Consider the following 60,948-nt stretch of genomic DNA (forward strand, 5'->3'; position numbering starts at 1 on the left):
GACTAGAGCAACTTTCCTATGGGGAGCGGTTAAGACGCTTAGGCCTGTTTAGCTTGGAAAGAAGGCGGCTGAGGGGAGACATCATAGAGGTGTATAAAATAATGCATGGTTTGGAGAGAATGGACAGGGAGAAGTTTTTCACCCTCTCCCATAATACTAGAACACGGGGTCATCTGCTAAAGCTGGAGGGTGAGAGATTCAAAACAGATAAAAGGAAGTATTTTTTCACACAATGCATAGTTAAATTGTGGAACTCCCTGCCCCAGGATGTGGTGATGGCTGCCAGCTTGGAGGGCTTTAAGAGTGGAGTGGACATATTCATGGAGGAGAGGGGTATTCATGGCTATTAGTTAGAATGGATACTAGTCATGCTGCATACCTATTCTCTCTAGTACAGAAATCTTAACTAAATCATGCAAATTCAATAAAAAGCATTTACTAACCTATCAAGAGCACTATGCCAAGAGTGGTAGGGCCTGTAGAACCCTGTAGATCTTGTATTCTGGAGTACACCCATCCCATGATATTCATATTCACAGTGCTTCCCTAGGAAAAGATGATCAACCTATGTAGTACCATTTTCAGCATCTTCTAAGGAAACAGTATGCCCAAAAGAACTCTTCTATATGCCATGCCTCTCCATCTCCCCTTCTGCCTCTCCCTCTCTCTCAGAATTTGAAACCTCAGCTCTATAAATTTCACTTCAAGGAGACACCGCATTCAACCTGTATTTTAAGCTAACATTCTCCATAAGCAGAAAGTACTTCTTACTGGTGTGGAAGATCCGATTATTCGAACAAGAAGAGGTTGGTTTTTAGTTATACCCCCTTAAATTCCCAGCAACCACCCAGAACAGTGGTTACCAGTGGAGTGACAAAAAGGTACAAAGGATGGATCTGCAGCTATCAGTTGCGATATCTAAAACAGTGCCACTTCAGGGGTACTTGATCATCAGACGCTGGGAACACTTACAGGGAGATGGCTACCCAAACCTTGCCCTTTCTTGCAAGTCTCTAGGGAATTTGCTAGGCATTGCTGGAGATGGTTTTAAACTCAACAGACCAGCATGAACTAGATGGACCATCTGAACCAGCACGACAAATGTTTGTAACGAGGTCTGAAGTTCCATAGTTAAGAATATGAACCAGCCTGCAACCACATATATGAACACACAATGTTTTGAACTGATGTGGTGGAAAGATACGTTTTGGACCCAAAGCCACCTTTTTGTACCCAAAGCCAAGGCCCTGGCTCAGTGGTAGAGCACCCGCTTGGCATGCAGAAGATCCCAGGTTCAATCCCTGGCTTCTCCAGTTAAAGGGACTACGCAAATGGGTGATATGAAAGACCTCTGCCTGAGACCCTGGAGAGCCGCTGCTGGTCTACGTAGACAATACTGACTTTGATGGACCAAGGGTCTGATTCAGTGTAAGGCAGCTTCATGTGTTCACTTAGTAAAATTCTGGCATTTCAGGTGCCATCTGAGACCCCAAGAAATATGAAGATTCTTCCAGGAATTTTACTTCAAACCATTCAATCCATCTGGGAGACATATGGGCTACCTTTTTGGGTGACCTTTGAACTCGAGCATCGGCATCCTGTATATCCACTTTTCATATCACACAAGATTTCTTTTCACCAAAATTACCTGGCCCTGTGAATCTGTACAATGACATACCTAAAAACCTTAACAGAAGAACGTAATTCACTGATCAGGTAATACCTTTTTTAAAAATCTGTGTACCTAGATAACTGCAGGAGTTCTTGCCACCCTCATTAACACAGCTAGGAAACAACAGCAAAATTTATGACTAAATGAATGGTGGTAATTATAACAGGAAGAACAAAAAGAAATAGAATTTTTTACTTACAATCCGAGCCATGCTGAGTTGCAGTCCAAACACAAGGTTTAATTCTTTTCCTTTAAACCAACTGACAGCATAGGTGTTTTGGGCTACTGCTAAAGACTCGCCACCAATCCTAAAGAAAGCAGAAGTTCATGAATCCAGATGGTTGAAGCAACATACATAACAATGTTGCTTTGGGGTGTTAGAGCTGTATGTTCGTTTTGGTGTAAAACTTTTCTTTCCTTAGGCAGTACAAGAAAATCAAACGGGAAGTAAACTAATTTTTCAGATTCAAAAACTAATTTTCCAGATTCAAAATTAAAGAGTTGCCAACTAGCGCACTGCATTGACTAAGAGAAGGAGATGTTTGCCAGTTCATCCCAGGTTCAAATCTCACCTCAGTTGTAACTTAATGGGGCCCAGGGATAGAGCAAATGCCGACGCAGTGCAGTGTCAGACTAGCATTTGGGAGACATAGGTTCGAATCCTCTCTGCCATGGAAACTTACTGGGTGACCTTGAACCAGTCACAGCTTAACCTACCTTAACAAGAACAATGTAAGCTGCTTTTGGATCCCCACTAGGGTCAACGGCAGGGCATAAATGAAGTGAATAAATAGTGCAGGAGATCTCAAATTCAACCCCTGGCATCTCCAGTTAAAGAATGTCAGGCACCAGATGGCAGAAAAGGTATTTCTTCAGCCTGGAAACCTGGAGAGCTTCTGCCAGTCCAAGAAGATAATACTGAACTAGATGGATCAGTGGGCCAACTCGGTGCAAGACAGCTTCATACGTTTATAACTTTTTACAAGATCTTGTATAACACAAGGCTTCACATGGACAATCTGCTTTTTTAAATAAGAAAAAAGGTGGTGGCAGATAGTTATACTACTTTAACATATGGGCTTACCCAAACACAAACCGTCCAGCTTCCATCAGCCAAAAAGCATTAAATACTGCTCCCAAAGCAAAGATCACCTACAAAAGGGAAATTATACATCAATTAAACATCAACTGCAAAACAATTATACATCAAATTGCAGAACAATATAACAGACACATCAATGGTTTGGATCCTATGGGCCATTTCCAATGATGGGAAACCATCAATTTCTCACCCTCCCACTTTTGGCCCCTATGTTCCCCTCACCACCACCCCAAGAACAGATTTCAAGGAGCTGCAGCAGGAAGGGGAGGCAGGAAAATTCTGCCCCATGAACTCAATTCTGCTCACAAATCTACTAGGATCTAAGCTGTAGCTACGAGTATGCTTAAAATCAGCTTTAATATAGAAGTTTTCAGAGTCCTTTGGAATGAATATATCTATTACTTTTATGTAAACAAACATTAATTCATTTTAACTTACCTGCCCAACACAGACAAAGGTGCTAAATATTATTGTACCCCACCTGTAAGAAAGTTTGAGCTATGATAAGATTTCTTTATAAGTAAATATCAATGTAAAATGTACAAAGACAGTAACAGAACTGAACAGATGAAACTGCAATTTCTGCACCATTTTAAAAAGAAAGCAAGACAAAGACAAGCCTGTATCTAATACCATACCTTTGTACAGAGCTTTCACTGTTCAAATCATCACCTAAATCATCTTGCTGCAATCCTTACATCAGCCTTACCCTTAATCCAGCAGTGCTTTGGATCAGGAATAAGGTTCACAGCTTATGCGAGCTTTTAGGTGCCACACCATCTTCAGGCGGTGGTTGTCTTAAAATACCTAGAGCACCTTTGAGCAGCTAAGGCTAATGCATCAGCTTCAGCCATTCCTGGAGAAAGCCGACGTGGCCACAATCACACACGCCTCACTACCATCCAATTAGTTTACTGTAAATATGCTCTCTGTGGGGCTGCCCTTCCAAGATACATTGGACATTTTGATTGGTACCAACTGTGAGGTTCCATATTGCGATGCATCAGAATGATCAGGAAAAAAAGTCAAAGCCATTTGATCTGTGTTGGCTCCCCATTTGTTTCAGGGTTCAATTGAAAGCACTGGTTTTGATTCTAAATGGTTTAGTTACAGAGTACCTGAAGGACTGCTTGGAAAAATCCACATGGAAGGTTGAGATTAGTACTATCCCAACGAACCTTCTGAGGCAAGTAAGAGACCACTTGCTGTTTATACCCTTGAGCATTCCTGCTGACATGGTTTAGTTGTTTTCTGCTTGTTTTTAGGATTTATCTCACATTTTAACTTACTCGATAGCCGCCCCAAAGACCCTTGAGGTGGAAAGGTTCCCGATAAACATTCTAAATAAAAAATATAAAATCCTCGTAATGTAGGCCAGTATCAACATAGCTGACTCTCTTAGCCACTATGCTGCACAGGCTGAAAGGCTTTAGTTCATCTCATCCAAGAAAACCACCAGCTTATCTCACAATCACTTTTAAAAATTAAAATGGCAACATTATATTATTTTGAAGGCAGACAGGTTATAGACTTACCTTATTCCAAAGACTCTGTCTATCAGAAAGCCTCCAAAGAAACAGAGGACCACATTTGGCCAGGAATACCAGGCATACAATGCCATGAACTGAGCAGTGTTCACTTTCATATCCTAAATGGAAAAGCACACATTTATTTTTAAAAAGCTTTTAGCATCACTTCAGCTACAATATACTCACGCTGAACAGCCATCAAATTAAGCTGCTTTTCATCACTAAGCTGAGAGTCCAATCCAGAGATCCATCAGGCCTGGTACCTCCACCCCACCCCCTATAGAAGATAAGCACTTGGATCAAGACTCCTAGATATTTTACTTCGCTGTCGGGAAGAAAGATGCTGGAAAGCAGATGTTCCACATCCACATGAGGAGCATCCCTGTTCCTGGATCCACCAGTATTGGAAGAGGATGCTCCGCATCAGTAGGAATAAACAGCCTCTTGCATCAGTGAGGAGAATAGAACACGAAAAAACCTTTTCACAGATACTGCTCCTCAATTGAATCCTTACTCCTTAAACATGACAATTTTTTGCAGTTTTTTTCTTTATTATATTCACATCCTCTCTTTCTCCAATTCACTCAGAACAGAATTTTACTGTCGTGAGCACCATGTGGAACAGCCCTGAAAATAGCTTGCTTGCCTATTCCCCTCCTCCCTTCCTTTTTACTGCTTGCTACAACTTTCCCTCTCATCTACTTTTGTGCCCAGAAATGCCATGGCTCAGAGGTAGAGCATCTCCTTGGCATGCTGAAAGCCCCAGGTTCAATCCTTGGCATTTCCAGTGGAAAGGATCAGATAGCAGGTGATGCGAAAGCCCTCTACCTGAGACCCTGGAGAACCACTGCCACTCTGAGTAGGCAATATTGAGCTTGATGGACCAAGGATCTGATTCAGTATAAGGCAGCTTCATGCATTCTCAGGATTGAAACAGCCCTGCACTTGATTGAATGCACTCCTTTTCCAGATCAAGATCCCAGCTCTCTGGCATTCTCGCTCCTAGCATTTTGAAACCAAGAGAGAAAGTAACTGCAGTAATGCTGCATGTTTGTTTTCTCAGATGGAAGCAGGAGCCTGACAGAAATAACAAATAACCATGATCGTAAGGCAAGAACAATCCTCAGAAGCTGGATATTTGGTAAATCTAGCTACGCAGGTGTCTAGATTCAAGCAACACAGCAGCTTCTCTATGCTGATAAGGTAGAACCAAACATGAATTCGTTAGGAAATATGTACACATCTTCAAATTTAATAGAAAGCATGTACACATCTTCGAGCGTTCTAGTTTTGCACAAATTTAACACCGGATAGAAGCAAGTTTTAACAGTGAGGGTTTAAAGCACTCTGTAATTAGTCTTCATTTTTGTTTTCTGGAACTGAACCAAGAAGCATTTTAATAGGGTATGGAGAGAAGCTGGTTCTTATCAAGCTCAACAGATGTAAATGAACTGATTTAGAAAGTTCTAAAAATATTTTTTCTGCAGAGAGAAAAAAAGACAAGTTTCAAATTTACATTTCTTTTTCTCCACTCACCCCTTGAACTTGAGTCTGCAGAGCTGCTGGGTTGTCATAGCAGAAATAGCTGCCTATACAGAAATTTAAGATATATAAATTAAGAACTGTAAAGTGCTTCAGATCCTGAAAAGGCTTAAAACAGTATTAATCTACATCCTGTTTAAAGACATCACAAATTTTCGGGCCAAAAAACTTCCTACTTCGCTTATCATGAAACTAAAACAACACTTTCAGTTTTCAAAGAGAAAGTTGAATGAGTTTCTTAAAGAAACTAAATGCAAGCAGAAGTCCTCTGACATTTTTTTATGAAAGAAGAACAGTTGCAGCTTTAATGTCTGACAAAAATTTAGGCAGTTTTATTTTGGGTAACAGAAATGAGGGACATGCATACTGGATGGGGGATACACTTCTGGGCAGCAGTGTGTGTGAACAAGATCTTGGGGTACGGGTGGACCGTAAATTAAATATAAGCAGCTAGTGTGATGAAGCGACAAAAAAAGCTAATGCGATCTTGGGGTGCATCAACAGAGGTATAACATCCAAATCACAAGATATCATAGTTCTGCTGTACACTGCATGGGTCAGGCCACACCTGGAGTATTGTGTGCAGTTCTGGAGGTCTCTCTTCAAAAAGGATGTGGACAGAATCGAGTGGGTGCAGTATGATCAGCCCTATGAGGGAAGGCTGAGGGAGTTGGGAATGTTTAGTCTGGAGAAGAGGAGGTTGAGGGGGGAGACATGATTGCTCTCTTTAAATATCTGAAAGGCTGTCACTTAGAGGAGGGCAGGGAGCTGTTCCTGTTGGCAGCAGAGGATAGGACTCGCAATAATGGGTTTAAATTGTGGGGGGAAAGGTACCGGCTGGATTTTAGGGGGGGGGGATTTACAGTAAGAGTTGTTCGACAGTGGAATCAGATACTTAGGGAGGCGGTGAGCTCCTCCTCACTAGCAGTCTTTAAGCAGGGGCTGGACAAACACTTGTCAAGGATGCTCTAGGCTTATCCTGTGTTAATCGGGGGGGTTGGACTAGATGGCCTGTATGGCCCCTTCCAACTCTATGAGTCAATTGCTCATTGTTTGTATTATACTGTTATTGTTCAGTTTTTTAAAATGTTGTAATCCAACTTTATTGCACTGTTTTTAAAAATTGTGTTATTCGCCATGAGTTTCAGCAACAAAAGTAAACTATAAGTTAATTGTGAAGAACTTAATGTATTTGTTTGGGCTTATACAACACATTTCCCAAGGCTACATGACACTTTACTCCTGTTTTGTTTATCTGCCACATTCTCTGTGTTAACTGCTGTCAAATCACTTCGTTCAGCCTTGCTCAGGTTTTGCAAACTGAGGGTTGTGCCTTCCTTTATAAAGTAAATTCATCTCACATTGTGTCTTCTTCTTTTTTCTGCTGCCTTCAACTTTTCCTAGCGTTATTGTCTTTTCCAGAGAGTCTTTGTCTTCTCATAATGTGACCAAATACGATAGCCTCAGTATAGTTATGTTTAGCTTCTAGTGAAAGTTCAGGCTTGATTTGATCTACAACCCACTATTTGTCTTTTGGAGGTCCATAGTATCCGTAAAACTCTCCAACACCAACATGCAAATGATTGCCACACAGGATAGATTAATTTAAAATGAGAAAAACAAGAAAGGTTTACCCTAGCTGTGCTGCCCTGTAGGGCTATCACTAGTAGATTGTATCCAAATGCTTAGTGTACCTTTAAAAATAGGTGCTTGCTAGCAGTACGCCATGCGACACTGGGCAACTGTTTTTTCCTCTCTGTTATTGCTTGCCCCTGGGCATTTTTTACCATGTTCTCAAAAGGTATTCATGGGCATTTTTTACCATGTTCTCAAAAGGTATTCATGCATGCAACTCTGGGAAAAGAGTTCTCTGGTTTTCTTCAATGAGTCAGTTCTTTGCTTGCATCCTGCTAAGACCTAATTACCTCCCTGTCTTTAATTCAGCATATTCATAACACAAACTGTAAGTCTGGACACTGGGCTTTTTTCATGTCTGAAGTTGTGAATAAAGTTTCATTTATAAGGCAGAGCCATGTTGACTGCCTTGCAAACGAGGTCATACCTGATGCCAAGAATACTCACACAAAAGAAACCTATACATACTTTGAAAGGAACTCGCAGAATTCAAGTCCTGATGGGAGGAGGGGTTAAAAACTGCAGCTCCAGCAACTATCAAGCCACCACCCACCACTGACCTTTCCTTACCAGCACTGTGTGTGACTTCCTCTTTCTTTTGCCAATAAGTCGCCAGAACCAGGGCGGAGGGAGTGGGGTGGTTTTTCCAGAAATACAAATACAGCACAATCTTAGTTCCATTGCCACGCTCTGGTTCCGCCAGTGTCTGCTTTAACCCCCGGCTCCTTGAATGAACAGAGTTCGGCGCCCCTTACAGAATTAAGACCGCCCGACCTGTTCCCAAGACATCTCAAAACAGATTCCTTAACGTTCTCATTAATGTTGAAATGTGGTGTTGGAGGAGAGTGTTACGGATTCCGTGGACTGCCAAAAAACCAAATCAGTGGGTTATAGATCAAACCAAGCCTGAACTGACCCTAGAAGCTAAAATGACTAAACTGAGGCTGTCGTATTTTGGTCACGTCATGAGACGACAAGAGTCACTGGAAAAGACCATCATGCTAGGAAAAGTTGAGGGCAGCAGGAAAAGAAGACGACCCAACAGGAGATGGACGGACTCAATAAAGGGAGCCACAGGCCTCAATTTGCAGGATCTGAGCAAGGCTGTCAAAGAGAGGACATTGTGGAGGACTTTCATTCATAGGGTCGCCATGAGTCGGAAGCGACTTGACGGCACTTAACACACACACAATGTTGTCACCCCACCACCTGGAAGTTTTATCAGGCGTCCATGTACCCCGGCCCCCTTCGTTCAATGAAGAGCCGCTTTGGCATCAAGAGTGATGCCTCTTCGCTGACCCCGGAGCCTCACCAGCTATTATGCCCAACTAACCGTTTTGTGGCAGCAGGTAGACTTCCCCTGACGATGGAAGATCCACTGATTTAGCAATTTGTAATCATCTCTTTTCCTTTCTGTAAAATGTATTGCAATGTATTAGGGCGTCGTAAACTCCCCCAAAGTTGTCACGCACGCACACCCGCCCAGGGCAGCCCCTGCTCGGCCCCAGGGCCTCGCTCGCTCACCGAAGCCCAAGAAGCACATCAGCGCCAGCACCACCAGCCGGTGGGCCAGGCGCCGCGGGTCGCACAGCGCCGAGAGCGGCTTCCGCGCAGGGGCCGCGTCGGGCTCCGGCGGCGGCTCCTCGTCCAGCAGCGCCCGCTCCTCTTCCTCCAGCGCCGCCATCTTGGCCTCTCGCTCTCGGCGCGCCGCGGGGCGATCACGTGACGGCCTGAGCACATGACCGGCCCGCCCGGACGCCGTCACGTGACAGCCTTGCCGGGCCAGCGCCCCCTTTGGGAAGGCGGGTAAGCGGCTGCCACGTGGAACTTGGAGCGCCTCTGTGAGCCAGACGCTTTTCTGGGGACAGGAGTCGCTTCGCTTCTTCCATCTGTGGCCATTTATGGGGGTTAGCGCACTATGTACTCCCAGCGATGTGTTAAGAGTTTGAAAATGTTATAAAAAAAAAAACATCGCTTTTAAAAGGGTTTTTGGATGCCCCGGCTAAAAAATGGTTGGGGGACTTCTTCACAGCTAAAGGGGCCAAACAAAGTGCGAACATAATTCCCAGTGGGTAGCCGTGTTAGTCTGTCTGCAGTAGTCGAAAAGGGCAAGAGTCCAGGAGCACCTTCAAGACTGACAAAAATATTTTCTGATAGGATAGGAGCTTTCGTGAGCCACAGCTCACTTCTTCAGATACAGCTAGAATGTGAATCCATCTGATCTCATGCTCCTCTGATACTAGGGAGAATAGGTATGCAACATGACTAGTATCCATTCTAACTAATAGCCGTGAATACCCCTTTCCTCCATGGATATGTCCACTCTCCTCTTAAAGCCCTTGATGTGGTAAACGGGGGTTCGTGGGGGGAGAGAGATACCGGAGATCATTATTTCAAGAAAACAGTTTATTTGCAGCTGCTGACTCAGAGGCCCTAATGGGCAGAAATCTCTGAGTCCCGATTGTACTGAGGGAGAGATATTTATCCAAATTCAAGATGTGACAACCCATCAAAATTCAGGGTAGAGCTGATAGCACTCCAGACATAGAGGCGGCAGTAGAGTAACAGTTTCACCCAGTTCTTGTTATGGTTTACTGTAACCCTCCATGACTCTTGCCCCAATTCCTTAGCACACTGACATACACACACAGAGATATCTTGCCCAGCAACAAGCTATTCCCTTGCTGTCCTAATACATTTCAATACATTTACAGAAAGGAAAAGAGATTATTACCAATTGCTAAATCAGTGGATCTTCCATAGTCAGGGGAAGTCTACCTTGCTGTCTCACCCTCCAAGCTTGCATCGGGACCATGAATAGTCATTTTAAAGGTTGTGTTTAAAAAAGAGCTTTGAGCGAGCTTCAAAATTGACCCTGCATAAATGGCCTATGATAAAAGCTTCCTATGTCCTTCTTTGCAATGGATGTAGGAGTGGAAAAGGGAGTTTGTTTTGTTACCGGAAGTGTAGGGAAGCACTGCGCTGGATCTAATCTCTGTCCCTACATTCTTTAGATTCATGCCTAGTATCGCCGTCTCCTCCTGCCAGTCCCAAGTGGTTTCCATGGTTACAGGCTGGCTTAGGAGAGGCCCAATTTTTAATGGGGAGGTAGGGTTGCCAACCTCCAGGTGGTAGCTGGAGATCTCCCAGAATTACAACCGGTCTCCAGCTGACAGAAGGCAGTTGCCATGAAGCAAATGGATGCTTTGGAAGTTGTTCTCGATGGCTATATCCTGCTGAAGTTCCTCCCCAAATCCCACCCTCCTCAGGCTCCATCCCCAAAATCTCCAGGAATTTCCCAATCCCAAACTGGCAACCCTAGTAAGGGATTTGCTAGAATGGGTTTGCAGTGAGCTCTCAAGGTTAAGTTGCATTGCCTCTGATTTTGTTGTTGTTCAAATAAAAATAAACAGAAGTCTTCAGGAGCAGTCTTAATTCTTGTGCTCTGGGCAAAAGTCAAGAACATATCCCCCCACACAGGCAGATTTCCCTTATTCCTACCCAATCCGCTCTGAACAGGAATACAGGAATTTCCCAATTTATGAATGAGTTGTGTTCCAGAAGTTTGTAGATCGGGTGTTTGGGGCTCGGAATGCATTTTCCAATAAAGATGCCATAGATGGTGGTTGGGTTCCCAGGTTAGCCTACTTCATCTTTAGATTCAGCGTTCGTAAGCTGTCAAAATGTTCAGCCTTGGGATCCTGCACACACCTGCATGGTACAACTTAACAATTCCATCTCTATGTTCTAGAAGTTGCAATACTGGAAGATGGGTTTCTCTTACTATGGGTTTCTCTTACAAAATCTGGGTGTAGCATATCCAGAATCATCACAATGGTCACCCAGAAGACCTTAACATCCCAGCAATTTTCTGTTTCTATCATGTTTCAGTTTACAGTGGAGTTAACTCTGCTTTGTGTGTTGACACACCCAGACAACAGAACTGCTTGTGCAAAATGTGACTGACTCATGGGAGCCCCATCTATAGGCAGGAGATGAGCAGAGATGGTTTGCCATTGCCTTCTTCCACATAGTAACCCCAGCCTTCCTTGGCCATCTTCCAAGTACTGCTTAGTTCCCGAGCCCTGACGAGCTTGGGTCAACCTTAGCTAATCAGGCTGCTAAACAAACCAGGGTGCTTAACAAAATCGATATATAGCAAGACAAAAATGAGTTTTGGGTCTCCATCCCACAAAGAATACAAGTGTAAAACCATCTTTCACCACCAATATTTCTGCTTTTTGTATATATTCAATGCTATGCCAAGCAAGGTTGCCAGCTCCAGGTTGGCAAATTCCTGGGGATTTGGGGGTGGAGCCTGGAGAGGGTGGGATTTGAGGAAGGGAGGTACCCCAGCAGGGCACAATGCCTCAGTTCACTCTCCAAAGAAGCCATATATCTGGGGGAGCGGATCTCTGTAGCCTGGAGTTGTAATTCCAGGAGAACTCAAGACCCCACCTGGAGGATGGCAACCCTAAGTCACTACTTGTTAATTGTTTGCTTTTGCTGCAGTGGTGGGTGGTGTGCGCACAGACAAGGAGAGAGCTGACTTGGTGAGTGTTTCGTGGCATATTAGACTAATTCTTATTCTAGAGTAAGAATTTTTGAACTTGAACAAATGCTAGAATAAAAATGTGTTAGTCTTTAAGATGCTACAAGACATGTTTGGGAGTAGGGAAGGAGGCATATTGTATATATTGTTTACCAAATGAAAATAAATACTTAAAAGGGGACTCCTGTTTGTTTTTGTGAAAACATACTAATATGGCTGCTCCTCTCTAATTATAACTTATTCATGTATTTATTTACATTATTTATAGTCCACCTTTCTCGCTGGGACTCGAGGCAGATTACACAGAATAAGGCAATACAACCAACAAGTTGGGACATCCAGTTTGCTTTGCTTTGCTTTGTAGAAATCTGGAACAAGTCAGAGGTGAAGCAAAGCATAAGTATTAACATGACATGTTAAATGAATGCAAACATTCCATTTATTTATTTCAGTTGAAAACACACATACATGAAGCAGAAAATGGAACTCCCATTTGAAAAAGTGTAGGTCAGTGGCTGTCTCATGGCCCAGAGAGGTAAGCTGCAGTGCTGTAGTTAAAGCTCTGCTCACAACGTAAGTCGGTTTCATGGAGTTGGCTCAAGATTGACTCAGCCTTCCGTCCTTCCGAGGTCGGTAAAATTAGTACCGAACTTGCTGGAGGTAAAATGTAGACAACTGGGGCAGGCAATAGCCTTGGGATCCTTGGGAACCACTCCATAAAAATAGTCTGCCTAGTAAACATTGTGATGTGACATCACCCCCATGGGTCAGTGCTTGCGCGGGGGACTACCTTTACCAGTGGGTGAGCCTGGATTGGAGGTATCTTGTATTTATTTGGGAAGCTGATCTAGGCATGTTACTCAAAGCAAGTGGTGTAATATTTTTTGCCAGATGGTGTCACTCTAAGGCTACATACAACTGTGGAATGGCTGAAGCAGGAAGACAGCTCTGTAGTTTTCCTTTGTATGTTCATGTGGAGGTGGAAATGTTATTATAAAGTATGAGACCTGCACATTTTACTGATATCTTTTGGAAAATAAAAACTAGAAGCCTCATCACCAAAGTAGTCTGTTTCTACCCCTTTATAGAATAAATGGGGGAATGCCAAGAAATACACTAGGCTGGGGATTATGGCCATATCTAGAGCAGCTGTGAACATTCCGGGTTTTTTTTATTATTATTTATTGCAACAGATATCTCACACTTCCTTTGGGGAGCTTAAGTTGGATTTCAGGTAATCTCCTATCCAGGCATTTGCCAGGCTGAGACCTGTTCACATACCATCGGACCATTCTCAGGGCTGCATTTCCAATATGAAATTTAAAAGCAATTTGTAAAGAGAGAACCCACAAGTACTCAGGGTTTAGAAATGGTTTACATGTTCCGGCTACGCAAAGTGCTTTTTGCCTGTTGTATCAAAAACATTGGAAAAGCTTATACAGCCACTCCTGGATTTTCTTTAAGAACAATCAAATTTTTTAAAATAGCAAATATTAAAGACTGCAGATTGTAAAAGGATGTACTCATCCTCATGTAGGATCATTGTGGTAAACCAGTTGCCTGTTTGGTATCAAGTAACATATGAAGTGACAAAACTCAAATGTTCTTTAGGAAAGTTCCACTGAAATCAATGGACTATCCTAGAGGAAAGTATACAAAAATACTTGAATAGTTCACGTGTGTAAAGTGCTGTCAGATCGCAGCCAACTTATGGCAACCCAGTAGGGTTTTCAAGGCAAGAAACTAACAGCAGTGATTTGACATTGCTTTCTTCTGCACAGTGACTGTTGTATTCCTTGGTGGTCTCCCATCCAAGTAAAAGCCAGGACTCATCCTGCTTTGCTTCTGAGATCTGGCAAGATCAGGCTAGCCTGGGCCATCCAGATCAGGACACTTGAATAGTAGAACAATCTATATGCAACTGTCTGTAATTATACTCTGGAAACAAGACATACATCTGTTTATACCATGTTTTAAGAGCCTCTAGTGTTCCAGCATGGATGACACAATATCCTACTCCAGGAATGTTTTATTGAAAGGCATTCTAGAATCATAGAGTTGGAAGGGACCACCAGGGTCATCTAGTCCAACCCCTTGAACAATGCAGGAAATTCACAACTAACTCCCCACACACACCCTAGTGACCTCTACTCCATGCCCAGAAGATTGCCAAGATGCCCTCCCTCTCATGATCTGCCTAAGGTCATAGAATCAGCATTGCTGACAGATGGCCATCTAGCCTCTGCTTAAAAACCTCCAGGGAAGGAGCACTTACCACCTCCCAAGGAAGCCTGTTCCACTGAGGAACCGCTGTAACTGTTCTATGTTTCTATGAGTGCTGTCATCTAGGAAATAAAAATCTGTGGTGGTGGTGGAAAGTGCCGTCAAGTGGCAGCCGACTTATGACGACCCTGTAGGGTTTTCAACAGAAGAGACTTCAGAGGAGGTTCTGTAGCACCTGCTATTTGATTGTAACCCTACAAAACTGTGACTAATTTGTGCCAATCATCTGTTTCCTGATCCCCTAAAATTTATTCTGATTGTTTGACATTTTCTACATAGAAATGGTCTTCTCTGTGGTCTGTAGCCAAATTCAAAATAATGTTGCTGAGAAAAAGAGAGTCTCCTAAAATGTTTGCTCCATTGAAATAATCTCTAACCACTGTAAGACATCGGGTACAATCCCAACAAAGTTGGGATCTTATAGTCATGTGCCAGGCTACCCCTAATAGCCAGTTAAATTCATTTTATGAGTTATTCAGTGGAAGTTCTCTGTGCTGATTAAAAATAATCCCAGTGATCCTGTCCCTTTTGCCCCAGTACGCTGACAGCGAGAACAGCGTTGCTGCACCAGCTTTTTGCTGGCGCAGCCTCGCTGTTCTCGATGGGGCAAAATGCCCCATTAAAAAATAAAAAACCTTCAAAACACTTTTTAAAGCCTTTCGGTGGCTGGGGAACGGCTTTGGGGGCCCTGTGGCGGTGCCTCAGCCACACCATCCCCAGCTGCCAAAGGCTCAGGAATGGGCTGCCCGTTTACGAATGTTTTGGAGGGGGAAATAACTACGTACACATTCAACATATTGAGTAAAGTGAATGAAGAAGAGGATTGCACCTTCCAGTCCTACCCGCTGGCACTCTTGGTTTTTGTTTTTGTTTCCAGGTGTTCTTGTAATGTCTATACGATGTCCACACATTTACAGTGCTATCCTAAAAAGAGTTATACCTTTCTAAGCACATGGACTTCAGTGGGTAAAGAAGGGTGTCACTCTGGTTAGGATGATACTGTTAGAATCCTATGTTCATGTGCCCCATATGTGCCATTTTCCCTGTCTCCCTTTTGAGGGGTAAGGGTCACAGAATGCAATTTTGCCAGTTGTGTACATAGGCCCAACTATTGAACATGTGTGGAAACCCATTGCAAGGAGACATTTCAGGGCTCACCTCTCTAGGTGACCTATACCAGTTTAATTCTCATGGCTTCCTCTGATGAATTCAGACATTATTATTTGGTTAGGAGGAGAATTCTCGGTTATTCATCTGTAGCTTTCTCACCTAACTATAGTTCCTAGGGTATCCAGGTGGGGAAAGGACTGTTTAGACCACTTAGCAGTGCATTCTCAAGCGGGGTTAAATCTTTCTAACATCATTTACTTCAGTGGACTTAGAAGAGGGTAGCTCTGCTTAGAGTTACATTGTTAAGTTCATAATATAGATATACCTTTTTGCTCTGCGCTGAGCAAAACAGAAAACAGATGATCTGACTGCCTGATTTACAGTGCAATCCTAAACAGAGTTACATCCTGCCAAGTGCAATGGGCCCAGAAGGGTGTAACTCTATTTAGGATTGCATGGTTAAAATCACCTTCTTTTCATGCCATCAACATAATGGCGGTTTTCAGGTGCAACTAATTTATCTGGAAACACCTGGCAATCTCCTTAACTTAAAAACTAATGCATAATAGTTTAGTACAGCTTTTCAATTCAGTTCCATACACAACACCTCTCAAGAGAAATAGTATATTTTTCCCTCCATCAGTTTAAATTCAAAGTAGTCACCACTTTATCCTTGCCTGATTTTCCATCATGACTGCCTTTACCTTGGAGATGACCTTGTTGTGTCGGAAGCTTAATGTCTTTAATGTACGGTATGAGTTAAATCTAAGATGATTCTCAAAATGCATTGCAGGTAAGTGTTTATGTCACAAATAAATACAGTAGACTACCCTTAAGCCCACACTTTAGAATGTTTATTACTGATGCAATTGCTGTCTTTACATAAATCAAAGCACTCAAAGTGCCATATGATACCAAATGTTTAGTTTAACAGCATAAAATTGAGCAAAAACTGTATACAGCACTTTATAGAGGCTATAAAATTCTTGGGCTTGCCATCTCAGGTTTTTGCATCACCCTGATCAATCAAAATGTGTTAAACATTCCAGATAATAAATACTCAGATGAAACAACTATTAGCTTTCAGAGTTACTCTTTTTTAAAAATTATTATGGCCTCTAGCAAAGATGTTGCAAAATATGACAAACCAGCAATGAAGTCAGAGCTTTTATTGAAGTTAGTCACTACAATACACCATTTTTGCAGCCTAAACCCGCATATGTTTGTTCAAAAGTAAGTATCATGGAATTCAATGGAACTTATCCCATAATGGTGCATAGGATAGCAGCCTAGACCCTATGGAAACCTACTTGGGTGTAAATGCAATTCAATTCAGAGGAACAAACGTAAACCTGCACAGAACTGGGCTGTAAATTTCAGAAATGTTGCTGAATTTGGATCTGCTTGGAACAGAAGCTGCATAAACAAACAAATCAATAAAATGGAATTTCAGCTGCAAGTCTACTATGTCAATCGTATTGATTAAGCCCCACTAAACTCAATGGGGTTTGCTTTTTTGAAAAGTGCATTGGATTGTTCACCATGGTGTTTATTGAATTCATTCTTTTTTATTGCTAAGTACATTCTGGATGGCCCAGGCTAGCCTGGTCTCGTCAGAACTCAGAAGCTAAGCAGGGTCAGCCCTGGTTAGTATTTGGATGGGAGATCTCCAAGGAATACCAGGGTTGCTAAGCAGAGGCAGGCAATGGCATACCAAATCTGTTAATCTCTTGCCTTGAAAACCCCATAAGGAGTCGCCATAAGTCAGCTGCAACTTGATGGTATTTTACACACACATACAAGTACATTCTATGTAGGTGCTTTCCAGACAGAGGCAAACTTGCAAGGTTTCCCCATTGTTGGTGTGGCTGCCAGTAAAGCAGAGCAACAAGGGGGCTTCCACATGGCAGTGCTCTGCCACTGATCCACAGCCCCTCCCCTTTGAGACACAAGCCTGGACCCTCCCTACTCCTCCAACTAGGGGTGCTGGACAAAATACTATGTGCCTCCAGATGCACATATTTTGTATCTGCACCACATTATTTTCAATACATTATGTATTTGGATTCACATTTAAACATAAATCCACATTATCAAATAATTAACTATGCTTAAATACCATTTTTATACATGAGGAGATATGGACTGAGACACCGATCTAGTATTCATGGTATTTTGTGCATTGCTGCTTTTTAATTAACATATTGTTATCCACCCTGAACCTAACAAGATAAATAGTGTGGCTCTTTGGAGAAGAAGAGGCAACGCTTTTTCTTAACTGACTAATGCAGTGAAAAACAGCTGGTATTAAACAGGAAGGATAAAGGGCTGGCAGGAGCAATTACTTATAAAGTTAAGCAAGCTATGGTCGTTCCACTGAACTATCATGAAAGGAAGTGAGATCTCCTGGAATATAATTCTCATCTACTCCACAAACTAACTTAAAACCAAGTACTTCCTTTGCTGGGTTGTGGAACAGACTTTCATATTTATTTTCTGCACAGGGAGAAAATGAAAAATATGCTAACACAGCGACAAAAAAAAAAAACACAGAATATTTTATTTCCCTTAAGGGCAACTGGCTCAGCAGCTGATTTAAAATTTTCATTCCGTAGAGATTACATTGCTTTGCAATTTTATACCTCAGAGTTCATCACCCACAGTTTAGCACCCCAAATAACTTCATAAATATTAGTCATTACATTTGGGGGGAGGAACGCATGTATACGGCTGGCTTTTGACAGTAAAGAACAATGAATAAAGTGGAAAAGGCAGGCCAAGCAAATTAATAAGCAAACTGCTTTTTAAAAAATTGGGCTCGTGGCCATATGAAATGAATATTACATCGTGACAGGGCAAATGACATGATACCAGAGAGTCACGTTGCTCCCATCTAGGAAATATTTCTTGTGGTATCTCTATATAAAACCATCGTTATAAAATGTACCATGATTAAAATGCTGCAATATGAACCCCCTGATGGATTTTGCTTCTTCTTTTTCTCCAACTGTGGTTGTCCTTGTCAAGCTCTCCACCAACCTCTGGATGAAATGAATAAAATAAAATAATAATACAGCCTGATTCTCAAACAGGAGATTACAGGGATACCAGGAAGGGGCTGTGGCTCAGTGGTAGAACATCTGCTTTGCATGCAGAAGGTCTTAGGTTCAATCCCTGACATTTCCAGTTAAAAGGATCCGGTAGTAAGTGATGTGAATGGCCTTTGCCTGAGATCCTAGAGCAGGGGTCACCAGCCTTGTGAAGCCAGTAGGCACATTTGAAATTTTGAGAGCCAATAGAGGGCACCACAAGAAAATGGCTGACATGGGGCAGGTGGGACCAATCACAAAATGGCTGCCTCGAGGGCTGGATCCAATCTTAAAACATTGCAAGAGTCTACAAAATGTCAGGAGGTTCCAAGCCAAGCATCTTCCTCTCATGGGGGCTTCTGTTTTCAAAGGGGTGACCCCTACAGACACAAATGTGATACCTCCTAGGCTCTTCTGAAGCATCTCTTACTGCAGGTGAGTTGATGAAAGCCAGAACTGGCTCTTTGCTTTGATGAGGATATTTGTTTTGGGGAACCAGCAAGTGGGTACCAAAAGCACATCATTAGGCATCATAGCACCCAAGGGTACCACGTTGCTGTAGGCTTCTTGGCTAAAGAGTTGCTTGCTGCCAGTCCGGTTAGACAATACTGACCTTCATAGACCCATGATGTGACTCGGTATAAGGCTGCTTCATGCATTCATGTGTTCATGTGTAATGTGAAGCCGACCACCGCCATGTGCCATTATAACTCTCGAGCCTATGTCCTTTGTCCAACAGGTATTGCACAGGGCCATATTATTGCTAGGGCGTGAGGTTGTACATGAGAAAGAATAGGGGAAGGGCTGGGCTTGTACCAGGTACTCCGGCTGGTTCTCAGGCTTCAAGTGTAAGGCAATGGAAGCAGAACTGGGAGTTACTCCTGCTTTTGAAAGGATAGAAAACCAGCTTCACTGTAACAAGTTGGTATATGGTATCAGGCAACTGGGCAGCATGTGTACTGCCCTGCTAATAAGGTTGCCAGCCTACAGTTGGGGCCAGGAGTTCTGGAATTACAGCTGATCTACAAACTACAGAGATTGTTTTTCCTGGAGGAAACAGCTGATATGCCAGGCGTCACTAGGGTTGCCAGGTCCCTCTTTGCCACCGGCGGGAGATTTTGGGGCGGAGCCTGAGGAGGGCAGGGTTTGGGAATGGGAGGGACTTCAATGCCACAGAGTCCAATTGCCAAAGCGGCCATTTTCTCCAGGTGAATTGATCTCTATCAACTGGAGATCAGTTGTAATAGCAAGAGAACTACAGTTAATCCCTGGAGGTTGGCAACCCTAGGCATCACATGCCAGCTGAAGTCCCTCCCCAGGCCTTTCCAGAAATCTCCAGGAATTCCTCGAGTTGGACTTGGCAAACCTGCATGCTAGGCAAAGGAGTGACAGCCCACTTATGTCTTGTTGAGGCCCAGTCACTGGTGGGGAAAATGGACATTAATGAATAACGTGGTTACAAAAAAAAAAAAAAAGAGGCAAATAAAATGGAGAGGAAGAGGACAATGTAAAGCATTTTGGGTCCTGTTACGGAGAAAGGCAGCGTACAAATTAAATAAAAATCTGACTTGATATATTTACTTGGGATTTTTGAGGAAACTGGGAGGACTCTGAATAGAATTGAATGGGAGGAAGTGGAGGTAATTAGTGCTTATATATCAGTCACATAGTTCTCCCCCACTAAGGATGCCAACTACAGGTTGGGAAATTCTTGGAGATTTGGGAGTAGACTTTGGGGAGGGGAAGGACTGTGAGAAAAAGGGAATTTTGTCTCCTGCTTGGAGACAAAAACTGCTGAGTTTGAACTTCCATTGTTGATAGTATTTCAGCTTGGCTCTTATTTTAACATGATCTATATTTTCAACATTTGTTTAGGGTGTTCGTTTTAGTGGCTTCGTTGTTAACTGCTCTAAGGATTTGAAAGGGCGGGATACAAATTTTGAGAACCGGCATAGCCTCCCTTTCTCAGCTGCCAAGGCTAGGTCTGGGGGCTGGCTGTAGCCACAACTGAGGAAGCAAGCAGGATGTTTTCTGTCTGGGAGCAGGCCTGAATCAGCAGCTGAGGCAACGAAATGGGGTGGAGTCCCCACTGGAGATAGCGGAGCTGACAAGACCTCCTCTCATAGCAGAGGCAGAAGAGGATGGGTTTGACACTCATTTTGGCTATTTCACTGTGGTTTTACCTTTGCTGCTATGAGAAACGTGGACTATCAGAAACGGACCAGAAACAACGGGTTGCAATTAAATGAAAAGAGTTTCCATCTAGACATTAGGAAGAATTTTCTAACAGAGCGGTTCCTCAGTGGAACAGGCTTCCTCGGGAGGTGGTAAGCTCTCCTTCCCTGGAGGTTTTTAAGAAGAGGATAGATGGCCATCTGTCAGCAATGCTGATTCTAGAACCTTAAGCAGATGATGAGAGGGAGGGCATCTTGGCCAGCTTCTGGGCATGTAGTGGGGGTCACTGGGTGTGGGGGGAGGATAGTTGTAAATTTCCTGCATTGTGCAGGGGGTTGGACTAGATGATGGTCCCTTCCAAATCTACGATTCTATGATTCTGTGTTTTGGAATATGTATGTTTTTTGAAGGACATAAAACCGCTGCTGCATTCCTTTCACAACATCTGTTAACGTAGCTGTCAGAACAGACTCCTCTGCCCCCCACAATATATTTGATATCTTTCTGACACCTACTATGCTTCGTCATCTGTCTGTTTTTCACCAAAATGGTTCAGGAACCGAAGATCTACATCTGGTTTTGGAACTCTGATATTCTCAGACAGGGAATGGCTTCCTCCCAGTTTAACTTGGAGAATTTCTAAAATTAATTTAGAAATTGCTGCATGCCCCAATCATCACAGTTCCCTGTTGCTTCTGCCCCTTTTCATCTTTTTAATCCCGTCTAAAGTATTGATGTATACAAGAGCCTGTGCACATTGATGAAATAGCCCAAAAAGGAATCTTCTTCATGTCGTCGTGTACAGCAGGTGTGGGGAACCTTTTTTCCGCCAAGGGCCATTTGGATATTTATAACATCATTCGAGGACCATACAAAATTATCAACTTAAAAATTAGCCGAACAAGTCCCAAGCAGGCAGCGGCCCCAGATGACCCCCCCTGTGCGCGCGGGCAAGCAGGCAGGCATCCAACCAGTGGCACACTCACCCACCTGGTGGCACAGGATGGTCTGTTGCACCAGCCGGACATAGCCATCCAGCCGCACACCGGAGTTGCTCCTGCTCCGCATGCCTTCGCTTGAATGCCTTCGCTTGAAAATTTGATTCTGAGGTCCTGATCTTACAGTGCCAGTCAAGTCTTGGCAATAATGTGGAACAAACATCTTAAAAGTGCTATTTTTATTCAAACTTTACTTCTGTGTTTGTTTGTTTTAAGTTCCTGGGCCATGTTCCTTTTGAGGCCAGTCTTGTTATTATCTCCAGTGGTCAACTCATGGGTGACTGTTACACAGACCACAAGGTCAGGGCTGAGTTGCAATTTGTGTTCTCTAGTTAAAGGGACTAGGCAGGTAGGTGATGGGAAAGACCCCTGCCTGAGACCCTGGAGAGCTATGGAGAGGGGCTGTGGCTCAGTGGTAGAGCATCTGCTTGGCATGCTGAAGGTCCCAGGTTCGATCCCCGGCATCTCCAGTTAAAGGGACTAGGGAAACAGGTGATGTGAAAGACCTCTGCCTGAGACCCTGGAGAGCCACTGCCGGTCTGAGTAGACAATACTGACCTTGATGGACCAAGGGTCTGATTCAGTATAAAGCAGCTTCATGTGTTCATATAACATGTGAACTGGCAATAGACCAAAGATGCTGAAGACCTCAGGTTGACCCAAATTGTCTGATTGAGTGCACATTGTACCTACCCATGCCCTATGTGCTTATGCTTCTGTACTGCCCATATCTGTATCCCATATTATCTAATATAACCATATCTATCTTGATGGTGTTTCTAGATCTATGCCTTTTACCATTCATGCATGCATCATGCAGTTGTTTTATTTTTGTTTATTAGATTTTGTATTGTATTTAGCTTTTGTATTGTATTTAGTTTTTGAATTGTGTGCAAATATTTTCCAATAAATTGTTTAATTCATACCAGTACCTTCGTGGAGTCTGTGGGCGAAAACGCATGGTCGCTTTATCCTCCTTTAATCCCTCTTTTAGCCAGGATCGAACGCACATTAGGCTGAATCCTGGCTGAAACAGGGATTAAAGGAGGATAAAGCGACTGTGTGTTTTTTGCCCTGTGTCTTCATACTGACCCACTGGGATGACAGGAATCTATTGTGGCAGAAGCCTCATGCTCAAGGAAACATAATTATCAATGCATACTAGCAATTCATTCGCAGGATTATGTGTGTATGTGGGAAGCACAGCAGGCAATGTGCATAGGTCATAGGTAAATTAAATGAAATCAGGAAAGGAAGCAATAGAGATGATATTCTCCAATGCCACTGAGAATGAGAAACAATAGGGTTGCCAATCTCCAGGTGGGACCTGAAGATCTCCTGGAATTACAACTGATCTCCAGGTGAAAAAAGACTGTTCCCCTGGAGAAAAAGGGTTCTTTGGAAGGTGGACTCTATGGCATTATAGGCCACTAAGCTATCTCCTCTTCCCAAACCCTGCTCCCCACCCCCAGATTTCACCCTCTCCAGATCTCCACGAATTTCCCAACCTGGAGTTGGCAACCCTAAAGCATAATTATGGCATTATATTAAAGGCACTCATAGTATGGGAGTAGTAGGAAATTACCTTTCCAATGACAAACACAGAAATATTCCATACTACCTTCCAGTGGTTTTCTTAGCCATAGCGTACAGTATACACGCACGCATGGAAGGAAGGTGTACCTAGTCTTGAGTCCTGAGGAATCCACATGGAACCCAAGAGTTACAATGCGTTAATTCAATTAATCAGTACTCGTTGTATCAAATGCAAATAGAGAAGATAAACTTTCGTTTCCACTTTTTTGAAGGAAAAATATGCAGCGTTTCCTGAAAAAACAGATGTTTGTGATTATTCTGCCCACAATGAGGTCAACATTGCTGCTATGCCAAATATTTGTTAGGCTCAGTGTTTGATATGTCAATTACAGTCTCATAAGGGCAATTAAGGTTCTTTCTTTTTTTAAAATCCCTGCCTTTTCTTTGTTTTTTCCTTATTTTTTTCTTTTTGCATTTTTAGTGCCCATTCATACTGTCCATTTTTCCAGTCTGCTGCTTTGGTACCATTCAGAAAACACTTCTTCACTGTATCAGCTGAGACAATCAGGGATCATGTAGTGGGAATTGTGTCATGGCACCAGATAGCCAATCAGAAGACAAATGAGGCCTCCTGTTGCCCTTACATTGTACATTAGATATACAAACTGCCCCAGGTGGGAAATGGTGAGGCCCCTTCTCCATGTGTGCCATGAGAACTGTTTGCTCAGGAACTCAGGAGAACCCTCAACTCATGGGTGACTGTTACACAGACCACAAGGTCAGGGTGGAGTTGCAATCTGTGTTCTCCATAACATGTGAATTGGCAATAGACCAAAGATGCTGAAGACCTCAGGTTGACCCAAATTGTGGGATTTCTTGCTGTGCAAACAATCTGAGACAAACTAGATTCGAGTCCCATAGTTCTAGCTGTTCTACTGCAGACCAACGTGGCTATCCTCTGATTTTACAATCTGAGACAATATTTTGTATTATATTTTTGCTTAATTGATCCAGCCTGCTAAGGAATGGGAAGTTGGGAATGTCAATGAACTGATCGCTGAAGAGGATAATATTCAGCAAGACCCCTTATTATAGTCTAAAACTGTTATGTGGCTGGGAGGGAGAAGACTCTTTTGAAGTCCTCACTAATATTGAATATGTACAGTAGGGTGTGCCAGGAAATGGAAGCTCCTTTTAAAGATTCTTAGACACATATTTAGACAGCCGTGTCATGATCACTGACCCAAATGTTTCTGACAGAAAAGTTCAGAAAAAGTGTAAAAGAAAAGGTGGAGAAGGAATCAGGCATTTTCCGTGATCCACTCACAGACAAAGGATAGCGCAATCTGGAAGGAAGGTCCTTGATTCTATGCCAATTCTACAGTCAGGATGGAAGCAACAGTTAATACGAGCTGCTTGAACTAAAGAAAGAGACACTGGTGTTTGAATCTGTGTGGGAGTGATGGCATCATTCTCTAAACTTGGCTTCTTACTTCTAAGGGTGGTGGGAGAAGAGATTGCAGATGTTCAGTTGTGAGTGAAAAGCATTCAGCTTGTACTCTGTGATGGTGGAAGTAAGTGCTGTCAAGTCACAGCTGATTTATGGTGATCCCATAGGGTTTTCAAGGCAAGAGGTGTTCAGAGGTGGTTTGCCATTGCCCACCTCTGCATAACAACCCTAGACTTCCTTGGTGGTCTTCCATCCAAGTACTAACCAGGACTGACCCTGCTTAGCTACCGAGATCTGACAAAATCAGGCTAGCCTAGGCAATCCAGGTACTCATGCTTTCTTCATTATTGCTTGTTATTTCTGAGCCACGGATGCATTGACTGATGCTGAGCTAGTCACATGTTGCTGTGTCTCAGCACACCTCAGCAGCTGTAAATAGAAGAGGGGCCTCCATATACAGAAGCAGCAAACCTCTGAATACCAAAGCTGGGTGGCAGCAGCAGGGGAAGGCCTTGACCTCGATGTTCCATTTGTTGGCCCTCTAGGACAATTTGTTGGCCACTCTGTAAAATAAGATGTTGGACTAGATGGACCAGCGGAGCGAGCGTGGTGTAGTGGTTAAGAATAGTGGGTGACTCTAATCTGGAGAACTGGGTTTGATTCCCTACTCCTCCACTTGCAGTCTGCTGGGTGACCTTGGGCTAGTCACAGTTCTCTCTGAACTCTCCCAGCCTCACCTTCCTCACAAGATGTCTGTTGTGAAGGGAAAAGGTAAGCCCCTTTGAGACTCCTTATGGTAGAGAAAAGAGGGGAATAAACACCAGCTCTTCTTCTTCTGATCCAGCAGCATCTACTTATGTCCTCGAAATGGTGTATATGCAACATATATGTATGTTTGTGGCAGAGACCACGTACTTCCTGGTTTACAGTTCAGTTTCTTACACTGAATACAGATGGGTGACTTAAAGCAGATTCTAATATCAGATTGTGGTGTAGTTATGCCCTTATAATAACTTTCCAAACTGTTCATGTACATTATCTGAATTATCCTTACAACTGGTCCCCAGTTTCGTATATAAAGTGAACATGCTTTGGGTTTTTTTCTTACAAACTGATGTATGCAGGTACAGGCAGGATGTATGCATATTCACTGAAACTTGTGAACAGGGCTAGGTTGAACATGCATTTACTGTAGTTTGAGGATACAGCTTGAGATGAGCTAAAAAGCTGAACTACCTTAGAGGCTGCATGCAATTTCTTAATATCCTGATTCAAATCTTGCTTCCTTTCTTCTTAAATAGTCTTGGGCAAGCTGTAATCTCTCACTCTCAGCTCTGCAACATGTAAATATTATTGACTAGCTTTATCTTAGGAAACTGTCGGTTATTTTTTCACAACCCCATGTTGTGTTGTTCAGAGGAGGGAGATAACATTATACCTTGCTGGTGGGGGTGGGGGTTACAAAATACCCTGAAATGTGCTTGTCTATAAATGTAAAAGCCAGACCCCAACAATTAGGGTTGCCAGGTCCCCATCCCCCCCCTCAGCCACCGGTAGATTTTGGGGGGTGGAGTCTGAGGAGGGCAGGATTTGGGGAGGGGAGGGACTTCGACAGGGTATAATGCCATAGAGTCCACCTTCCTAAGTTGCCATTTTCTCCAGGTGAAATTATCTCTTTAGACAATTTAGAGTTCAGTTGTAATAGTGAGAGATCTCCAGCCACCACCTGGAGGTTGGCAACCCCACTTGGGGACATTGTTGCAGTGAGAACAAAACTCACACAACAAGGTTTGACACCATTGCCTTCAATGACAGTGATCTCACAGTGGCTGGCAACCTTACCATACACACATACACCCCAACTGTCACAACAATTAGCATTTTGCTAGTGTATTACCAAAGGAAAATGAATCTTAATGAGGAGTATACAGGAAGGCTATGGAGGCCCCAGCTAGGGTTCCCATATGCCTGGTTATGGCGGCCAATTGCTGCAAAATACTAAAGCTCAACTGCTGGTTGGAGCCAATAAAATATTCATATCATCGTTATTTTGTAGGCATTACACTGGCTACCTATCTATTTATGAGCACAATTCAAGGTGTTGGTTCTTACCTTTAAAACTCTCTATGGGCTGGGGCAAGGGTTGCCACTAAGGTTGCCAGGTCCCTCTTTTGTTTTTGGGGTGGAGCCTGAGGAGGGCCACGTTTGGGGAGGGGAGGGACTTCAATGCCATCGAGTCCAATTGCCAATGTGGCCATTTTCTCCAGGTGAACTGATCTCTATTGGCTGGAAATCAGTTGTAATAGCAGGAGATCTCCAGCTAGCACCTGGACATTGGCAACCTTAGTTGCAAGGTCCCCCACGCCACCAGCAGGAGCTTCCTGGGTAGGGCTGCCAACCTCCAGGTAGTGAGCACAGAATAGGCTAGAAGAACTTGTAAACAACACTATATTAAACAAAGTGTATAGAAGTACATAAGGTGACTACAAATAAATATATACAACTATGACTAAACCATCCAAAAGGTACAAGTATCAAAGTTCATTGTAAGTAGAACTGGAACAATGTCTTCATAGATGAATGCTGATGAAGAGGGACCTGGCAACCCTACTGCATATACATGTTAATCAAGTAAAATTTTTCCTGGTGGCAGGGTTGCCAACTCTGGGTTGGGAAATGCCTGGAGATTTAGGGGGTAGGGTTGCCAAGCTCTGGGGGGCACTAGAGATCTCCTGGAATTATGACCAATTTCCAGATGACAGATATTAGTTCCTCCGATGAAAATGGCTGCTTTGAAGGGTAGACTCTGGCATTATACTAGGGTTGCCAGGTCCCTCTTTGCCATCAGCAGGAGGTTTGGGGGGCGGAGCCTGAGAGGGCGAGGTTTGGAGAGGGAGGGACTTCAATGCCATAGAGTCCAATTGCCAAAGCAGCCACTTCCTCCAGGTGAACTGATCTCTATCCGCTGAAAATTCGTTGTAATAGCAGGAGATCTCAGCTAGTACCTGGAGGTTGGCAGCCCTACTGAGGTCCCTCCCCAGGCTCCACCCCCAAAATCTCCAGGAATTTTCTAATTGGATTTGGCAACCCTAGGGGGTGAAGCCTTGGTATACAATGGCATAAAGTCCCCCTTCCAAAGCAGCTGTTTTGATAAGCTGATTATAAATTTTGATAAATTGGGCAACCCTAAATGATAAGGCATGGTTTAGGCCTCTCTGTTTTATACATACTGAGCAATATATAACTGAAATAATTATTCATATTATGTGCCATTCAGTATTCTTAAATGTCAGGACAGTTTTGTCCAGGACAGCCAGAATGTAAATACTAAAACAGTGGGTCAGTAAAGTAGGGACTTTTTTGTCAGGAAGAGGAGTTTAAATCGTGCTTTTCTGGGGGTGGGGGGGCATTTTAAGTTTTGGCAGGTGTGACTATGCCTGGTTGTGCATGCTTCTTCAACGTATGATTGTGTAATATAGAAAGGCTCATCCTGGGGCCCCTTTGAATGGCACAACATTGATTTTTTGGCTGATTTGTTGTTTTTTCTTTGTTTTCTTGAAAGATGTTTCCTGAAAGCAATGACTAATCTTTATTCAACAGAAATTGTGAAATAATTCTACTCCCACTGCACTTTTTCGGAGGAAGTGTCCTTTTCTTTCTCTCTGACCACAGGACTCTTGGTAAATCCAGAAGATTTGTGAAGCAATAAGAGTTATATTGAAGAAGAAAAAGAGTTACCGGTAGTTTTTATATGCCGATTTTCTCTACCTTTTAAGGAGAATCAAACTGTTTTACAACCTCCTTCCCTTCATCTCCCCACGACAGACACCTTGTGAGGTAGGTGAGGCTGAGAGAACTCGAAGAGAACTGTGACTAGCCCGAGGTCACCCAGCAGGCTTCATGTGTAGGACCAACCAGGTTCACCAGCTTAGAGTCTGCCGCTCATGTGGAGGAGTGGGGAATCAAACCCAGTTCTCCAGATTAGAGTCCACTGCTCTTAACCACTACACCTCGCAGACCCCACTCTTAAACACCATCAAGTATAGGCTAGTTCATACAACGTGATCTTTTTATACAGGTCTATCAATATGTTCATATATGGGGGGAAACACACAAGTGCCTTATAACAGCAGTTCCCCACCTTTTCAGTAATATGACCCATGAATCCACATTTACGTGGTATGGTGGCCCATCCAGAGCTGGCCCAAGGTTTTTTGGTGCCCAAGGGTCAGCCTAGCGAGCCACAAAAGGCAAGGGTCATGCAACCAGGTGGTAGGCCTCACACTTCCAAGGATCCTATCTACATGCTCAGATTGACTAAATTGAAAAGGATCCAAAACAATTGGACAAGTCGGCACCCTGGCACCATCTGACCCTGTCAGGGCTAACGTGGAATCCAAGTTGCAAAGGCTGTGACACATTTTATCTGGAAAGTGCTGATGAGCAAAATGGTCACAGTGGGCCACTGAGCAGTCCTGCTCCTCCTGCAGCGCAGATCCCAATAGGCCTCTGACCACCTGGGAACAGCTCTGCTAGCCTACACTGTGCAGATACAATAGCGGTGGGAAAGTGTTGTTTCTTTGCCACCATCACTACTACAGAGTCATCTTTACAATGATCTTTAGCCCATGTCTTATTGGATTCTTCCCAAGTCTTCCTCCGCTGTTACTCTAGCCATCTCCCATTTCTTACAATCACCCACAGCCCCGCAGAAAACCAAGGGGCTACCTGGGCTCTAATGCCTGTGAAAGGTTGCCTACTTGGTTCACATCCAGAAGTCAATCAGGGCATTGACAAGAACACCAACCATATCAACAGGAAAACCCCTAGAGCCAACAGAAAGCTATTAGCATCCATCTAGCTCTGGGGGAGGATAAATTTAAGCATCTTTTAAAGAGTGGGGGGCAGCTATTTCAGAATGGGCACTTCCTGGCATCAAGGGATCTTCTGTATAGGGTTGCTAGGTTGGGAAACACCAGGAGATTTTGGGGGTGGGGCCTGAGGAGGGCAGGCTTTGGGGCGGGGAGGGACTTCAATTGGTTATAATGCCTGCTATAACAGCATCATGGCTGCTACAGGTGCCATGTTGTGGGGGGTCACTGCTGTAACTACTACACCACATGAGGGGTATGAATCCCTTGATTTATACATCAGAGTGTTGGTACATTTTCAGTGCAATCTCAAGTTAATGGACGGAGAAAAACGTACCTTTCAGAACATTCAGAACAGACAAGCTAAAATGCCCTCTTCAGTGGTCATCGGCCTGGCACTAGGGGGCAGGACTTGTTTTTGCCAAACCTCAGGGGGGGGGAGAATCCCGCTGCTTGTATCCTTCCCTCGGTTGCTGTATCAATGGACGTGTCATTGCAAAGCTTGCTGACAGTCACTTCCTTGCTTTCTTTTTTGCAAGATTTGGCCCCGGCCACAGCAACATTGTCCGGCACAGCCAATGCGAGCGAGTTGTCACCAGGTCCTTCTTTCAGCCTTTGGAAGCTATTCTCTTCTACCTGGCAGGCAGCCCTTCCAAACATTGGTTTGTCTTATCACCAACACAACACGGCTCATTCATTCGTGAAATGCCTTTCAGCGCCGACAACAACGGGCCCTGACAAATTGTTGCTGCCGTGTCTGGAAATAAAAATTGAAATGTCAAGGGCTTGGGTTTGCTGGCTGGTAAGGAATCAGCCACAGCAAGGGACCAAATTAATATTTTGTAGTGTAGAAATGCAAATGTGGTGTTGGGAGCTGGCGGATACTTGTTTCCCATGCTGACGCTAATACAGTGAACAAGGGAAGTCTGTATCTTCATGCAGGCTCTGAGATTTGGAGCCCAGACTTTGCCAGACCCATCTTTATCTAATGCACAAGGCATTTAAGTTTCCTTCCTATCACTTTTCAGCATGCTTCTACATATCAAACATTTGTGTGGGAATCCACTGTACACATATCAGGAGTTATACACATATAGCTGAAGTTTTACACATGCTTAACATTCACATTTGTAACACATTACAGTGCGCTAGTTTTGTTTGCTACATGAACATATTGCTAAACCTGTATAGGAAGATCACTTTATATGAACTAACATAGACTTGATGGTGTTTAAGACCAGATCTGTATCTAGCAGTATTACTCCTATTGCTCTTCTGTATTTACCAAGAGTCTTGAAGTCAGAGATAGAAAGTACACTATATCTTGGGGCCTGTTAAGGATGCCAGCCTCCAGGTAGGACCTGGGGATCCCCCAGAATTATAGTTCATCTCCATACTACAGAAATCAGTTCTCCTGGAGAAAATGGATGCTTTGGAGGGTGGACTCTCTGGTCCCTGTCCTCCCCAGGCTTCATCCCCAGATCACCAGGAGTTTCCCAACTTGGATCTGGTAACTCTACCTCCCATCCCCTGCTGGTGGTCAAGGGGGACCTGGCAACCCTATGCCTGTCTGAAATCCAACAGGCCAGCTATCCAAGGCCACAGGACATGAGCCTGCAGGACAAGAGACCAAGGACAAGAGCCCTTTGACTCTTGCCCTTTGGCTCATGCCTGAGGGCTCATGCCTCTTGGCTATGCCCAACATTGAAACCTGAAAAAGGAAGAGCAAATGAAAGCACAGCTATCATGTCATAGCTGGCTGCAATGATGTTCCTCCAAACCTGCTCTCCTTGCTATAACCATAGGAGATTCTTAGCCAGCTAACGGCACCAGGGCTGAATCCACACCAGAGTGGTTTTGTCAGGTTGCTACTGTGATGGTGTGTGAAATCTAATGCGATGGTGTGTGGAGATTCTAGATGGCTAATCCGTTTTCTCTCCGTGGTTGGCTGTGGTTACCCTTTTCACACTCAATGTGCATTGATGCCCCCATCCCCAGCTATGTTCTCACATGGCCTTCAGTATTCTCCACCCACCCAGTTTTAATTTTTCTTTATTTTGAGGAGTTATCTGGTTCCCTCCTTCCTGTCCAAAACACTGGCTGAAGTGCAGAGGATTCACTTCTATTTTTTTTTTAAAGACCTCCATAAGCATGCCTAGGAATAATGCAAGACAGTTTGAAAACTTTTTTTAAAAAACTTCCATATATTTACAGAGGTACCTGGAGACATCTCCTCCCCACCACCACCATTTAAAAGGCCAGGAGATTATCTTCTGTTATGTTAATTGCTTCAAGGGACAAGATAGCTAATAGCATGTTGCCCATTGGGTTTTTTACAGGTTTAAAATAAAGCAGATGGGGAGGGGGAGGGGCTATTAATGGCCTAGGCACCAACAGAGGATGAAATCATGTGGAAACATGGAAGAAAAACTGCACCAGTTGGGTGGCTGAAACATAGCGACTCCTTGGAGTACAACCCTATGCGCACATTTCCTGTGAGTAACTGTCACTGAACATAGAACTTATTTCTGAGTAAAATTCATTTGAATTGAACCAATTGTATGCCTGCATGTATAGATCAGTTTTTCCATGTAAAATGATGCTGAGGAGGGATTAATAATTTCCCAACCTCCACTCACATAGATTAAAAAAAACCCCTTAATTTATAAATTTGTGTATCATACATAACTGACAAAATTTTACATGCATACTTGGGGGTCTATACGTAATGTCCCATGCATTTTGTGCCTTTGCATGGGTAGAAGAGGATTAAGCTATTCCTTCATCCAGTTTCTGTTTGAATTATAAGATCAGTTTCTGTTCTTAAATTTTGTGACTAAGACACTTCAGAACCTCAGACTTCCCCTTCCCCAATTTTATTCATATTATCAATTTCATTTTCCCACATAACGCAAGCTGCGCTTGATCCGCACACTTGTCAAACTGTTTCTCCGATACAAAGAATATAGAATAGCTTTAATATTGCCTTGTCCCGGTTACTGTTGAAACCAAGAAAACTGCCAGGTTCGTATAACATAAAATGGAACTGTCTAGAAGGTCATTTTTGTGAGGAATACCTTTCATAAGTTTTAATGTCTTTGGAAATGTTCTAGATAGTTTCTAAACAGTTATTGTATTTTTATTGTACTTACTGTTTTATTGTATTACTGGTTTTCAGTAAGCCTCCCGCCAAGTACAAATTTAGAAGCTAGTCATAAGCGTCTCCATTCAAATGGTACAGCAGGGATTACCAGGAAAATATGGGAAAGGGGGGATAAAACTTGTAAAAAGGTTCTACCTTGGCGCATGGAGGAATATGTGATGTTAAAGGTCTGGATGAATAGGTTCCTGTAACACATGAACACCACTGTAATACATGGCACCCCAAGCTGCACTGGATGCTGCATTGTTCAACAGAGACAATGTCAGCAACAGTGTGGCAAATGAAGTTCAATGTTGGTAAGTGTAAGGTGATGCACATTGGAACCTCCCAACTTCAAGTCTAGGCTAATGGGGTCTGAGCTTGTTGAGAATGAGAGGGGGAAAGATCTTGGGGTTGTAGTAGATAGCTCAATGAAAGTGTCAAGGGAATATTGTACTTCATTTCAGAGAACATAAGAGCCCTGCTGGATCAGACCGGTGGTCGATCTAGTCCAGCATCCTGTTTCACACAGTGACCAGTTACTCTGGAGGGCCAACAAGAAGGCATAGAAGCAAAGGCCTTCCCTTGATGTTGCCTCTTGGCACTGGTATTCACAGGTTTGCTGCCTCTGAATATGTGGAGGTTCCCTTTAGTCACCATGGCTAGAAGCCATTGGTAGACCTAACCTCCATGAATCTGTCCCATCCCCTTTCAAAGCCATCTATGCTTGTGGCCATTACTACAGAGAAGAGATGCACAGGGACGCTAGCTTGGGCAAAGACACACGGATCTTTTGGAACAACTGAGTGCAAACTGTGCCTTTATTTAAAAATAAGTAAATAAACCGTTGTCTGGAAAGGACATTGCACAACGCCTCCTCTCCCCCACCCCACTCCTTTTTTTCCTTCCTGTGATTCTGACTAAAAATCGTTGTGGAAAGTTTTCATTTCACAAGCATTTGTAGAAGTGAGGTCTGACGGAAGTTTTGCTTTTGTCACTTGTTTTCTGTTTTAAGTCAGATTGATGCTCTTTTATTTTTATTTATTTGCTTATTACTCCCTTCCTAGTTTATTGGGAGATTTATTCCACCTCAGTAGCAATCTCTCCCATTTAATCCACTTCACGAACTGGCTGCAACAGTACACTGTCTGCTGCAAACTATCATTCTACGCCAGCCACCTTTATGTCCCTACCCAGGCGCCTTTGACAAGTTCTCCTTCTAGCTGAACTCTAAGCCAGCTTGATTGAGTGTTCCTGATTTCGTTCAAGCCAAGAAGTTTAAACGGAATTCAAAAGCAGAACTTAGCTCTGGTTTTTGACAATTTGACATACAAAATCACAGTACTTACTTCTAAGGACACGCATAGTTTGCGAAAGAGGTATGGGGGCTTGAGTTTATGTGCACGATTGCTACAATCACAGAAGAATTATCCTGCTGACGATGCAAAGCTGACGGCTACTGGTCTGCAGCCAGGAAGTTACCCCCACAAAATGGTGGTCCGGGGAGGTGGGACTAATCACAAAATGGCTGCCATTTGAGGCAGTGAGAAAATGTTTGTAGGTTCCAAGTCAAATCACCTTCCCTTCCCCTCCACAACAGGTAGGCGGGGCTGAGAGAGCTCTAAGAGAGCTGTGACTAACCCAAGGTCATCCAGCTAGCTTTATGTGTAGGAATGGGGAAACCAACCCGGTTCACCAGATTAGCGTCTGCTGCTCATGTGGAGGAGTGGGGAATCAAACCCGGTTCTCCAGATTAGAGTCCACCGCTCCAAACCACCACTCTTAACCACTACACCACGCTTGCTTTCAGATGTTAAGAGAGACAATCGGGGATTAGAAAAAAGTTACAAATGATATATATATTTAAACTTGCAAGATTTAGAACAAGTTGTTTTTATACAGTCTAGCTGTGAAATGCTTGAGTCAGAACAGGAACGATGAATTTTGTCCCAATTAATTCCCGTAAGACAGATGTTAGCAATTAAAAGCCTGATGACAACATGATAAAAAGAGGACATGGTGGAGGAGAAACTATAAACAATACTTTCAGAGATTAAGCAAGTTAAATTAATTGATGCTAAACAAATAGCCGGTTCTTAAAACCCGATATGAGAAAGGCAACTTCATTTTTAAAACAAACAAGGAAGCAGAACATATGAAAATTATAGAAAATAGCAAAAATCCAGTACCACCTTTAAGGCCAATAAAATTTCTGGCAGCATATGTAGCTCATAGAAGCTCATACCCTGCCAGAAATGTTGTTAGTCTTTATGGTGCTACTGGACTATTGCTCTTTTCTATCTGCTATTGACAGACTAACATGGCTACTCATTATGAAAACTATAGTAATTTCTATTGGTATCCCTTTCAAAGGCGTATTAACCCCTTAGGCAGGGTTTGTCTGCCATTGTTTGGAAGCAGTTCTATGCGCCTGCCAGATTTTGCTGGTGGGGTATCCTGTATACAATAACTGTTTGTTCAATAACTATTTGGTAAGAGTAGAAAAATCCACTCGTTAACTCACCATTTAAGTGTGGAAAAAGAATTGTTAAAGTTACTATTTTACAGCTTATGTTGGACGCAAAAGCCAGACCCCATTCAATGGCACAGACCCAAGAACAGGGGCGACTCAGGTTATTTCTTTAGAAGCAAGAGGTAAATTTTATTATGCCAGCAGGAAGTATCTGTCTCAAGACAGCCAAATACAACTCTTCAAAGTCACCATGCAACACATGGGAGTATTTATACAATTATGAGTATTTATACAATTGTGGCTTCCTAGAGGCACCTGGTTGGCCACTGTGTGAACAGACTGCTGAACTTGATGGGCCTTGGTCTGATCCAGCAGGGCCTTCCTTATGTTCCTTATGTTCTTATGAGTTCTTTGTCTACCTTTTTTGCTTTCTGCGCATGCCTATGATCTCACATAAGTGCTTCTATGCATGCCCGGGAGCCCACACTATCAATTAGCTTAATTGGTGCGGCACTTTGGCCTTTGGCCTTTTCTCTACCATACCTTCATTTCTGTGCCAACCTCTATACATTTGAAACAGGCCAAGTGCCCGTTTAGCTCATCCTGCTTAAGATAACACATGAGAGGTATACCTTCTAATGTTATTTTGGCATGCCTTTTCCCAATTAAGCTTTCATCTTGGCAGGCCTTCGTCCTATTGAATAGGTGTGATCTAATCCTTGGAGTGATTTCTAAACTTCTGTCTTATTTAGTGAACTTCTGTATGCTTGCTGATCTCTACCTTCTACTTCTCTGAGGAGAGCCAAATCCCTCCTGCCTATGTAGATATCTAAAGCTTTCCATACATCTCTGACATATTTCAGTGAAGTGGTATTAACTATACGGTGGTATCTCTATAATATGTGTGCTCATACAGTTACACTGTGCTCATAAAGTGATACTGTGAATCTCTATAAACTGGGATTTCAGCTTGTGTGCTCATGAGGTTACTACAAACTAGGATTTTAGCTTGTGTGCTTACCGGATTCATAACTGTTGTGATGCACAGTGAAAGCCAAACAAATTGAGATTTTACACGTCCTTCACTTATGCTAACACTTGCAGAAGATTCACTGTGTGTGTGTGTTAAGTGCCGTCAAGTCACTTCCGACTCATGGCGACCCTATGAATTAAAGTCCTCCAAAATGTCCTGTCTTTGACAGCCTTGCTCAGATCTTGCAAACTGAAGGCTGTGGCTTCCTTTATTGAGTCAATCCATCTCTTGTTGGGTCTTCCTCTTTTCCTGCTCCCCTCAACTTTTCCTAGCATGATGGTCTTTTCCAGTGACTCTTGACTTCTCATAATGTGACAAAAATACGATAGCTTCAGTTTAGTCATTTTAGCTTCTAGGGTCAGTTCAGGCTTGATTTGATCTATAACCCACTGATATATATTTTTTGGCAGTCCACGGCATCCGTAACACTCTCCTCCCACACCACATTTCAAAGGAATCTATTTTCTTCCTATCAGCTTTCTTCACTGTCCAGCTTTCATACCCATACATAGTAATAGGGAATACGATGGCATGAATTAATCTAGTCTTGGTGGCCAGTGACACATCCTTACACGTCAAAATCTTTTTAGCTCCTTCATGGCTGCCCTTCCCAGTCTCAATTGAAGCGGGTTGTGCTGTTCTGATGACTAGACTCTTAGAATGGACCACTTCCAGAGAAGTGATATGTTATCTTATTCAGCCAGTCATCTACTAAGCAGAACTCAATGACTTTACTCATTAAAAAAGCAAGTCTTTTTATTGATATACTTCCAGTAAATATGTGTAAATGTAAGTTACAAAGTCTTTATGTTCAGTAACAATGTATGTAACAATGTATACTGTAAAGCAAGCAAGATCTACATACTATTCAAAATCATAATCCAACAATTTAAATATAACAGTCAAATAACTCTGATTTAGTTTAAAGTATCTAATTCACACTCTAGAATAATATATTTGTAAAGCCATACATACCAACAGCCTCTTCTTGAGACCCTCCGAAAGAGGTCTGAAGTACTAGCCTTTCTGTGTCTGTGTTTATACTATTTCAGTCACCTTGTGGCTGTTGGGTTATGTCAAGGCATGTGATACCCTTTCTCAAGGTAGGTTTCACTGTCCTTGTATCAAGAAGCTAAAGGTAGGTGAAGGACTGACTATCTCTCAATCAAGTCCCCTTTTCCATAACCTTGTATGGCTTTCTCCTTACAGGAGTCTCTGCTGCTAATTATAAACAGCCATAAACAATCAGTTTTCAGCTTTAACCTTATTCTATATATTCAATATTAGTATCATTCTCATCTACAGAAAAAGACCTTTCATTTGATACCATTCATTAAGTTCTAGGACCTAGCATTCATGTTTAAATCATAAAACACAATTATAGTTTATATTTCAACATTAGCATCACAGGAGTAGAAAGGCAGCTTATCTGCATGCAGCCCTTGAAGCTTTATCATTGAAGTCTGTAGCTATGAAGGACCTGTGAAGGACTGTGAAAGGCTTCCCTCTTTTAGAAGTCAGGTAAAGGACAATGACAGTATCTCAGTCTAGAGGACACTCCAGATGGCATACAGTCTAGTAAGGACATGTCATTTGAATGTTACTGAGCCTCTGTTAGAGTGTTAGAGACAGAAGCCTTTTGCTTTTAACATTCTTCCCCCTCTGTTAAAGGGAATATAAAGTTCTTCATGTATGCAATGTATATGTAGTTGTGTTATTGTCTGAATGATTCTGCATATGTACAACTTTAATATTATGTTTATGTGCTCTAATATGTAAAACCTGTAACACAATCTCCTTCTGATTTCTTGGCTGCAGTCTCCCTTTTGGTTGATGGTGGAGCCAAGGAATAGGAAGTCTTGAACAATTTCAATTTCCTCATTGTCAACCTTAAAGTTGTGTAATTCTCCTGTAGAAGATTAACTAGTCCACATTAAACCCTTTCTAAATTTTAATCTGACTCTTCCCCCCCCCCCATTAACAATTTTTCAGTTCCTCAAGCCAGGACTCTCCCCATCTAACTCTCTGTTTCCCTCACATGCCACGGTCTGGCTTTCTTCTTTCCATTCTTACACCTTCCCTCTCAGAAAGAAAACAGAGAGGAACAGTGGAAATATTTTCCTGTCTTAAAACAATCAGAAGAATGTACCTTGGCATGTGAACGAATGATTCAAATTTCTATTTTTCTTTATAAGAGTTTGTGAAAACAGAGAGTCCTATTCACCCCACACTAGTTAAATCCAGGCTGTTGAGTACTCCGCTGGCTACTTTATATATGAGATGAAAGTTTTCATACCCTCCAATATTTCACAGATGAAAACAGGCACTGTCTTGCGAAGTTTTTTGCATGAAAGCTCACTGACTGGAGCGTCCACCTTTACACTTTCCTGGGAGTAAGCCCCACTGAATAAAAATGGGACTAACTTCTGAGTAGATCTGCTTAAGATGCTTCCTGATCCCCCCCTCTCTCCCACCCACATTACAAATAGCTGGAGGCTCTTTTCCATCTGCTTTAGACTGTATTTATTACATTAGTTAATCTGGCAGGGAATTGATCAATTAGTTCCCCCCACACACGCATACAGTTTAAGAATCTGCGTTTTATTTTATTTGCATCATAGAAGACTCTGAGTTGATATGGTGCCCCAGAATCTGAGGCTGCTCAAGAACTAAACAGATAAAGGCCAAACTACATAGTATTGCTGATAGGGTCACCAACCTCCAGGTGGTGGCTGGCGATCTGGGATTACAACTGATCTCCAGGCGACAGAGATCAGTTCACCTGGAGAAAATGGCCACTTTGGAAGGTGGACTGTATGGTATTATACCCCATTGAAATCCCTCACCTCCCCAAACCCCACGCTCCTCAGGCTCCACCCCCTAAATCTCCAAGTACCGGTATTTCCCAACCCAAAGCTGGCAACCCTCATTGTTGGAAATCATCCTAATGCACTTTTTGGTCTTTAAAAGTAGCCTGGGGGGGTTGTGTCAGGGTTTGGTCAAGGGTGAGTTTGGCCCATTTTGATCAGGAAAACTGCGCAGGGGAAGAGTGGAGCCCTGAACTCACCCAGCATCACCTCCCCAATCCAAATTAGGTAAAGGTGTCCCCTGTGCAAGCACCGGGTCATTCCTGACCCATGGGGTGACGTCACATCCCGACGTTTCCAAGGCAGACTTTGTTTGCGGGGTGGTTTGCCAGTGCCTTCCCCAGTCATCTTCCCTTTACCCCGAGCAAGATGGGTCCTCATTTTACCGACCTCGGAAGGATGGAAGGCTGAGTCAACCTTGAGCCGCCTACCTGAAACCAACTTCCGTCGGGATCGAACTCAGGTCGTGAGCAGAGCTTTTGACTGCAGTACTGCAGCTTAACACTCTGCGCCACGAGGCTCCTCAATCCAAATTACCCCCCCAAAAAAACACACACACAGCTACAGAGGGGAAACAAATCAGGAGATCTGATCATGCCTCACAACGTATCGTTTGGCCCTTAGAAAAGCCTCAATCATTAAGAGATCTACATTATGTGTACTTGCTTTATAAATTCAAAATACGACAATGAGGGACCAGGGGGATTCTTGTAAAAACAACCAGAAAAAGCTGACCACTCAAAACCTAACCTCCAGTTCAGGCTATTTCCAGGTTTTGAGGCCCCTAGCCATAATTAAAAAACAAACACATGGAGACAGGATGGGAACAAAAACAAGTGCCCATACTTCTCAAATATCAGAAAATTAATAAGTGCTGGCCCTGCTCAAAACCAAAGTCAGACCACCTCTACTTTACACTTCCAGGTACACTTCTGCCATCGGTATCCTTTTTGTCTGGCATCTTTAATTCTCTTCCTATACATGGGCAAGTTATTGTACAAGCTTCATTTTGGGGGGGGGGTTTTCTATATTTTTATTGTTATCTACCAAATGCAAAGCGTGCTCCCTCTATTCCTTGGGTCCACGTTCTTTAGACAAGACGACTTAAAATCATGGCCTGAAACGGACACACACCCCTTAAAAAAAAATCCAGCCTGATGAAGAGCTCTGGAGAACTCAAAAGCTGGTGCACTGCTTTTTGCTGGGATTTTGGTTGGTCCTAATAAAAGGAATGACTTGGCCTCGTTAAAAAATAAACACACACATACACAAATTTGTTCCTTAGCCTAAGTGAGGAAGAAATATATGCATGCATGTGAGGTTTTGCCTTGAATTTGCTGCTCTCTAGATGCACGTTTCCCCCATCCAAATTCTCAAAACTCAACCGTAAGCCCCCAATTAGAGTTTTGAGAATCCGGATGGGGAAAATGTGCATGTCTTAGGCCATCCTCGCTCAATGCTGATTTTTAAAATCCGACCTTTAAAAGGACTATTCACGGTGTGGTGCCGATGCAAGAGGAGAAAGTCAAAAATTCCACATCCCCAGTCGCTCGGCTGCTCCTTTGTACCTTCGTTTGCATAGCCATTAGCAACAGACGTTTGCATAGCTAAGCCGAGGCTGGGATTCTGCATGCTTCCTTCAGCGAATGCTTCGATACGGGGGCGGAACAAACCCAAAAGGTCACGTTAAAAGAGCTCTTAAGAAATGCGAAGCAGGTATGCGCTGGCTTCGCAGTGAGGACTGGAATGACGGTTCAGCGTGAAGAAATTAAAAAAAAATATGCGGGACACTTCAGCCTGGAGTGCGCTGCTAATTACCAAGCATAAACGTCCAGAGCGGCAAATCCAAGGCAAAACCACCCATTGCATAATAGCTTCCCGCTCTGCATTGCTTTAGGGCCCTTTCGGAGTGAGACATGGCGAGGAATAGAATCACAGAGTTGGAAGGGACCACCAGGGTCATCTAGTCCAACCACCTGCACAATGCAGGAAATTCACAACTACCTCCCCCACACACACACCCCGTGACCCCTACATGCCCAGAAGATGGCCAAGATGCCCTCCCTCTCATGATCTGCCTAAGGTCACAGAATCAGCATTGCTGACAGATGGCCATCTAGCCTCCGCTTCAAAACCTCCAGGGAAGGAGAGCCCACCACCTCCCGAGGAAGCCCGTTCCACGGAGGAACCGCTCTGTTCGAAAATCCTTCCTAACATCTAGACCAGCGGTTCCCATCCTTTTTCCCACTTGCGTACCCCTTGCTAGCTCATTTCTATAAATTGTACCCTCCCTGTTACCAAAACGTTTGTAGTGAATAGAGCTGCTGTTATTTCAAATTCATGTTTCCGCCATTAATCACATTTTTTTTTTTGCGTACCCCCTAAATGTTCCAGTTCGTACCCCAGGGGGTACACGTACCCCAGGTTGGGAATCCCCGATCTAGACGGAAACTCTTTTGGAGGAGTCAAAAAGGGCAAGAGTCCAGTAGCACCTTAAAGACTAACAAAAATATTTTCTGGTAGGGTAGCCACAGGCTCACTTCTTCAGATACAGCTAGAATGTGAATCCATCGGTCTTTAAGTAGAGGAACAGTATGTAAATGTGAATAGCAGGCTTGATGGGATGAGGTGTGATATGCAGAAGAGTCTGTGATGTCCAGGGGAGAGATGGGTGTGGAGAAATCAGCATGGGTAATGGGCCATGAATGCAAGGTCTTTATTCAGCCCAGGTAAATGCATTGACTTTAGTTTGAATATCAACTGTAATTGAATATCAACTGCTGAATTACAGTTGATATTCAAACTAAAGTCAATGCATTTACCTGGGCTGAATAAAGACCTTGCATTCATGGCCCATTACCCATGCTGATTTCTCCACACCCATCTCTCCCCTGGACATCACAGACTCTTCTGCATATCACACCTCATCCCATCAAGCCTGCTATTCACATTTACATACTGTTCCTCTACTTAAAGACCGATGGATTCACATTCTGGCTGTATCTGAAGAAGTGAGCCTGTGGCTCGCGAAAGCTCATACCCTGCCAGAAAATATTGTTGTTAGTCTTTCAGGTGCTCCTGGACTCTTGCCCTTTTTGACTACTGCAGACAGACTAACACGGCCACCCACTGTGAATTATCTTTTGGAGGAGAACGAGCGCGGGGTGGGGAGGGGGCTGGATGTCCCTCGGAGCCCCCCGGGGGTCAGCGGGGCCGCCGGACCCGGGTCACCGCGGGCGGCCAGCGCGGGAAAGGGGAAGGAAGGGAGGGCGTGGGCGCTGCCGAGAAAGGAGCCTTTTCTGGCTGGGGCTGGGACCCTGCCCGGAGGGAGGGAGGGAGGAAGGAAGGAAGGGGGGTGTGAGGGAGGGTCTGGCGGCCTGGGGCCAGCCCCGGCGTCTTTGCACTTAGGCGGCCGGCTGCAGCAGCTGCGGCTCAGTCCCTTGCCTCGCCTCGCGCCCGCTCCCGAGCTGACCTCCCTTTGCGCAGGATGCCAACGCTGCAAGCGCCCCGCGGCCGGCCCCACCTGCTCCTCCTGGCGCCGCTGCTGCTGCTGCTGCTGGCCTTCTGGCCGGCTCCGGCCGTCGCGCGCCCCCCGCCCCTGGCGCTCCGGACGCCCCGGCAGCCGGGCGCCGGCCTCGCGCTGGCCGCCTCCAGCCCGGCCGCCCGCAGGGTCGCCCAGACGGCCGTCCACTACTACAACTTCCAGCGGGGCTCGCCCAGCGCGCTGCGGGCGCCGGGGCATGTCAAGAAGGCCTCCCTCAAGGTAAGGACGGGGGGGCCAGCGGCCTTTCCTGCCGCGGGGGTCGTTTTTAAAACAACGAAAAACCAAAGACGCCATCCCCTGGAAGCATGTCTCTGGCCAGGGGGGAAGGTTTCCCCGCTTCTTTCCCGGTGTTTGACGCGCACAACAACCCTGTCAGGTTGTTCGCAGTGGGTAGCCGTGTTAGTCCTTCTGCAGTAGTGGGAAAGGGCAGGAGTCCAGGAGCACCTTAAAGACTAACAGCAATATTTTCTGGTAGGGTATGAGCTTTAGTCTGTCTGCAGTAGTTAGTCTGTCTGCAGTAGTAGAAAAAGGCAAGAGTCCAGTAGCACCTTAAAGACTACCAAAAATATTTTCTGGTAGGGTATGAGCTGTCGTGAGCCACAGCGTGAGCTGTGGCTCACGACAGCTCATACCCTACCAGAAAATATTTTTGGTAGTCTTTAAGGTGCTACTGGACTCTTGCCTTTTTCTACAGCTCACGTTGTGGCTCACGCTGTGGCTCACAACAGCTCATACCCTACCAGAAAATATTTTTGGTAGTCTTTAAGGTGCTACTGGACTCTTGCCTTTTTCCACAGCTCACGTTGTGGCTCACGCTGTGGCTCACAACAGCTCATACCCTACCAGAAAATATTTTTGGTAGTCTTTAAGGTGCTACTGGACTCTTGCCTTTTTCCACAGCTCACGTTGTGGCTCACGCTGTGGCTCACAACAGCTCATACCCTACCAGAAAATATTTTTGGTAGTCTTTAAGGTGCTACTGGACTCTTGCCTTTTTCCACAGCTCACGTTGTGGCTCACGCTGTGGCTCACAACAGCTCATACCCTACCAGAAAATATTTTTGGTAGTCTTTAAGGGGCTATTGGACTCTTGCCCTTTTCTACTCCTGTAAGGTTGGTTTGGCTGAGCGAACCGGACATGCCCAAGGGCCCCCAGGGGACCAGTGGAGAGGCAAATGCTTGGTTGGCGGCAATGGAACAGGTTTGAGTCCTGGGAAGGTCAAAGTGAGGGGGGCATCTCTGGAAACCTAGGGAACTACCCCCCGTCATATGTGCACCCTTTCTATTCCAGTGGTTGTCTTTCTTAGAGTCAGTTGCCACCCCCACAGGACCACTGTATCAGTATGACAGTCACTGTCATGTCGCTCAGACTCTGTCAGGCAAAGCTTCACCTTCTACATTTCTGATTTCCCTTCTAAAAGGCATAGAAACCTTTGGCAGAAGGCCTTCGGGACCCAATGCGTTATGGGTACACCCAGCCCTGTACGGCTCCTCAGTGTGATAATTTGTCGTTTTGGAGTGACGAAGAGCCATACAGATCCTCAAATGACCCAATCCTCAAATTACAGGGGGCATAATCGCCCAGCTCCCGGCCTTTTGGATGCTCCCCCTTAACTGCTGTTTTGTAGAAAGCAGTTGTGGGTTTGTGCGTGCGTATGCGAAACTGAGCCTTTGTAGCTCGTTTCAAGTGCGAAGGTTGTAAAGGGGCTTCTGATTTTGTTACGAGTATCCTTACTCCCCGGCTGCATAATTCAAGCATTTTTACCACGCCTATTTGCACCGGAAGGGTGGTAAAATTCTTACCAGCTGGCTGTATAATATAGACCCTCGAGCTGTTTTAGGGGGTGAGAGTTCCAGAAACCTCATTTCCTCAGTTTTGCTGCTCCGAATCAAATTGTGGATGGCTGGATTACGCCTTTGCTTAGACTGGAACAGCCAAGAAGAGTATTAATAGTAGGCAAGTGACTCCCAACACCAACTTACTGTTTCGCTATTGCAAAAGTGAAAGCAATTTTGCAGTGGGGAAGGAACGACTGGGCGCATAGATTCGAGAGTTTGCCTGTAACTCTCCCCCTTCTTTCCCCCTCCCACTGTATCCCTCCGTAATCTCTGGACTCATTGGCCATTTATGCATGGGACGCTTTGCCTTGGATTTGCCTCTCTTTAGATTCACATTTTCCCCATCCAAATCATCAAAACTCAACAATAAAGGAGTTGAAATTTGAAAACTCAACAATATACCTCCCATGCATAAATGGCCATTGAGAACAATGCAAGATTCCCAAAGAATGTCTTGAAAACACTTGCGAACCATTTACAAGGCAGGAAGCGAAATGCTAGTGCGAGAGTATAGGGGTCTCCATGCAGGATGCTGTATCCAGATGTCCCGCTCGTCAGCGAAATATTCTGAACCCCTTTTTGTCGGAGTTGAAGCAGCTACGGTTTTATTTGCAGAGCTCAGTGGACGCCTCTGTGCACAGTGGGTAACTCTTAGCAAAAAGCATTTTAGCTGCTTAATCCAAACAAGTTACTTTTTCTCTTGAGGAATATAGAGGTCTCCTTTCCTCAAGCTTTATTTTGAAAACACAGAAGAGAAGCCTGAAAGCGGGCACGCTGTAATAATTTTTCAGAGGAAGAAATGCAGTTATTGGGGAAAAAATTTTATTGTGTAATGTGAGTGGAAGATTGCATATGCTTCCGTTAAGCCTGTACCATTCTTAAGATCCAGTTCTGAAGATGAATCAGTGTACTGTGACTTCCGCAGGAGCAGCTACGTAGGGGCCCCTGATTTTTATGACGGAAATGGCTGGCGTGTGGTTCATTTTTGCACTGCCTGTCTTCTGAGCTCAGGCAATGAGTTCGATTGCTTCATGAATGCTGAGTTGGCCATGCCCAATTCCTAGTAAAATCGGGTGTGTGGTTATGAAATATCGATTTGGCAATATGGTGAAACAACCATTTCCTCAGAAGCTCAAATCCTCAAGCCCCAGGATTCAAAACTTGGCCCAGAGGCAAGCAGTCAATCTATATAGCCGGACTGCATATGGTTGTTGGAGCTGTTTTTCAGTTGCCAATCTGGTCCCCCTGCTACCCCATACAGTCTTCAGAAAAGGAAATTAGTTTGCCTCAAGCCGTGAATGTAGTTAACTTTGATGAGTAGGTTAGCCCTCCAGCCAGCAATATATGACCAAGACGTCCCAAAAGTCAAGAAGCTTGCTTCAGGATGGCAAGAAATGGGCAGAAAACCTTCCGCCTTCAGATGGAGTTAAAGTGGCAGAAGACCTCCTTAGTTGTCATGGATTTTGAGATGCTGTCGCACCCCTCTATTGTGCTAACCTCTTCCAATTATGACTGCATGAAAATAATAATATTGTGGCTTGGTAGAAGAAGAAGGCAACCTGGATGGCCCAGGCTAGCCTGATTTTGTCAGATCTCAGAAGCTAAGCAGGGTCAGCCCTGGTTAGTATTTGGATGGGAGACCACCAAGGAATACCAGGGTTGCTATGCAGAGAAAGGCACTGGCAAACCACCTCTGTTAGTCTCTTGCCTTGAAAACCCCATAAGGGGTCGCCATAAGTTGGCTGCGACTTGACAGCGCTTTACACACACACACACACACACACAGAAGAAGAGTTGGTTTTTATATGCGACTTTCTCTACCACTTAAGGAAGAATCAAACCTTCCCTTCCCCACAACAGACACCCTGTGAAGTAGGTGGGGATGAGAGACCTCTAATAGAACTGTGACTAGCCCAAGGTCACCCTGCTGGCTTCATGTGTAGGAGTGGGGATTTGAACCCTGAGTCTAGTCTGATGCACATTTGCAGAAGAGCCAGTGTGGTGTAGTGGTTAGGAGTGGCAAACTCTAACCAGGGGAACCGGGTTTCATTCCCTGCTCCTCCACATGAGTAGAGGACTCTAATCTGGAGAACCGGGTTTCATTCCCCACTCCTCCACATGAAGCCAGCTGGATGACCTTGGGCTAGTCACAGTTCTCTTCGAGCTCTCTCAGCCTTACCTACTTCACAAGGTGTCTGTTGTGGGGAGAGGAAGGGAAGGTGATTGTAAGTCACTTTGAGACTCCTTAAAGGTAGAGAAGAGCAGGATATAAAAACCAACTCTTCTTCTTTTGAATACCTGTTAGATGTTATCAAAACCTGTTCTGGCAACTGCTGTGATTGCTATTGTAGCCAACTGTGAAGCATATCCAGGGAACTGATGATGCTCTCCCAGAAGGCTAATGAAAGGCGAGGCTGGTCACTTTGGATCTTGAGCATAGCCACCATGTACAATCTCTGCAGTTGGACTTCAGTGGTAACACTTCCCTTTTCCTTCCTCTTCAGCCTCATTTACTGAATCTTCAAAGATGACCCTGCAAACCTAGCCTAGCCCAAGCAGGGTACCGAGGAAGCTGCCTGTTGGTATCCTGCAATCTGCTTCAGGCTATAATCTCCACCATTCACTTCTGTATTTTATTCTGTTGTACTTGGGGTTGGGGAGAAGAGTACATGCGCCAGTGGCAAAAAGCCTGGGGTTAGTTATTTTTTTCATTAAGGTGCTTGTGGAGTGGAGAAAAAAGGATAAGGCTGAGCAGTCTCTGTAATGTTTTATAAAAACTGGTCAGCTGACTGGCCAGAAGGAAAGTGGTTTTTAACAATTTTCATCCTTTGGACCTCATCAAAATTGTGTTTTGGATGCAGTTTGCTCTGAAGCTGTTCTTCGAAGGAAAAGCCCACCGCTTGGGAAGAAATGAGGGAAAGGATCAATCCTCCATGTGTTTAAGGAGCCTTTTCAGTGCCAGCTGCTTCTTCGATGCCAGCCTAATAGAAATAGTTGCCAGTTAGGGGGGGGGTTCCTGTGCCCTTTAAATCTGGTTGGCATGGGAAAGCTTGGCGTGGGTAGCTTTGCCAAGTCATGCCTCCCAAGCCTTTCCTAGTTACAACCATAAGCAGCACTCTTTTGGGAAAGGAGTAGTCTATTAATTTAAGGATATTCTTTTCTGGGCTGTGGATTTTTCCACGTAATCCTTTAGAAAACAGTAAGAGGACTGTGCAAAGCTCAATTGATTATTCACTGGATCAAGATCACATTCTCAAAGTTGGTATATCCATTGTGGGGAAATGAGCCAAACTGGTGTAGTGATTAAGATCGGTGGTTTGGAGCGGTGGACTCTGATCTGGAGAACCGGGTTTGATTCCCCACTTCTCCACATGAGCTGCAGATGCTAATCTGGTGAACTGGATTTGTTTCCCCACTCCTACACATGAAGCCAGCTGGCTGACCTTGGGCTAGTCACACTCTCTCAGCCTCACCTACCTCACAGGGTGCCTGTTGTGGGGAAGGTAGGGTTGCCAGGTCCCTCTTCTCCTCCGGCAGGAGGCTTTTTAGTTTAAGTGCGTGCGCGTGCCGACGCACATGCGTCACTTCCGGTTTAGAACCGGAAGTGCCGCCTCGCAAGGGGCCTTATACCTCTTCGTTTGAGTGGTAAAGCGGCCCTTTACCACTCAAACTAAGAGGTATAAGGCCCCTCGCAAGGTGGAACTTCCGGTTCTAAACCAAAAGTGACATGCGCGGTATGCATGCACGTTTGCCCGCCGAATCTCAGGTGGTTGGCGGGCAGAGGGATCAATTGCCAGGGGTTGGCCCGCCACCAGTGGGCACCTGGCAACCCTAGGGGAAGGGAAGGTTTGATTCTTTCTTAAGTGGTAGAGAAAGTTGGCATATAAAAACCAACTCCTTCTCCGCCACAACCATTGCCTGCCTCCGCGTCACAACCCAGGTATTCCTTGGAGATCTCCCATCCAAATACTTGCCAGGGTCAGGAGGGCTGAGAGTCTGTAACTCGCCTAAGGTCACCCAGCAAGTTTTCATGGCAAAGTGGGGATTTGAACCCAGGCTTCCCAGATCTTAGTCCAACACCTTAACCACTAAACCACACTGGTTCTCATTTTACCATGCTGATTTATTTCTGGGAGATCCCCTGACTTAGTTTGCTAGATTTGTTACTGAACACAAGATAACGAAATTATTTTGGCACCAAAACCTCTGTAACTGTTGCTATGCAACTAGGTTGGGTAAGGACCCCATCAGTCTGCCTGGAGAGGATCCTAGGAATCCTTTCTTGATTATCTCAAGTTTGTTGTCCTCTCACCCTCAAGATGGACCAGTAAAAATGAATTCTCCCTTCTGGATGTTTTAAAAGTTCGTGCTCTTAAAGGCCCTTAGAAGACTTTTAATGTGGAGAGGGGCTAACGAGTTCTAGTGATTTTGTCATATCAAGAAGCGAAAGCATATTAGTCTATATTTTAGTCTGTCCTTAGTCCAAGGAGCTGAGTGCAAGATTATGCTTCTTCCTTTATCCATTTTATCCTCACCACAATACTATGAGGTAGGCTAGGCTGAAAGAGAGTGACTGACCCGTCACACGCCAGGCTTCATGGGTGAATGGGAATTCGAACCTAGGTTCTAGTCCAACACTCCTTCCACACTTTCTTTTCTTTTCTTTTCTTTTAACCCATTGGTTCCCAACCGGGGGTCCACGGACCCCCAGGGGTCCGCGAGAACTAAATTAAGGTCCGCGAAACAAACTTATAAACCCATAATAAATTAATATTTTCAATTAAAAGTTCTCTATTAAAAAATATTCAAATATTATTCTAAGTTTAATGTTTAACTAACAGTTATGATTAAAGTTTATTTTCAAAGTCTCGGAATTTTTATTTTGAACCTTGGGGTCCCTGCACCGAACAAAAAAGTCCTAGTGGTCCCTGGTCAAAAAAAGGTTGGGAACCACTGTTTTAATCAGAGCTCATCGTGTTTTACTGGGGGGGGGGGGATATGGAACCATTCACAAATTTGTGTGGCCCCCTTGTGGTGGAGTGGGGCCATGCTAATCTTATTTATATTATTTCATTTTTAGTTTAAGTGTTGTTGAAGGGTTAGGAGAATCTTAGCAATGATAGAAGTTCTACTGCTTTGGATAGAACTGCTAACAAAGAAGGAGCACTTACCACCTCCCGAGGAAGCCTGTTCCACTGAGGAACCGCTCTAACTGTTAGAAAATTCTTCCTAATGTCTAGATGGAAACTCTTTTGATTTAATTTCAACCCGTTGGCTGTGGTCCGACTTTCTGGGGCAACAAAAAACAACTCAGCACCCTCCTCTCTCACGCTGCAGTTTAGCTGATTCCTCTCTCACACTGCAGAGGGGGGGGGGTAGTGAGCTGCATCAGGAAGGGGGATTTGGAGAAAATCCTGCTTTGCGGCCTTCACTTCCCTGCCCAAGCTTAGATCCATTCCTAGGTTTTGTGGGTTTTTTAATGCTGTTAATTTTACCATACTAAACTCAACTTCCTGAGCTACTCTGTTTTTATCTTACTTTTACCTTCCAGTGTTTTGCAGATATTATTTTTTCTGAGGTGCTGGTTTATATTTGTAGCAGGCATATTTTTAACAAAATTAAGAAGGCATAACATGGGATCTGGTAGTAACTGCAATTTTAAAATGTTAACGTACAGCTGTGGTTTGGGAGCTGGAAACCCCCAAAGGTAATTTCACAGCTAGCTTTTGCCTCTGGTCACCTGCCCAAAAGCGTTCAGAATTGCAGTCTGGAGCTGTTTGGAAATGGCTGTGTATTTGCCTCTTGAAAATGGGAAACATTAAATGAAAATAGAACTCGGAAAAGTCCTAAAATATTCTGTGCGCGCTGGAAGTTTCATTTCAAACTGCTGCACTTAATAACGCAAGATGTATGCGGCTGGATATCATCTGGCAACCTTGAAGAGGTGTAGACTGGGTTTTATAACAAGGTGGCAGGAGCACAAGAGAATTTTGAGCAAGGCTAGAGAGATTTTTTAAAGAAAATCTATCTGGAAAGACCTGCTTCTGTGAATCATTTGCTGGATGGTGAGCAGGTAACACTTCCCTCCCCCAAGTGGTAGCTGACATGTCAGCGGTGTAAAGTTCTCTATATATACAGAGTACATATTAAATGCCTAATAGCCCAAGTCAATGAGCGCACTGCATTAGGGTTACCAACCTCCAGGTACTAGCCAGAGATCTCCCACTATTAGGGTTGCCAATCTCCAGGTACTAGCTGGAGATCTCCTGCTATTACAACTGATCTCCAGCTGATAGAGATCAGTTCACCTGGAGAAAAAATGGCCACTTTGGCAATTTGACTTTATGGCATTGAAGCCCCTCCCCTCCCCAAACCCTGCCTCTCCTCAGGCTCCGCCCCAGAAATCTCCAGGTATTTCCCAACCCGCATCTGGCAACCCTACACTGCATCCATCTACTGAATACAGAAGGGAGCTCTATGTGCAATCTGCATCGAGGGTTATGGTACAGGCAAGACAATGGTAGGTCAGTGTCTGGAGTCTCCCACGCATTTTTCTCCCTTGAAAACTGCAGTTTTTGTGAACTAGATCGGAAAAAGTGGTGCAGGGAGGAAGGGGCTGACCTCTCTGCTGTCTCCTCGCCACACCGTGCCCTCAGTCTGGGTAGGGCCCCATGTGGCTGGTTTTTGCCTTTTAAAATCCAGCCAAGGTTCTCTTGCAGTCCCACATAGCTTGACCTGTCAGGAAGCTGCTATTTATTCCTGCCGCGGTTCCCCATCTGACAAAAGTTACAATACTGGCCTGTCTCGTGGGGTATTTGTTAACAATTATTGACACATTGGTTCTTGTAGGTTATCCGGGCTGTGTAACCGTGGTCTTGGAATTTTCTTTCCTGACGTTTCGCCAGCAACTGTGGCAGGCATCTGTTGCTGGCGAAACGTCAGGAAAGAAAATTCCAAGACCACGGTTACACAGCCCGGATAACCTACAAGAACCAATGAACTCTGACCGTGAAAGCCTTCGACAATTATTGACACAATTTCATCCGAGCTTTCAGGGTAGTTTGCAGACATTATTTGAGGACGAAGCGTTGCTAACATTTTAGAGTGTTTTATATTTTGGGTTTGTTCATTTGTTTTAAAAAGAGCATACTTTGAAACACAGCTATTCTGTCTCTCTTCCAGGTTATTCCAGGACTTGGGCGCAAGTACATCATAGTGTTTGGTACGAAAGATCTCCAAACTGGGGTAAGTGTGCTACATAAAAAGACTTTCCCAGCCTTTCCTAGATGGCTGAGTTCTATCCCTTCATTGTCCTCTGGTTTATAAGATTCCCTTTTCTCATCCACTGACAAAAGATCTGCCCAACAAGAGTTTAGCACAGCAGTCTCCGGCATGGCAGTCAGGGGCTCCACCGCACCTGCTGATGCGTTTCTTGAACACATGAACACATGACGCTGCCTTATACTGAATCAGACCCTCGGTCCATCAAAGTCAGTATTGTCTACTCAGACCGGCAGCAGCTCTCCAGGGTCTCAGGCAGGGGACGTTCACATCACCTATGTTCCTAGCCCCTTTAATGGGAGATGCCGGGGATTGAACCTGGGAGCTTCCGCAAGCCAAGCAGATGCTCTACCACTGAGCCACGGCTCCTCCCCTAGTGTCTGCTCTCCTTTAGTGCTTTATTGTTTAACGGATCTTGGGGATAAAAATCCAAGGGGTCTTTGTGATTAGCCCCCATCCCCCCTTTGCTGACAATTTGTGGTAGTGGCTGACGGCAATGGAGCGTGGTTTGCACTTGGAGAATGGGGTATTCCCCTTCTCAAAATTCCCAGAGTGTATGCAGGCTTAAAAAGATTGGAGACCCCCCTTGATTATACACAGCTGGAAGCTGCCCTTCATTCCTCCCCCCTCCTTTTATGCGCACGGGGCCACCTGGCAATGAGCAGAATGAATCCTGCTCACTCGACTGTTGGTAAGATTGCCTGACATATTTTTTTCCTGATGGAGCTTGCTGTGCTCTTTTTATTTTAAATAACATTTTTATTCTTATTTTCAACACAACATATTACAAAATAAACAACACATGAAGCCAGCTGGGTGACCCTGGGCTAGTCGCAGTTCTCTCAGCCCCACCTGGGTTTCTGTTGTGGGGAGGGGAAGGGAAGGTGATTGTAAGCTGGTCTGACTCTTCCTTAAGTGGTAGAGAAAGTCGGCACATAAACAACCAACTCTTCTTCTTCTACTTCATACAAAGCTAAGACAAGACACTAGTCAGCCATCCAGCCTTCTGTTGTTCTAAAAAACTATTTATACATGTAAAGTATAAAATATAGGCCAACAAAAAAAGGGAGGGGGAAAACTGGATGCATTCTTGAACTTGCAAATTACAAAAATTGCATTGCCTGTTATGGTAAAGGTAAAGGTCCCCTGTGCAAGCACCGGGTCATTCCTGACCCATGGGGTGACGTCACATCCCGACGTTTCCTAGGCAGACTTCGTTTTACGGGGTAGTTTGCCAGTGCCTTCCCCAGTCATCTTCCCTTTACCCCCAGCAAGCTGGGTACTCATTTGACCGACCTCGGAAGGATGGAAGGCTGAGTCAACCTCGAGCTGGCTACCTGAAACCACCTTCCGTTGGGATCGAACTCAGGTCGTGAGCAGAGCTTGGACTGCAGCTTACCACTGCGCCACGGGGCTTTTCCTGTTATGGTAGAATACCGTATATATATAAAATAAGCCTTATACTAAAATACCTAATAAAACCTAATTGTATTATGTATATTATAAATTTAATGGCCCTTCTGTGGTCTTAAGGGCTGCCTGCCCCTCGTTGGAGATTTTCAGGAGAGGCCGCAAGGCTTGCTTGCTTGTTTCCAGGTAGGGTTGCCAACCTCCAGGTACTACCTGGGGATCTCCTGCTATTACAACTAATCTCCAGCCGATAGAGATCAGTTCACCTGTAGAAAATGGCTGCTTTGGCAATTGGACTCTATGGCATTGAAGTCCCTCCCCTCCCCAAACCCTGTCCTCCTCAGGCCCCATCCCATAAACCTCCCGCTGGTGGCGAAGAGGGACCTGGCAACCCTATTTCCAGCGGGGTTTTTTATGAGCTATGAGCAGCAATCATCTTTTGGGAAGTGAGTGAGGTGTTTGGGGTTTGTTGTTTGTTTTTAATTTGTGACGTTTTAATTATTATTTGTATTCTGCCTTGAGCCAAGAGAAAAGGCAGAGTAGGAATGTTTAACCACAGATATAAAGTTTCAGAGGCACAATTCACCATTGTCTTTTCAGGAAAACCTGGGCCCTTGCTACGCCTATGTGTTCTACCAGAAGGAAAAGCCACACCCGTTTGTTGAAATTTTCTGCTCGCCCGACCAAAACAGAACTCAGCACCTGGAGCAAGACTATGCCTTGTACCACAGTCTTAGAGGTATATTTGTGTCAGCTCACATGTTGGACCCAAGGAACTCTGAATGGAAGGAAAATAGCCATGACCTGGGACCAGCTCACTCTTTTCTGCTACCCTCTGAAGTGCCCCCTGCAGCCCACCTTGGCATTTTGGGGGCTGTGGCACCGGTGTAGAAGGTGCCCACAGGAGCAAGCCAGAGAAAGGGCCATGGCTCAGTGCTAGCGCATCTTCCTGGCATGCAGCAGGTCCCAGGTTCAATCCCCAACATTTCCCATTAAAAGGATCACAAAGCAGATGATGGGAAAGACCTCCGGGCGAGACCTTGGAAATCTGTTGCCCCGAGACAGCAGTGACCTGGAAAGACCAATGGTCTGACTCAGTATCAGACAGGTTCTTCACATGGGTTCATCACCACCTCCCATGTCTCTCCCTCTGCCACTTGGCTCCTCCAAGTGTCCAAGTGTTCTGCAATTGCTTGAAAATGGTACAAATATAAATATTTTAATAAGAGGATGCAGAAGTGTTCTAATGGGTGGGTTCTACAGCAGTTCTCATGCTTGCACAAGAGATTTAGGCAAAACGTGGTGTAGTGGTTAAAGTGTTGGACTCTAGAAGACTCCAGGTTCCAAGCCCTGCTCTGCCATGGAAGCTTGCTGGTTGCAGTCACACACGCTTAGCCTAATCTACCTCACAGGGTTGTTGTGAGGCTAAAACAGAGGAGAGAAGAACGATGTAAACAGCTTTGGGTCCCCACTGGAGAGAAAGTTGGGATATAAATTAAGTAAATAAGTGTGGCATGAGTAGACGGTCATCTTCTCTTTTAGTGCAGGGTATAAAACAGTCTTTTGCAGTGGCTTTCACATGTAGAACATTTGGATCCTACCACTAACTCCTTCATGCATCCTTTATACAACTGTTAATTAAAAAGGTGGGTTTTTCCCCCCCTTACAAACCAGCCTGTGAAGACACCCCTTGAATCTAGGGAGTGTCTTTATATTCCTGCACTGAGCACAGGTATGCACATGACACACTGCTCACAGTGATGCGGAGGTGTATAATATATAGTAGGATAAGATTCTGGCTACTTTCCACTCATCTTCTTCCCATGGAGAGGTCTGGTCCACCTCTCTGAAGAGGTCTGCATGCAGATGCAGCCCAGTGCAGTGCCTAATAAACCTTCTTAAAGGCTGAAACATGATTTTAAGCGAATTACTCACAAGCTGCATGACAGACATACATACCAGTAAATTAAGCTCTGTGTCAGGGATCAGGCAGGTGGGTTACCTTTTTTTTAAAAAAAAAGTTATAGCGACATACATATGCGCTTGTTTGTAAATGTATTCATCTTTCACCTTAGTGAAAAACAAACAAACAAAAAAGATCAAAATACTTTCAGATTTGCTCTGGGATGTTGGGATAGAAAAGAGCGGTTGGTGATGATACGGGAGCTAGCCAACACAGCTTGTTCTTCTCCATCAAAGCTGAACCATGTGCTCAGCCAATTTTTCACCCAAGCAGTGGTGGCTGGCTGGCACTATCACAAAGCCTGTGCCACTCTTAAAATGTTACCCTCACCCATTTTTACCTTACTGCTAAACCCCCCTTTTAAAAACCCCTCCTTCATCAGAACATAAAAAGTGCCCTGCCGTAAGTCAGACCAGGCATTGTGTTGGTCCCGTATCCTGTTTCACACAATGGGAACCAGGGTATTGAGGCATTTCCTTTGATATTGCCTCCTAGCACAGGTACTCAGAAACTTACTTGCTTCTGGCCATGGAGATTCACTTTAGTCATCATGGCTAGTAGTCATGAATCCGTCCAATCCGCCCTTTTAAAGCTATCATTTCATCCACTGGCATCGGATTCCGCTATTTAATTGCTCTTTGAGTGAAGTAGTACATATGGCCTTCAATGACATGCTTCCGCCTCAACGGCCTTGAGCATGCATAATGGAAGTTTCTACGCTGCTGCTGGTTCCTACTTTCTGTCGCAATTTCAGTATCCCTGTTTTCTAAACTATTGCCTTTCCCCGTCTCTTGCAGGAGATAAAAAGCCCTCTTTGGAGCGCCTGTGGAGTTTGGGTGATTACGGCAGCAGCTTCATTGCGTGGCAGTCATCGACTGAGGACTTGGCTTACACTTTGACCCTAATCAAGCATGTGCAGCCGTGGGTAAGTGAACATGAAGTTGTTCATGTGAAATACTGGCAAGGCTCTGTCATGGTCACAAGAGACACAGTGGTCTGACTTCCCTGGCGGGTGTTTGGACCCCTGAGGCACTCTTTCTCACCAGCACCTCTTGGAAATGCCACTGGAGGATTGAACAGGTCTTGGATGTACACCCAAGCCGCTCCAAGCCACATACCCCTTCCGTTGTCATCCGTGTAACTGGTGTGTAGTCCACCCCTGCCACAACAAATCCCTGTATTTCCCTTTGATTATACTTCCAGTTGTGTATGAGATTGAACTAGGAGTGCCTGTAAGCTAGTAACTTGTCTTAGGATAGAGGAAGAAAGAGGACCTCTCAGCAAGGTGCTCGTATGATCACTATTTTGGTATTCCTTGAGAATTGGGTGCACTTTAAAAAAAAAAAGATTAGTCCTTTTTTTCAGAAAAAATATTAGTTCTTTTTTTTTTAAGAGAAAAGATTAGTAGTAGTGCATAAAGGCGGCCTGCTGTCTGACCCTCCTGTGAGACAAACATCAAATTATATTGGCCAGCCCATCGTCCTGCGACCTTCAAGGGGAGCCTTAGGAGGGGAATGTATCACCATCGTCTATTTATCTGTTTCTCAAGTGTGGACCAATCTGCGGATAGCCACGGATTAGGCTTACGCTGACAGAAAGGAGGTTTTTCTCCAAACATGGGGACCCCCCAAGTTTGCCGAAAAAACCTGGAAACTGTAAAAACATTACATGGGTTAAATCTCCCCCCAAACTAAAGTGTTCCCTGCGCATGCACATGCAGACAGTGCATTCCTCTTCCTCCTCCTACAGGCATCAGCATTGCTGGAGGAAGTGATGGGGAGGAGGGTGGTTGGGAGCTGCGGCAGCCCCAGAGACAGCTGCAGCATTGGAGGGGAAGCAGCTGTAGCGGTCCCAGAGACAGCAGGTTGGGGGGGGGAGAGAAGCTGTGGTGGGCCCACTGGTGAAGCCAGGAGGCATGCCTGGCAGTATTGTTAGTGGAGGGTGTCCAGGAGCTGTAGCATGATTGCCGGTGTTGGTGGGGGATGGCCAGAAAATCTGCTGAAAAGGCTGGGGGAGCAGCTGACAGAGCCTCTGAGGTGGCAAAGCTGGGGGTGGGGAGGTGAGCCACCACCGTGGCAGCGAAGATACTGGGCGGCCAGGCTTGCTGCCATTGTTAATGCAGAAAAATAGAGTGGTGGGGTGGGAAGCAGAAAGAGAGTTATGGGGTAAAAGAGAGCCAGCGTGGTGTTGTGGTTAAGAGTGGTGGACTCTGATCTGGTTCACCGGGTTTGTTTCCCCACTCCTACACATGAAGCCAGCTACAGTAGGTGACCTTGGGCTAATTGCACTCTCTCAGCCTCACCTACCTCACAGGGTGTGGGGAGGGGATGGGAAGGTGATTGTAAGCCGGTTTGATTCTTCCTTAAGTGGTAGAGAAAGTCGGCATACAAAAACTAACTCTTCTTCTTCTTCTAAAAAGAGAGACTGAAGGGGTGGGGGCAGAAAGAGAGAAAAATCATGCTGGGTGGGGGCGGAAAGAAAGAAAGAGAACGATGGGATGTAGAGCAGAAAGAGAGGAGTGACATTAGACATAGTGGGGAGAGAGAAAAAGAAAGTAAGGGGGGACCAGGATGGCCAAATCACCAGTCTGCCATGGAAGCTCATGAGGTGATGCTGGGCCCCCATACATTCAAGCCTAACCTGCCTCACAGTGTCATGGTGAGGATAAAAAGGAGGAGAGGAGAATGATGTAAGCTGCTTAGGTCCCCACAGTGGAAAAGTGCTATATAAATATAGCTGAAGATGGGAAGCAGATAAAAGGTAGGTTGGGGAATGGCTGAGGAGAGAATGAAGCAGGGAAAGGGGAGAGGGTATGGGGGTTGCCAGGAGGAGGGAAAGGGGAAATAATGTGTGGAAGGGGATACAGGGGAAAGTGAGGTGCCCCCCCATAAGTCTTTGAGGGTCCCCGACCATTGAATTGGGCCTAGCCCAGTAGCTGGCACTGCACAACTGGGCCAGAGTTTTCCTTGGTAGAGGCTGCTGGGGGAGGGGGGGCAAAGACAGAGGGGCAGATGAAGGTAGGTTGGCTGTTGGGTGGGAGAGAAGGAAGCGGGAAAAGGGGAGAGTCTATGGGGTCTTTCAGGGAAGGGACAGAGGAAATAGTGGGGAAGGGGGAAATAAAAAGCCCCCCCGCAATCAATCAGTGCCCTACACCTCTTGAAGCCACCATGAATGGACCAATGGGTGAGCAGCAAAATGTTAATTGGCAGCTCTCAGCTTGCAGTTGTGATTGTTTTTAAAGGCATTACAATTAAAAAAATGACACATGGAAACAAAATAAGGCATAAAAATGAGACAAGTTTCAAAGCTTATTAAATGCCCCTAAAACTAATGGATATTCAAAGGAGGCCTCCATTTTAGACTTTAAGCCCAGGCTAAATGGCCCTCCGACCCCTTCCCATTAGCCACCCCCCCCCCGCTGCATTCTACCATGATAAAAGCAAGCCACTCACCAAAGCATGCCAAAGCAATGCTGAAGGCCCAAGGGAATATGTGTGTGGTGGTGGTGGGAGAGACAGTGTAGTGTAGTGGTTAGAGTGTTGGACTTGGATCTGGGAGACCCAGGTTCAAATCACTGCTCTGCCAGGTAAGGTTGCTGGGTAACCTTTGGGCCAGTCACACACACACACAGCCTGACCCATCTCACAGGGTTGGTGGGAGGATAAAGTGGAGGAGAGGAGAACATCGAAATCTTTGGGTCCCCACTGGGGATAAAGGTGGGTCAAGTAGAGAAAGAAAGAATACACAGACGACAACGGAAGGAAAACATCCCCACCCAATCCTTCCTGACAGCCCTTGGCCCAAAAAAGGCCAGTCGCATTGAAATAGTGTGGAATGTCTAGGAAGGTGTAATATGAAATTAATTACTGGTTAAATGTGATAGAATCTGGTGCTTGGATTACTGTTATTAAATACTGGTTACACCTTTATTTTCGATGCCCCCCAAATAGTCTGATTGCAGTTTTACATACTGACCCATTTGTTTCCAAGTGGTCCCAACTAATTCTAAATAAAATTGGATCACTCGGGATCGATCTTGATTCCTTGTCCAACTCTAGTGAAATCTATATATTTAGGAAAATTCAAAAAAGGATATGGGACATTGACTCCCAATCAATAAAAGCCGGTGCAGAAGGTATCTGTTCTCCACAAACTATGGCTCAGAATTTTTTTTACTTAATTATACCCTCTCATCATAGAGCATTTTTGATGGCCAGATTTAACATATTTCCTTCAGCTGTTGTTAATGGCAGATATAAGGGAATTCCACGAGAAGCAAGATGCTGTAGGTGTCAATGTAAAGAACCCGACACAATACATCATATTCTCTTATATAGTCCACTTTTCATACAGCTTGTTTTGTTTAATTGGTTCGCTTCCCCAATTCACTAATGCGGTGTCTACTGGAGATATAGATTATTTACTTGCTGATAATTGTCCTGAATTTACCAACCAGGTAGCTGAATTTTTGGCCAAGGTTTTGAAGGAGGAGGGAGGCTCATAATTAACGGTTTTATAATGTCATTATTGATGAAATGTGTAATTCTTTGTTTTCAGTTTTATATCTAGCTGTTTCTTTGTTGTTTTCCTATTGTTAATGTCAATAAAGGTACTGTTTAGTGTTTACTGTTACTGGTTAAATAACGTGACCCAATGCATTTGACCTAATTCAACCTCTGAGATGAATTAGGACTTCAGAACCACTATCTTAAAACACAATTTTAATTTTAATTGATCACCTTCATTCTGTTTTCCTCCCAGAAAAGAGAAGACGATTCACTTGAATTTGACTACAATGTTCTGCTTAGCGATGTGTTCACAGAGGTAAGAGAACCCCCACTGGCTAAGGTGGCTCCTCCTACAAAATAAAGACTAGCAGCGGTATTCCTGACAGTACTTTGGAAGCGAGCCTAGCAAGGATACGCAAATCAGGAAGCTCCTGGATCCAATCTCACCTCTGCAGAGAAGTCCAGAGGGAACTATAGGCAAACCTCCATTCCTCAGTATCTCATCTACCCTCTCTGGGAATGGCACCTTGGCTCTTATTAAGGACCTCAAGCAGAGCTCCGCTTCAGAATGGATCTTCCTCCCTGCACTGTCTGTGCTCCGTAAAAATGTGTCTGGGGTGTATGTGTGTGAGTCCTTGTTGAATGGGGTGCAATATAGGGGTGTGCCTTGGGAGGGAGGAATCAGCAAAAATACCACCACCCACCCACCCAGGTTGAGCAGAAGTAACTTTTTCCCTTGAGGAAGACTTACAGTGCATTCCTAAGGAGACTAGTACCATTCTAGGTGCACTGATTTAATCTCTGCTCAGGAATCAACTGTTGGGTGTCCAATGCAGTAATACCAACCTTCATTACAGGGTTGCTGTAAGTGCTACTGAGAAAATGATTGTAAGTACTAGTAAGAATTATAGGAACAGATTTACACTTCCTGTACTTTCTTCCCTAGGCTTCCCTTTCTTGCCACATGCGTATTGTTTGGAGACCTGGCCAGCCCGCGCAAGTGAAATACGACTGCTCTTCAGAGGATGGTTCTACAGAATCCGCTGATGGCTCTGGAGCGGAATTTGGATCTACTGAGGGTTTTTTTGGGTCAGGAAATAATTAATAATTAATTGTATTAACATTCCGACTGCATCATGATTATTCTTCCGCGAAAATCACTGCTGAGTGTTTGAAGTTTGTGTGCAAGTCACTTCTGACCCACTGTAGGCATTAAAAGAAAAATTATCTTCCTAAAAGCACTTTCTGCAGATTAAAATATATATATGGGGGGGGGGGATTACTGGACTTGCCACCAAGTTTCTGGCATATAGGAGTTTTTCTGTATGAGGCAAAGTTAATATA

General features: G+C 44.4%; 2 protein-coding genes across 2 annotated transcripts in view; one reads left to right on the plus strand and one right to left on the minus strand.

Annotated features, from left to right (window-relative positions):
* MFSD1 (major facilitator superfamily domain containing 1) overlaps positions 1 to 9,178 on the minus strand; it is a 24,715-nt gene extending 15,537 nt beyond the window's left edge. The window contains exons 1-7 of the mRNA XM_056849612.1: positions 9,005 to 9,178; positions 5,840 to 5,892; positions 4,310 to 4,422; positions 3,213 to 3,255; positions 2,757 to 2,824; positions 1,872 to 1,980; positions 444 to 546 (exon numbers count right to left, since the gene is read on the minus strand). Coding sequence (XP_056705590.1) covers positions 444 to 546; positions 1,872 to 1,980; positions 2,757 to 2,824; positions 3,213 to 3,255; positions 4,310 to 4,422; positions 5,840 to 5,892; positions 9,005 to 9,164 — 649 coding nt within the window. The 5' untranslated portion in view covers positions 9,165 to 9,178. The remainder of the gene's footprint in view (positions 1 to 443; positions 547 to 1,871; positions 1,981 to 2,756; positions 2,825 to 3,212; positions 3,256 to 4,309; positions 4,423 to 5,839; positions 5,893 to 9,004) is intronic.
* A 33,368-nt stretch (positions 9,179 to 42,546) lies between these two features.
* Positions 42,547 to 60,709, plus strand: RARRES1 (retinoic acid receptor responder 1). The gene is made up of 6 exons (XM_056850382.1): positions 42,547 to 42,822; positions 51,625 to 51,687; positions 53,734 to 53,872; positions 55,894 to 56,021; positions 59,858 to 59,920; positions 60,551 to 60,709. The coding sequence occupies exons 1-6, from the start codon at positions 42,547 to 42,549 to the stop codon at positions 60,707 to 60,709; spliced, it is 828 nt and encodes a 275-aa protein (XP_056706360.1).
* The last annotated feature ends 239 nt before the right edge of the window (positions 60,710 to 60,948 follow it).

Source organism: Euleptes europaea, chromosome 5 (assembly GCF_029931775.1).
Source record: "Euleptes europaea isolate rEulEur1 chromosome 5, rEulEur1.hap1, whole genome shotgun sequence".
NCBI lineage: Eukaryota > Metazoa > Chordata > Lepidosauria > Squamata > Sphaerodactylidae > Euleptes > Euleptes europaea.

Excerpts from the sequence above, each read along its gene's own strand:
- RARRES1 (XM_056850382.1), top strand. The coding sequence starts at position 42,547 with ATGCCAACGCTGCAAGCGCCCCGCGGCCGGCCCCACCTGCTCCTCCTG. Across the intron at positions 42,823-51,624 it reads TCAAGAAGGCCTCCCTCAAG|GTTATTCCAGGACTTGGGCG; the intron begins GTAAGGACGGGG and ends TCTCTCTTCCAG. Across the intron at positions 56,022-59,857 it reads TCAAGCATGTGCAGCCGTGG|AAAAGAGAAGACGATTCACT; the intron begins GTAAGTGAACAT and ends TTTTCCTCCCAG.